The 70,200-nt window shown below is 47.9% G+C and overlaps 2 protein-coding genes across 2 annotated transcripts; both read left to right on the forward strand.

Annotated features, from left to right (window-relative positions):
- The first annotated feature begins 1,000 nt into the window (after positions 1–1,000).
- On the forward strand, positions 1,001–30,338 carry SCRT2 (scratch family transcriptional repressor 2). The gene is made up of 2 exons (XM_039355742.1): positions 1,001–1,204; positions 28,238–30,338. The coding sequence occupies exons 1-2, from the start codon at positions 1,054–1,056 to the stop codon at positions 28,945–28,947; spliced, it is 861 nt and encodes a 286-aa protein (XP_039211676.1). The 5' UTR covers positions 1,001–1,053; the 3' UTR covers positions 28,948–30,338.
- A 22,807-nt stretch (positions 30,339–53,145) lies between these two features.
- Positions 53,146–59,991, forward strand: SRXN1 (sulfiredoxin 1). The gene is made up of 2 exons (XM_039355743.1): positions 53,146–53,606; positions 58,935–59,991. Exons 1-2 carry the CDS (start codon positions 53,391–53,393, stop codon positions 59,136–59,138), a joined length of 420 nt encoding a protein of 139 aa, XP_039211677.1. The 5' UTR covers positions 53,146–53,390; the 3' UTR covers positions 59,139–59,991.
- Positions 59,992–70,200: the final 10,209 nt, after the last annotated feature.

Raw genomic sequence — 70,200 nt, forward strand, 5'->3', positions numbered from 1 at the left:
CCTTCGCGTGGGGACGAAAAGGACCCCCGAAAGGGAGGAGGGGGCTGGGAGAAGAGGGAGGGAGGGAGGGAAGGAGGGAGGCGTAGGAATTTGGGGCGAGGAGGGGTGTGGAAAAGCTGCCAAAGGGGTATGCTGGGTTTCTGGACAGAGAAGAGGAGGGGCAGAGGAACGGATTGGGGGGGGGGTCGGGGTTCCTTCCTTCCTTCCTTCCTTCCTTCCTTCCTCCCTCCCTCCCTTCCTCCCTTCTTCCTTCCTTCCTTCCTTCCTTCCCTCCTTCCTTCTCTTCCCTCGGCCTTGCTCCAAGCTCGGGGGGGGGCAGGGTCCTCGCCATGTGCTGCCCACTCCTGGGTCCTTCTGTGGGGGGGCGATTTGGGGGGGGGCAGAGGGGAGCCGATAAAGGAAGCGTGGCTAGCTTGGGACCCTGGCCTCGCCGTCCCCGAGGCAAGCGTGGGACCGGGCGGGTGGGGGTCGCAACGTTAAGCAGATGGGCTTAAACTTTGCTCCCCTCCTCTCCCCCTCCCCCTCCCCTGCCAAACCAATTCTCCTTCTCCTTTTCTTTCTTTCTTTCTTTTTTTTTTTTGCTCTGTCACTTTCACCCTTTCGCTTTTTCACGCCCCTTCGCAGGTTTGCATCCCAACCCCCACGCCGTCTCCTCTCCTCCTTCTCTCCCTCCCTCCCTCCTTCCCTTCCTCCCCCCTCCCTCTCCGCAAGCCCCTGGGGGCGCTTTGATGGATAAAAGGGCTAACGCCCCCTCTTCTCCTCCCCCCCCCCGCTCGCGCTGCCTGAGTCCCATTTAAAGACAGGAGGGAGCGTGGGGGGGGGAGGGGGGAGAGGAAGGAAGGAAGAGCCGGAGCATGTTGCTGACCTCAGCGATTCCCCGCAGCCTGCGCTCTCTCCCCCCCCCCGCTCTCCCTTCACTTTCCCTTTCGGCTCCTCCCCTCCCTTTCCCCGCCTCCTCCTCCCCCCCCGCCCCGCCCACTCGGGCCAGCCGCTGCGGAGCTGTCCGAGGTGCTGAACCGGACCGGCCCTTGGCCAAGCGCCTTTCGCCTCGCCATGCCTCGCTCCTTCCTGGTCAAGAAGATCAAAGCGGACCCCTTCCAGGCCGGGTCGGCGCCCGCCACCCCCCCGCCTTACCCGCCGCTGGAAACTTCGTACCCCGGGTGGGCGGGACCCGCGAGAGCCGGAGACCCCGGCCCGAAAGACGGTAAGCAGCAGCGGCCGGCGCCTTCAAGGGTTTTTTTTGGGGGGGGGGTCCGCGGGGAGAAGTGAGATTGCGGGATGGAGGGGAAGGGGGTCGTCGGAAAGGTTACGGGCTAGAGAAAGCCGGTCGCGTTGCGTTTGCTGGGCAAAGGCGTGGGGGGGGGAATTCCCTCTGCTTCTCTTGGCTCGTGAGGAGGAGGATTGGGCCCCGATTTCTCTTGAGTTGGGGGGGGGTCTTCCCAAAAGGACAAGCTCTCTTTTTTTCCCCTCCCTCTCTTTTTTCCTCTCTACACGCGCTCGGCGCGCACACAAAAAAGCCCAACTCTCGGCTATAAAACCGCCCGTCCGTCCGTAGAAAAAATCCCTGCGGGGTCGTAGCGCTGGGAAAGGTCAATGCGGCACTCCGTGGTCCGGCGCGGATCCTTTGGGATGTTGTGGGAACTCAGCCTTGAAGGTCGGAAGAACAGCTCGGGCCGAGGGGGGGGAGAAGGGAGGGGGCGGGTTGAAACTACGTCGCCTCCCAGCTCCTTTGAGGAGCCTTTGGGGGGGGGGGAGCCGTCAATCTCTCCCCAACGGACTACAAGGCCCATCGGGCAAGCAATGGCTGCGCGGATCTCCCAAGATACCTCTGCCGTGTGAATCCGAGACAAAGCGGAGGGACGGAAGAGCCCCTGGAGTAAATTACAACAGCATCGGGCTCTGCCTTTTGGTTTTAATTAAGGAAGTGGGGGGGGGAGAGAGAATATCTTGGAAAGTGTCCCATTTCGGGAGAAATGCTAGAAAAGAGAGATTACTGCACAGGAGCTCTTCCCGTGAAAAAGTGTGCATTCACACAACACGGAGGAGGAGGCCAAAAGAAGCAATCGCCTTCCCATAACGTGATAAGGTTGGCAAAATGACTGCAGAGTAAATCCATCATGTTAGTTGATGGTTCAGGACCTTGGTGAATCTTTTTTTTTTTAAAAGGAGGGGGAAGGTGTTGTGTGAACACCACCAATATTTGTTTCCCCCCCCTCCTGAGGGAGGTGGTGGAGAGAAAAGAGGCGGAGAGGAAGGCTGAGATTTGTCCGCTGTGCATAATGGGAGAGATCAAGATCAACTCAAGGTTTGCAGTTACAAAGAGAGAGATGCAGCCAGCCACAAAATCTTGTTTGCTCCTAATTTGGGGGTCTGGAAAGAACCACATCCTGGAGGCTGGACAACCCCCCCCCCCTCTGCTACCTACACACACACACACACACACACAGTGGCTTTGTTCCTACAGCATCCTTAACTAAGTTGCTTGGAGCTGCGTTCACAAACCTGCTAAGCTGGATGTTGTCTTCGTCTGGAGACCGTGATTGTGGTTGTTTGCAAGAGCGCTCTTAGCCTTGGTGGGGATCAGCAGCTTCATTGATTGGGCAAACCCTGTGCCTGGTTTATGGACAACATCTGGGACGCTGGTCCTTCTCGCGAGCAGGTTTCACAGGTTGTGTGAATGTGGCTGATTCAGGCTTGTGGGTCTAGCTCTTAGACTCTTGAATCAGGCCTGGTTGTTAACTCTAGAAGACCTTTTCAGCCCCGATTTTCAACACCTGCATGCCAGTTTGGGGTGTGTGTGCATTTTCCTGCTGTGTGCAACTTTTAAGTATGGAAGCAATGTTTTTTTTTTTAAAAAAAATATTATTATTTTTCTCATTAAGAGGATTGCTAGAGAGGAAGAAATCCATTTCTCAAGCAATGTTTTGTGATTTCATCAAAGCTGGGATCTTAGAAATGTCTTTCCCAGTTGGGTACTTTGTAGAGCAGTCAATGTTACAATTCCCAGCACCTGCAGAAAGACTGGGATTGTAGCCCAATACTAGACAGTTCGGTCTTGTGGTTAAGGTAGCGGGCTTGAAACCAGAAGACTGAGTTCTAGTTCCGTTTGGGGCACGAAAGCCGGCTGGGTGACTTTGGGCCAATCACCAGGAGATGGTGAGTTCTAGTCCTGCCTTAGGCATGAAAACTGACTTCGTGCCCTTGGGCCAATCACCAGGAGACGGTGAGTTCTAGTCTTGCCTTAGGCATGAAAGCCATCTGGGTGACTTTGGGCCAATCACCAGGGGATGGTGAGTTCTAGTCCTGCCTTAAGCATGAAAGCCAGCTGGGTGACTTTGGGCCAATCACTAGGTGGTGAGTTCTAGTCCTGCCTTAAACTGGGTGACTTTGGGCCAATACTAAGAGAAGGTGAGTTCTAGTCCTGCCTTAGGCATGAAAACCAGTTGAGTGACTTTGGGCCAATCACCAGGAGACGGTGAGTTCTAGTCCCACCTCAGCCATGAAAGCCAGCTGAGTGACTTTAAGCCAGTCCCTCTCTCTCTCTCTCTTAGCCCGGCCCACCTTAGAGGATTGTTGTTGCAGGAAAAGAGGAGAGTGAAGGAGTATTAGGTATGTCCCCCACCTTGAATTATTTATAATAAAAAAAAACAAGGAAGGCAGAATAAAAAGCCAATAAAAATAAACAAAACTCTTCTTCAGAGCACCCGACCGAGAAAAGCTGAGATTCGTGAGCTGTATCCTTATGTCCGACTTTTCATCGGGTCAGTTACCAACCCAACAGCTGCGTTCACAAATCAAACCAAGTTAGGCTCAACCTAATTTCAATCTCAAAGTGGCTTCCTTTGTGCAGAAAAGGGGGGGGGGAGGCAGCTCAGCCCAATGTGTGGTGAAGTTAACGCTTGATCCGAACGCCAAAACCACCAGGTGGGAGAAAACCAAGCTAACCGCAGACTAAGGTGACTGGGATTGTCACGTGTTCCTATTTCAGGAGTCGTGGCCCCTTGCCGACAGAGGCAGCTCACGACAACTTGTGTGTGTGGTGTGTGTGATCTCCCTCCCAGCCTTCCTTTTTATAATCGCAGCAGAAGAAAAGATGTGAACAGAGCAGGTTATGGGTTTTTTTTTTCCCACCTGTCTTTTCTCGCAGGTGAAGAGACGAGGTTAAGAGAGATGAGGTTAAGCGTTTAGCGCAGAAAAATGGAAGATCAAAGATTTGGCTTCTTCAACCAGGGAGGAGACAAGGGGGGGGGGAATAAAAAGGAATCATGGGGTGGGGTGGGGTGGGGGCCTTTCAAGTCCCACCCTCAAAATCCTCCTCAATCACCTGTATGAGATTTCCTCACCTCTCCCCCCCCCCCCCGGTCTTTGATTATGGACAGAAGGTTTTCAATAGGGTGGATAGAGAATACAGAATAACGGAGCTGGAAGGGACCTTGGAGGTCATCTAGTCTAACCCCCTGCTCAGGCAGGAGACTCTAGAAAGAGTGCAGAGAAGAGCAACAAAGAGGATCAGGGGACTGGAGGCTAAAGCATATAAGGAACAGCTGCCGGAATTGGATATGTCTAGTTTAATGAAGAGAAGGACAAGGGGGGACATGATAGCAGTGTTCCAATATCTCAGGGGCTGCCCCAAAGAAGAGGAAGTCAAGCTATTCTCCAAAGTGCCTGGAGGCAGGACAAGAAGCAGGGGATGGAAACTCATCAAGGAGAGAAGCAACCTAGAATATAAGGAGAAACTTCCTGACAGTGAGAACAATTAATCAGTGGAACAACCTGCCTCCAGAAGCGGTGAATGCTCCAATACTGGAGGTTTTTAAGAAGAGACTGGACAGCCATCTGTCTGAAATGGAGACAGTTGGGGCAGCAACAGCTATGTGTAGATGTACCATTTTGTCACTAACTTGAGTGTTTAGAATTGAATCAGACAGGCCGACAAAATGCCGGGAGACCTTGACTTATTATGACTGCAATGGACTCCAAAATTTATGTTGATGGCGGAGACATTTGTCAACTGTGTTTGCCCCCATTGTGAAGGGATCACTGCCGTTGTTCAGTTAGGAACAACACTGGAGTTAAGTTAGTTGTTAAGAGGTGAATCGCTGCAGTAACGTGGTCGTTATTCTATTCTATTCTCCAAAGCACCTGAAGAAAGGAGAAGAAGCAACAGATGGAAACTGATCAAGGAAAGAAGCAACCTAGAACTAAGGAGAAACTTCCTGACAGTCAGAACAATTAACCAGTGGAACAACCTGCCTCCAGAAACGGTGAATGCTCCAACACTGGAAGTTTTTAAGAAGAGACTGGACAGCCATTTGTTCGAAATGGTATAGGGTTTCCTGCCTGAGCAGGGGGTTGGACTAGATGACCTCCAAGGTCCCTTCCAACTTTACTATTATTATTATTATTATTATTATTATTATTATTATTATTATTATTATTCCAATCAAATGGCTGTCCAGTCTCGTCTTGAAAACCTCCAGTGTTGGAGCACTCATAACTTCTGGTGGCATGCCGTTCCACTGGTTAATTGGTTTTTTTAAAGAAAATTTTATTAATTTTCCGGTTTTACATTTAAATATTTAAAAAGCAACGCGGCGGCTGAGTCAATCGATAATTTAATAACATACAGGTATCTTTAGTTCAAATCTCAAACTATTACATTAAATATTTCCTTTTTTCCCCTTCGTATTTACTGTCTCATATTTAAACTAATACAATTCTTATTTTATAACAACAACAACAACAACAATAATAATAAAGTTGGAAGAGACCTTGGAGGTCATCTAGTCCAACCCCCTGCTCAGGCAGGAAACCCTATACCATTTCAGACAAAAGGCTGTCCAGTCTCTTCTTAAAAATTTCCACTGTTAGAGCACCCACAACGTCTGAATGAAAGCCGTTTCACTAATTAATTGTTCTGACTGTCAGGAAGTTTCTCCTTAGTTCTAGGTTGCTTCTCTCCTTGATGAGTTTCCATCCGTTGCTTCTTGTCCTGCCTTCAGGCGCTTTGGAAAACAGCTTGGCTATCAATTAAATAAAACTAACTTTCTGACATTTATCCATAATTTTTAGTTTGTACATATCCTGGTTAGTTTAACATTCAATCTTTACAGACAACCGACGTCCTAAGTAGTTTTTCCCCATTTTTAGTGAAATGTTAAATTAATATTTAAATTGAATGTTTCATATGTATAATTTCCAAAGTTTTAAATAACCCCCCATTCCCTTTATCACAATTCATTGGTTAATTGTTTGCACTGACAGGAATGTCTATGGAGATTCTCAGCCATCCAGGTCATCCAGGTGCTTTTTCACAAGGCAAGTGGACTTTCTTGTTGTTGTTGTTTTTTTGTCTTTGAACATGTTTCGTTTCTCATCCAAGAAGCTTCTTCAGCTCTGACCGGATGGTGGGAAAATGGAAGGATTTGAACAAAGTCCACGTTTTGGATGGAGAGGAATTCTGGTTCGAAAGAGGGATCCAAGAGTCCATCTAGGTCAGCGGTTCTCAACCTGTGGGTCACGACCCCATTTGGGGTTGAATGACCATTTCACGGGGGTCGCCAAACAACGCAGTCCGCCATTTTTTTCCCCTTTTCCTTAGCTGTGCTACTCCCTTTTATTCTATTGGCTTTTGAAAGCCAATAGAATAGACTCTCTTGAATAGAGTCTAATTCTATTGGCTTTCCAAAGCCAATAGGAATTGTCCAGGCTGTCTCTGCCCTGCTGAGCCCGCCAAAAGTCCCAGTTTACAAAAGGTGCTGCACCAGTTGAGTAGTCCTCGACTTACAACCGGTTGAGTAGTCCTCGACTTACGACCGGTTGGGGGTCGTGGCATTAAAAAGGTTGAGAACCACTGTTCTAGGTCAAAATTGAACAGCCCTCTCTCAACAGAGGGGGAGGGACACGACATCACCTATCTCCAGTCTGCCACACAGTCCTTTCAGCAGTTCCAAGAAGGCTCCACACCCATTTGCACCACTCAGGTGGCCTCAACAACTCTTTAAAAGAAGGCAAATGACCAGCAGACTGCAAGGAGTATAAATCCTTCCCTTCCCCACCATCCAGTGGACTTTCTTGATTTTTCTTTGAAAACTTCTTCACTTCTCATCCCAGAAGCTTCTTCAGCTCTGACTGGATGGTGGGGAAGGGAAGGATTTATCCTCCTTGCAGACAGCTGGTCATTTGCCTTCTGTTAGAAAGTCATTGAGGCCACCTGGAGTTTTATCTGTGTCCTCAGAATCACAATGCATAGCTTTGGGATGAGTGAGAATCTCCATTGACATTTAGCCAGGCACTTTGGGATGAACCCCCTTCGAAGGGTGCGGGAGCATGAATGGATTTCCCGAAAACGTGGCAGACTCCAGGAACCCTTTGCGCTTCAGTTTGAGATGCAGACAACGCAGACTCATCCCCATCATCCTGGGCTCATCTTCAACCATGAAGGAACCCAGGGCAGAAAAACATCCTGCAGCCATGAAGGCTTCACGCCCATTTGCACCACTCAGGTGACCCTGAGGACACAGGTCAACCTCCAGGTGGCCTCAACGACCCTCTAAAAGAAAGCAAATGACCAGCTGTCTGCAAGGAGTATAAATCCTTCCTTTCCCCACATCCAGTCTCAGAACCTGAAGAAGCTTCTTTGGACAAGAAGTGAAATGTCTTCAAAGAACAACAGTCCAGTTGCCTTGTGAAAAAGCACTTTGGGACAACTGAGGACACAAACACACCTCCAGGTGGCCTCAATGACTTTCTAAAAATGCAAATGGCCAACTGTCTGCAAGGAGTATAAATCTTTCCCTTCCCCACCATCCAGTCAGAACCTGAAGAAGCTCCTTGGATGAGAAGCGAAACGTCTTCAAAGAAAAAAAAATGAAAGTCCTGAAAAAGCACCTCTGGGAACACTGACAGGAAATTTATCCTTAGTTCTAGGTTGGATCTCTCTTTGATAAGAAGGGATAATATGAGATAAGGATGAGGAGGGGGGGGGAGTTAAAAGCTGCCGCAGTCAAGATTTGAGGTACCCGCCGTCGCTGAATCTGCTTGAACAGTGGGGATGAAGTGACTGTATTAGCTGAAAATGCGCAAAGATTGTGCAGCCGCTAAGCTAGGATAGAGAAGACAAACTAATCAAACAAAGATCTAGGCCAGGGGCCTTCAAACATGGCCCTTTTATGACTTGTGGACTTCAACTCCCAGAATTCCTGAGCCAGCATGGACCTGGGATAGGCAGGTTGTTTTTATTATTATTATTATTATTATTATTATTATTATTATTATTATTATGGATCATCGCAGTCAGCCAGATGTTCAGACTGGATTTGGCATTTTTGTCTACCTATCGAGTCCTTCCCAAGGACCTGGGATGAGCAGATGTGGATATTTGATGGTATTACAGATATTGTCGGAGGATGGAAGCAGTTCCTAGTAAGGCCGCCTTTTGCAATTGACTAATAGCGAATTTGTCAATGCCAATGGTGTTCAAGTGGTGCTCCAGTTGTTCTGGGATTGCACCCAAGGAGCCTATGACTATTGGTACTACCCTTGCTTGCTTTTGCCACAGTCTTTCTATTTCTATTTGTAGGTCTTTGTATTTTGTTATCTTCTCCAGTTCTTTCTCGTCTATTCTGCTGTCTCCAGGCACTGCCACGTCCACTATCCAGACTTTTTTGTCTTTTTTATCGACAATTGTTAAGTTCGGGGTGTTATGTTGCAGGTGCTTGTCTGTTTATTATTATTATTATTATTATTATTATTATTATTATTATTATTATTATTATTACCTACAAGGTTCCCTTCAGCCTTATGATTCTATGTTCTGTGTTTCTCCACTCATCCAGAAACCATTAACCTGGGTTAAGGAATCTTAACTTTTGATATTTAATACGAGTAGTCCCCAACTCACAACCATTTATTTAGTTCAAAGTTACAATGGCATTGAAAAAAGGGACTTCGGACTATTTTTCACACTTACGACCGTTGCAGCGTCCCCATGATCACATGATCAAAATTCAGCCACTTGAGCAACTGGTTCACACTTATGTTGGTCCCATTGTCCCAGGGTCACGTGATCCCCTTTTGTGACCGTCGGACAAGCAAAGTCAACAGGGAAGCTGGGGTTTACTTAATGACCATGTTACTAACTTAACAACTGCAGGGATTCCTGTAACAGCTGTGGCAAGGAAGGTCGTAAAAGGAGGCAAAAATTCACTTAACAAATGTCTCGCTTAACAACGGGAAGGTTGGGCTCAATTGGGGTCATAAGTCGAGGAATACTTGTGCTGAACATCACACTTCACCCAGTCAGATAAAGGCCGATGTGTTTGCCTAAGTCATGGGGAGGCAACTTTGCTCTTTTATGATTCGTGGACTTCAACTCCCAGAATTCCTGAGCCAGCCACGCTGAGGGGAAAGGGAGAGGTTTCCAAGCTGAGCCAGGGTGGCTGAGGAATTCTGGGAGTTGAAGTCCAAGAGTCATGAGGGGGCCATAGTTCCCCCATGCTGGGTGAGGAATTCTGGGAGTTGAAGTCCACGAGTCATGAAGGGGCCATAGTTCCCCCATGCTGGGTGAGGAATTCTGGGAGTTGAAGTCCACGAGTCATGAGGGGGCCATAGTTCCTCCATGCTGGCTCAGGAATTCTAGGGTTGAAGTCCAAGAGTCAGAGGGGGCTATATTTCCCCCATGCGGCTCAGGAATTCTGGGAGTTGAAGTCCACGAGTCATGAGGGGGCCATAGTTCCCCCATGCTGGGTGAGGAATCTGGGAGTTGAAGTCCACGAGTTCATGAAGGGGCCATAGTTCCCCATGCTGGCTCAGGAATTCTGGGATGAAGTCCAAGAGTCATGAGGGGGCTATAGTTCCCCCATGCTGGGTGAGGAATTCTGGGAGTTGAAGTCCACGAGTCATGAGGGGGTCTCAGGCGTGAAGTACAAGATTCATGAGGGGGCTATAGTTCCCCAGCTCCAAGAGTCAGAGCCCCCATGCTGGCTCAGGAATTCTGGGAGTTGAAGTCCCAGAGTCATGAGGGGGCATAGTTCCCCCATGCTGGGTGAGGAATTCTGGGAGTTGAAGTCCAGAGTCATGAGGGGGCCATAGTTCCCCCTGCTGGGTGAGGAATTTAGGAGTTGAAGTCCAAGAGTCATGAGGGGGCTATATTTCCCCCATGCTGGCTCAGGAATTCTGGGAGTTGAAGTCCACGAGTCATGAGGGGGCCATAGTTCCCCCATGCTGGGTGAGGAATTCTGGGAGTTGAAGTCCACGAGTCATGAGGGGGCCATAGTTCCTCCATGCTGGCTCAGGAATTCTAGGAGTTGAAGTCCAAGAGTCATGAGGGGGCTATAGTTCCCCCATGCTGGGTGAGGAATTCTGGGAGTTGAAGTCCACGAGTCATGAGGGGGCTATAGTTCCCCCATGCTGGGTGAGGAATTCTGGGAGTTGAAGTCCACGAGTCATGAAGGGGCCATAGTTCCCTCATGCTGGCTCAGGAATTCTGGGAGTTGAAGTCCACCAGTCATGAGGGGGCCATAGTTCCCCCATGCTGGCTCAGGAATTCTGGGAGTTGAAGTCCACGAGTCATAAAAGAGCCAAGGTTGCCTACCCCTGGCCTAAGTTGTAGAATTTGTTGTTGTTTTTGTTAACTTTACTGTTTTCACGAGGTACAATAATTGGTCTATTCAATTAGTTCAACGCATTATGCAAATCTAGAAAACAGGTGAAAGTCAATCACCCAGGTGAAAGGCAGCAAGTGTGATTTCTGGGTGTTGAACAACTCCACACCTCTTAAAAGTTGCTGACCAAAGCAACGCGTTAGCATAATATGCAAATAGGATGCGCGTTAGCATAATATGGAAATAGGATGCGCGTTAGCATAATATGCAAATAGGATGCGGGGACCGAGAGCATCTGTAGGTTTCGCTCTGGGGAATCTGTGCCTGCAATTCCACAGATCTGCGGGATCCAATTGGCGCCTGCTGTAAAAGTGCCATAGAGCATATAATGTAATGTATGGGGAGAGGGGAAAGAAGTGGGGAGAGGGGAGGAGAGGAGAGGAAGGGAAGGAAGAAGGGAAAAGGAAAGGTGAGGAAGGAAAGGAGAAGAGGAAGAGGAGGAAGAGAGGAGGGGAGGAGGGAAGGAGAGGAGAGGAAGAGAAGGAAGAAGGGAAAAGGAAGGAAGAAGGGAAAGGAGGAGGAAGAGGAGAGGAAGGAAGGGAAGGAAGGAAAGGAAAGGGGAGGAAGAAGGGAAAGGAGAAGAGGGAGAGGAAGGAGAAGGAAGGAAAAGGGAAAAGGAAAGGGGAGGAAGAAGGGAAAGGAGGAAGAGGAGGAAGAGGAGAGGAAGGAAAGGAAGAAGGGAAAGGGGAGGAAGAAGGGAAAGGAGAAGAGGAAGAGGAGAGGAGAGGAAGGGAAGGAAGGAAAGGGAAAGGGGAGGAAGAAGGGAAAGGAGGAAGAGGAGGAATAGAGGAGAGGAAGGGAAGGAAGAAGGGAAAAGGAAAGGGGAGGAAGAAGGGAAAGAAGAAGAGGAAGAGGAGGAAGAGAGGAGAGGAAGGGAAGGAAGAAGGGAAAAGGGGAGGAAGAAGGGAAAGGAGAAGAGGAAGAGGAGGAAGAGAGGTGGGGAGGAGGGAAGAGGAAGGGAAGGAAGGGAAAAGGAAAGGGGAGGAAGAAGGGAAAGGAGAAGAGGGAGAGGAGGAAGAGAAGGAAGAAGGGAAAAGGGGAGGAAGAAAGGAGAAGAGGAAGAGGAGGAAGAGAGGTGGGGAGGAGGGAAGAGGAAGGAAGGGAAAAGGAAAGGGGAGGAAGAAGGGAAAGGAGAAGAGGGAGAGGAGAGGAGAGGAAGGGAAGGAAGAAGGGAAAAGGAAAGGGGAGGAAGAAGGCAAAGGAGAAGAGGAAGAGGAGGAAGAGAGAAGGGAAGGAAGAAGGGAAAAGGAAAGGGGAGGAAGAAGGGAAAGGAGGAAGAGGAGGAAGAGAGGAGAGGAAGGAAAGGAAGAAGGGAAAAGGGGAGGACGAAGGGAAAGGAGAAGAGGAAGAGGAGGAAGAGAGGTGGGGAGGAGGGAAGAGGAAGGAAGGGAAAAGGAAAGGGGAGGAAGAAGGGAAAGGAGAAGAGGGAGAGGAGAGGAGAGGAAGGGAAGGAAGAAGGGAAAGGGGAGGAAGAAGGCAAAGGAGAAGAGGAGGAAGAGAGGAGAGGAGAGGGAAGGAAGAAGGGGAAAGAGAGAACTGAAGAGAGGAGACGGGAGGAAGAAAAGAGAAAAGAGGAAGGGGGAAGGGGAGGAAGAAGGGAGAGGGGAAAGAGGAGAGAGGGGAAGGAAAGGAGGAAGGGGAGGAAGAAGGGAAAGGAAAAAAAGGGAGGATGGAGAGGAAAGGAGGGAGCGGAGAGGAAAAGCAGAGGGGAAAAGGGAAGGGATAGCAGAGGCGGAAGGGGAAGAGGAAAGAAAGGAAGAGGAGAAAGGGAACAAAAGGAAGAGAAAAAGGGGGGAAAGAGGAAGGCGACATTTGGGACACAGGCTGCCTCTGCCCAACGGGGGACCCCATCGGCCAGCAGGTCCCTGGGACTCCCACGTCCTCCTGTCGAACACAGAACACCTGCTGACTCGGATGACCTTGGCCAGCCCTGCAGGCTCAGACCTGGCGAGTGGCTGGACCGGAAATGCCGGCTGAGGAATTCTGGGAGTTGAAGTCCAGGCCCCTTAAAAGGGGCTGAGGTGGAGAGGGGCGTCTCAAGTTGCTTTCACAGCCGGTCCTCGACTGACGAGCGCCGTTGAGCCCGACGTTTCTGTGGTTAAGCGAGGTACGTGGCTTGAGTGAGAGTTTTGCCTCGCTTTACAACGGTTCTCGCCAGAGGTGTTCAGTGAATCCCTCACGTTGTTGACGCGGTTGTTAAAATGCACCTGGCTTCCCCGTTGACTTGGCTTGTCGGAAGGCTGGCAAAAAGAGAGCAAAGCCCCCTGCATTCTGATGGCGTTCCCTAGGTGGGTCATGAAACGCCTGGAAGAACCGAGCCATCCCCAGAGAGCAGCAAGGACCCCACAGTCCTTCCTCCTCCTCCTCTTCCTCCTCCTCCTCCTCGCTCCTCTTCTTCTTCCTCTTCCTCCTCCTCTTCCTCCTCCTCTTCTTCCTCCTCCACCTCCTCCTCTTCCCTCCTCTTCTTACTCCTCCTCCTCTTCTTCTCCTTCCTCTTCCTCCTCCTCCTCCTCCTCCTCTTCCTCCTCCCTCTTCCTCTTCCTCCTCTTCTTCCTCCACCTCCTTCTCCTCTTCTCCTTCCTCCTCCTCTTCCTCCTCCCTCCTCCTCCTCCTCTTCCTCCTCCTCCTCCTTACTCCTCCTTCTCCTCTTCTTCTTCCTCTTCCTCTTCCTCCTCCTCTTCTTCCTCCTCCACCTCCTCCTCCTCCCTCCTCTTCTTACTCCTTCTCCTCTTCTCCTTCCTCTTCCTCTTCCTCCTCCTCCTCTTCCTCCTCCTCCCTCTTCCTCTTCCTCCTCTTCTTCTTCCTCCACCTCCTCCTTCTCTTCTCCTTCCTCCTCCTCTTCCTCCTCCTCCTCCCTCCTCCTCCTCCTCTTCTTACTCCTCCTCCTCTTCCTCCTCCTCCCTCTTCCTCTTCCGCCTCCCTCCTCCTCCTCCTCCCTCCTCCTCTTCTCCTTCCTCCTCCTCCTCTTCCTCTTCCTCCTCCCTCCTCTTTCTCCCTCTTCCTCCTCCTCCTCCTCCTCCTCTCCGCAAACCCCTCTCAGTTCTAGCACTGATGATGTTCCCTAGTTGGATGAAAAAATGTCTGCAGGAAAACAACCAAGCTCAGAGAGCACCCAAGATCCCATAGCTGCCCTCTTCCTCCTCCTCCTCCTCCTCCTCCTCCTCCTCCTCAACCCTTCTCCCTTCTATCACTGATGATGTTCCCTAGTTGGGTCATGAAACGTCTGCAAGAAAACCACCAAGCTCAGAGAGCATCAAGGGTTCCACAGTCCTCCTCCTCCTCCTCCATTACTCCACAAACCCCCCCTCCCTTCTAGCACTGATGATGATGTTCCCTAGCTGGGCCATGAAACGTCTGCAAGAAAACCGCCCAGCTCAGAGAGCACCAAGGAGAAAAACACACACACACACACACACACACACACACACACACACACACACACACACACTATTTTTGGCAACCACCGTGACAGCGATTCTGACGGCTGGAAAAGGGGGACCTCCCTCAGCCCCCTCCCCAGCCCTGCCTTAGCGCCCCGATTCCCAGATGAGGCAGACCAGTCTCCCAAAAACCTTCTTCCTCCCACAGGAAAAATCCTGGGAGAAAACCAGAGGCTTCAGAGGAAGCCCTTTCCACTGCCTTGCCCTTCAAGGTTTGCCGGGCTTCTAGTCAGCACTTTCCGTGCGGGTCGACTGTGCAGTGTGTGTGTGTGTGTGTGTGTGTTCCTTCGTCTGTGCTGTCTTTTCATGCCAGATAATACTTGTTGCTTCCATTGCAAAAAAAAAAAAAAAAGCTGGCTGTGTGTGGGGGGGGGGGAGTTAATAGAGGCTAAAGTGGTGCAGGGAAGAATAGGCAGGGATGGAGTTTTCAAATTATCTTGATAACCTTGAAGAAATGACTCATTGTTTCAGCACATCAGGGGGGACAGCAGCCACAGGAGTGTGTGGGGCGGGGGTTGAGGGGAAGGGTGAACCTCTGGGATGGTTTGGCTTAACTTGCCCCCCCTGTGTTCCCCCCATTTCACATCTGCCAATTATGTAAGCAACCTGTAAGTATTGTAACTTGCTCTTTTCCAGCAATAATTGTAAGTTGGTTCCTTTATTTAAGAGAATTTATATGGCCGCCCTCTCATTCTCGTTGACTCCGGGCAGCTTACAAGAATAAAAGCTCAATACAATGCAAGAAGCATGATTAGGGGACTGGAGATTAAAACATCTGACAAACAGTTGTAGGAATTGGGTATGTTTAGTTTAATGAAAAGTAAGACAAGGGGTGACATGATAGTAGTCTTCCAATATTTGAGGGGCTGCCATAGCATAGCATAGCATAGCATAGCATAGCATAGCATAGCATAGCATAGCATAGCATAGCACAGCACAGCACAGCACAGAATAGAATAGAATAGAATAGAATAGAATAGAATAGAATAGAATAGAATAGAAATATAGAATGGAATAGGAATGTAGAATAGAATAGAGTAGAACAGAACAGAATAGAATAGAATAGAATACTGTAGAATAGAATAGAATAGAATAGAATAGAATAGAATAGAATAGAATAGAATAGAATAGAATAGAATAGAATAGAATAGAATAGGAATATAGAATGGAATAGAATAGAATAGGAATATAGAATGGAATAGGAATGTACAATGGAATAGGAATGTAGAATAGAATAGAGTAGAACAGAACAGAACAGAACAGAATAGAATAGAATAGAATAGGAATATAGAATAGGAATATAGAATGGAATAGAATAGAATAGGAATATAGAATGGAATAGGAATGTAGAATAGAATAGAATACAATACAATACAATACAATACTGTAGAATAGAATAGAATAGAATAGAATAGAATAGAATAGAATTACAGAATAGAATAGAATTACAGAATAGAATAGAATATAGAAATAGAATAGAATAGAATAGAATAAGAATGTAGAATAGAATAGAATAGAATAGAATAGAATAGAATAGAATAGAATAGAATAGAATAAGAAATAATAAAAAAAATAGAAATAGAATAGAGCTGGAAGGGACCTTGGAGGTCTTCTAGTCCAGCCCCCTGCTCAAGTAGAAGGACCTATACCAGTCTCTTTTTAAAAACCTCCAGTGATGGAACACCCACAGTTCTGGAGGCAGGTTGTTCCACTGGTGATTGTCCTCACTGTCAGGAAGTTTCTCCTTAATTCCAGGTTGCTTCTCTCCTTGATCAGTTTCCAACCATTGTTTCTCCTCCTTCCCTCTGGTGCTTTGGAGAATCATGTGCCCCCCTCTTCCTTGTGGCAGCCTTCCTTGAGGAACGCCACTATCATGTCTCCCCTATATCTTCTTTTCTTTAGACTGGCTAAACCCAAGTCCTCCAGCTGTTCTTCATATGTTTTAGTCTCCAGGCCTTGGATCATCTGAGTTGCTCTTCTCTGATTTTTTTTTCCAAACTCTCAACATCTTTTTTGTGATATGCTGACCAAAACTGGCTGCAGTATTCCAGGTGTGGCTTCACTGGGGCTTTATAAAGCGGTACTAATAAAGAAGAGGGGGTCAAGCTATTCTCCAAAGCAGCTGAAGGCAGGACAAGAAGGAAAGGATGGAAACTAATAAAGGAGAGAATCAGCCTAGAACTAAGGAGGAATTAAAATAACAGAGTTGTTATTGACAATCTCCATAGACCAGGAAGTACAACCTTCTCTTTCAGCTACTCTTCTCCTCCCTGGCTTAATGGAGCCTCCCTATCCAGAAGCAGTATTCTGGCAAAAGCAGGAGAGGGATCTTCCTCTACAGCTAGTCCTTGACTGGAGAGTTTATTTAGTGACCGTTCAAAGTTACAAGCTGACTGACGACCGTTCTTCACACTTACGACCTTTGCAGCGTCCTCAGGAATTCTGAGAGTTGAAGTCCCCAAGTCATGAAGGGGCCAAGTTTGAAAACTCCTGTTGTTAAGAGTGGCTTGTCCTTCCTGGTCTACGGAGATTCTCCATCCTCCAGGTCATGGAGCCATAGTTCCCTCATGCTGGCTGAGGAATTCTGGGCGTTGAAGTCCGTGAGTCATAAAAGAGCCAGGGTTCCCCAAACCTGACCTATCCTATCTCTGACCTAGCCTAGTCTAAGAGAAGGAATTCTGGGAGCTGAAGTCCATGAGTCATGAGGGGGCCATAGTTCCCCCATGCTGGCTCAGGAATTCTGGGAATTGAAGTCCACGAGTCATGAGGGGGCCAAGTTTGAAGAGCCCTGGTTTAAATATTTAAATATTTTTTCCTCACGGTCACGTGATCAAAATTCAGGCATTTGGGCAGGGGTAGGCCACCTTGGTTCTTTTATGACTCGTGGACTTCAACTCCCAGAATTCCTGAGCCAGCCATGCTGAGGGGAAAGGGAGAGGTTTCCAAGCTGAGCCGTGTTGGCTCAGGAATTCTGGGAGTTGAAGGCCACCAGTCATGAGGGGGCCATAGTTCCCCCATGCTGGCTCAGGAATTCTGGGAGTTGAAGTCCACGAGTCATAAAGGGGGCATGTTTGAAGACCCTGTTGTTAAGAGTGGCTTGTCCTTCCTGGTCTACGGAGATTCTCCATCCTCCAGGTCAAGGATGTCCCCAAAGGTGCTTTTTCCAAAAGACAGCTGGACTTTTTGGTTTGAAAACATTTTGCTTCTCAGCCATGGAGCTTCTTCAGTTCAGTAGAAGAACTGGGTGGAAGCGAAACATTTTCAGCAACAAGCAAGCCAAGAGGCCCAATACTATCCCGGACAAATAGTTGTCCAGTCTCTCCTTGAAAGCTTCCAAGGATGGAGCACTCACAACTTCTGGAGGCAAGCAGTTCCACTGGTTAATTGTTCTAACTGTCAGGGAATTTCTCCTTAATTCTAGGTTGCTTCTCTCCTTAGTTAGTTTCCATCCGTTGTTTTTTGTTCTGCCTTCAGGCGCTTTGGAGAACAGAACAGAAAAATAGAATAACAGGGTTATGAGGGACTTTGGAGGTCATCTAATCCAGGGCTTTTCATCGTACCACTTTTAGGATATGGCAACATCCAAGTACCACCAGTTGCCTAGCAGGGTGTCAAAAACTTACAACCGTTCGCTTAGTGGCTCTTCGAAGTTGCAATGGCACTGAAAAAAGTGCCCCCTAAGCCACAGCCGAGCAAGACCCCTGCCTGCCCACCTGGCAGCGCTCTTCCTCCTGTCCGAGGTTTTCATTGTTGTGAGCATTTCTGTTGAGGATTGGCAGTGGGGGTGGGGAGGTGTTTTGGTTTTTATTCCCCCCGTCTGCTGGGTGGTTGCATCAGGTTTTGGTCACTTCACATGACCCTGGGACACTGTGACCGTCATAAATAGGAATCAGTTGCCAAGCCTCTGAATGTAAATCACAAGACCCTGGAGAGGCTGCAACATTCCAGCTGATGGGCGCTTCTTCTGGGCTCAGCAGAAGCGCCAGGATCAGCGCCGAGCTCCAGCTGGAGCCTGGTGCTGATTCTGGCACTTCCACTGAGCCCTGACAGCCCTGCAGCTCCAGCCATCTCTTGCTCAGGCTTGTGCGGTGCTGCCACCGGTTCAGCTCCTTCCCCTCCCCCACTACCACTTTTCTAGGATGGTCGCATACCACCTGCCAGGTGCCAATGTACTACAGGTGGTACCCGTACCACTGGTTGAAAAGCCCTGTTCTAGTGCAACCCCCTGCTCAAGCAGGAGACCCTATACCAGTGGTTCTCAACCTTTTTAATGCCACGACCCCCAACCGGTCGTAAGTCGAGGACTACTCAACCGGTCGTAAGTCGAGGACTACTCAACTGGTACAGCACCGTTTGCAGAATGGGACTTTTGGCGGGCTCAGCAGGGCAGAGACAGCCTGGACAATTCCTATTGGCTTTTGAAAGCCAATAGAATTAGACTCTATTCAAGAGAGTCTATTCTATTGGCTTTCAAAAGCCAATAGAATAAAAGGGAGTAGCACAGCTAAGGAAAAGGGCGGAAAAAATGGCGGACTGCGTTGTTTGGCGACCCCCGTGAAATGGTCGTTCGACCCCAAATGGGGTCCCGGCCCACAGGTTGAGAACCATTGCCCTATACCAGGGGTAGGCAACTTGGGCTCTTTTATGATTGGTGGACTTCAACTCCCAGAATTCCTGAGCCAACCACACTGAGGGGAAAGGGAGAGGTTTCTAAGCTGAGCCGTGCTGGCTCAGGAATTCCTGGAGTTGAAGTCCACCAGTCATGAAAGAGCCAAGGTTGCCTACCCCTGGTTTAAACCCAACATTGGGTCCTTCAGTGGCATCCTAGGACAGGGGTAGGCAACCTTGGCTCTTTTATGACTGGTGGACTTCAACTCCCAGAATTCCTGAGCCAGTACTGCTCTGCTTGGAAACCTCTCCCTTTCCCCTCAGCATGGCTGGCTGAGGAATTCTGGGAGTTGAAGTCCAAGAGTCCTAAAAGAGCCAAGGTTGCCTACCCCTGCCCTATACCATTCCAGACAAATTGACCGTCCCGTCTCTTCTTAAAAACCTCCAGTGATGGAGCACCCATAACATCTGGAGGCAAGTAGTTCCACGGGTTGATTGCGGTCCCTGTCAGGGAATTTTCCTTAATTCTAGATCGCTTCTCTCCTCGATGTTGAGTGTTCTGGAGTAGGGACTAAGGATGGAGATGAATGGGTGAATAAACTGCAGCTATAAAGAACCCCTCCTTCCTACCAGCTCCTTCCTCCCCCCCCCCCTTCTCTCTCTCCTCCCTCCCATCCTTAATTCAGAAATACAAGCCTTAGGGCTCTGGAGCTCTTTTATCCTCCTTTGAAGAGCTGAGCCAAGCGAAACGCTCGGGCAGGCATCTTCTACCAGGGAAAGCAAACGGGCTGCCCTTGAGAAGCCAAAGCGATGGATCGAAGAAATAATAGACTAACCCGTAGACTGGAAACCAGAGATCTTTTTGCAGGGTATTTTGAACAGAAGATATAGTAAAGAAATATGGTACTTAATTTTACATATAATAACGGCGGCAAGAATAGCCTATGCACAGTGCTGGAAAAATGAGAATATACCATCAGAGGAAGAAGTGATAAGAAAAATCCTGGACTGTGCCAAGACGGACAAATTAACAAAAGAGATAAAAGAAAAGGAAGACACAGAGTACTATATAACATGGAACAAGTGGTATGACTGGTGGGAGACTAGAAATAATAGAGGAGAATAAATGTGGAAAGGTCAAAAGTGAAAGTATGTGTATAATAATGTATAATAATAATAATAATAATAATATGAATTATTCTTAGTAAGAAGTAGAGTCTGAAGGAAGAAAAATGTAAATAAGAAACAACGGGGCAATAAGGACAAATATTCTAAAGAAGAATAAGGGGGGAAATGTAAATAATAAGATTACCGTTATGTAATAGCTGTTTTAAAAAGGGGGGGGAGGAGTATATACTGTGTGTGTATTATGTTTTGCTTTGCTTTGTTTTGTTTTGTTGGTTAAAAAAAAGAGAGAGAAGCCAGAGCGATATGAGAATGTCAATTTTTTAAAAAAATGGAATATCCCCCCCCCCCCCGCACCGTGAAGGTCAGCGAGCTGGCGAGCAGGAGGCAGGCGGGGCAGGATTGGACCACGTTGCAAGCGCCCCATCCCGGGAGCCAAAGCAAGCGGGGGGGGGGCAAGCTTTGCAAACTTTGCATGCGGAAAAGCCCTCTTGGAAAAGAGAAAGCTTTCCGCCGAAGGGAGAACGACCGGGCGTCTGTTTCCAGAAGGAGGGTGGGAAAAAGAGAAAGCTGGCCCGTTCTGCAAATGCTGGGGAGGGAGGGAGGGAGGGAGGGAGGAAGGAAGGAAGGAAGGAAGGAAGGAAGGAAGGAAGGAAGGAAGGAAGGAAGGAAGGAAGGAAGGAAGGAAGGAGAAAGGGCGTCTGTTTTGAGAAGGAGGGAGGGAAAAAGAGAAGGCTTGATGATTCTGCAAATGCTGGGTGGAGGGAGGGAGAGAAGGAAGGAAGGAAGGAAGGAAGGAAGGAAGGAAGGAAGGAAGGAAGGAAGGAAGGAGAAAGGGCAACTGTTTTGAGAAGGAGGGAGGGAGGGAAAAAGAGAAGGCTTGCCCGTTCTGCAAATGCTGGGGGGAGGGAGGGAGAGAAGGAAGGAAGGAAGGAAGGAGTAAGGGCATCTGTTTGGAGAAGGAGGGAGGAAAAAAGAAAAAACTGGCCCGTTCTGCAAATGCTGGGGGGAGGGAGGGAGAGAAGGAAGGAAGGAAGGAAGGAGAAAGGGCATCTGTTTTGAGAAGGAGGGAGGGAAAAAGAGAGAACTGGCCCGTTCTGCAAATGCTGTGGGGGAGGGAGGGAGGAAGGGAGAGAAGGAAAGAAGGAAGGAAGGAAAGAAGAAAGGAAGGAGAAAGGGCATCTGTTTTGAGAAGGAGGGAGGAAAAAGAAAGTTTGCCTGTTCTGCAAATGCTGGGGGGGGGGAAGAAGGAAGGAAGGAAGGAAGGAAGGAAGGAAGGAAGGAAGGAAGGAAGGAAGGAAGGAGAAAGGAGGAAGGGAAGAGGAGAGGAGAGGAGGGAAGGGAAGGGAGAGAAAGAAAGAAAAAAGAAAAAAAAGAAAGAGAGAGAGAGAGAGAGAGAGAGAGAGAGAGAGAGAGAGAGAGAGAGAGAGAACATTTATTAAATTTATTCCCCCCCCCAACTCACTGCCTAAGCAACTCTGCGTCTGGCTCACAGTATCATAAAAGCATAAATATAAAACCCATTAAAATGGACACCAGCCAACGCTTAGAAGCTCAATTCCCTCTTTCTTGGACATCGGCCTGTCTTTCAGCTGGGGATGATGGGCTCCGTGGGCTACTCCACACAGAACACCCGTCAAAATCCACACCCAGATCCACCCTTGGGGGTGTTTTAAATCCCTGAGCCGGAAGCAGCTGGGCAGGTGGGGGGGGGCGAAATGGCTCAGGTGAGCTTTCTGCTCGGCTGTCTCCTTGGCGGTCACCTTGCACGGATTCCAGGGACAGGGTGGAGAAAGCGCTGAGCCAGGAGTGCGATGGCGCTTGGTCAATAAGGAAGGAGGAGAGTAAAAAAAAAAAAAAAATTAAAAGAAAGGAAAAAGAGAAAGGAGGCGAATAAGACGGCTGCAGCAGGAAAGAATTTGAGGAGGGGTCTGGGCTGCTCATCCCCCCCCCTTGGATTTCAAACCTGCATAATCCATAAGGTGGATTTTTTTTAAAAAAAAAAAATAAACCTCTCCATCTGAAGCCTCCTATATGAGGAATTTGCAAAGCGGGAGAATAAAAATAGACATTTTTTTTTAATTCTCTGTGTTCCTTCAAAGCTTTTTAAAACACAGTCAATATTCCAGGAGGAGGAGGAGGAGGAGGAGGAGGAGGAGGAAGGACAGTCCCTCTGGCTGAGGGTTGAGAACAGAGCCAAGACAGATGTATTTACAGAGAGGGGGGGAATCAAAGAGAGAAAGAGGGAGAGAGAAAGAGAGAGATAGAGAAGGAGAAAGAGAGACAGAGAAAGGGAGAGACAGAAAGAGAGAGAGAAGAGAGAGAAAAAGAGACAGAAAGAAAGAGAAAGAAAGACAGAGAGAGAGAGAGATAAGGGAAGGAAAGAGAGAGACAGAAAGAGAAAGAGAGTAAGAGAGACAGAGACAGGGAGAGAGAGAGAGAAGGAGTGTGAGAGAGAAAGACACAGAGAAAGAGAAAAAGAGAGAGAGAGACGGAGAGAGAGAGGAGAGAGAGAGAAAGAAAAAGAAAGAGAAAGAGAAGAAAGATAGAAAGACAGAAAGAGACAGAAAAAGAAAAGAGAGAGAAAGAGAGAGACAGAGACAGGGAAAGAGAGAAAGGACAGAAAGAAAGAGAGAAGGAGAGAGGGGGGAGAAAGATAGAAAGACAGAGAGAAAAAGAGAAAAAGAAAAGAGAGAAAGAGAGAGACGGGGAGAGAGAGAAAGGACAGAAAGAAAGAGAGAAGGAGAGAGAGAAGGAGAAATATAGAAAGAGAGAGAAAGAGACAGAAAAAGAAAAGAGAAAGAGAGAGAGAGAGAAAGAAGGACAAAGAAAGAAAGAGAGGAGAGAGAGAGAAGGAGAAAGATAGAAAGACAGAGAGAAAAAGAGAAAAAGAAAAGAGAGAGAAAGAGAGAGAGAGACACGGAGAGAGAGAAAGAAGGACAGAAAGAAAGAGAAGAAGAGAGAAGGAGAGGAGAAAGATAGAAAGAGAGAGAAAAAGAGAGAAAAAAGAGAGAGAGAAAGAAAGAGAAGGAGAGAGAGAAGGAGAAAGATAGAAAGACAGAGAAAAAGAGACAGAAAAAGAAAAGAGAGAAAGAGAGAGACAGAGACGGAGAGAGAGAAAGAAGAACAGAAAAAGAAAGAAGGAGAGAGAGAGGAGAAAGATAGACAGAGAAAAAGAGACAGAAAAAGAAAAGAAAGAGAGAGACAGAAACGGAGAGAGAGAAAGAAGAACAGAAAAAGAAAGAAGGAGAGAGAGAGGAGAAAGATAGAAAGAGACAGAAAAAGAGACAGAAGAAGAAAAGAGAGAAAGAGAGACAGAGATAGGGAGAGAGAGAGAGAAAGAAGGACAGAAAGAGAGAGAGAGAGAGAGAGAGAGAGAGAGAGAGAGAGAGAGAGAGAGAGAGAGAGGCATACAAACGCACACAAACACACCCTGCCCTTTCCTTTATGAACTCAGATATAGCTTCTCCTTGACTTACGGCCACAACTGAGCCCACCTTTTGCGCTGCTAAGCTGTTCAGTGAGTTCAGCCCCGTTTTATGACCCTTCTCGCCACAATTGTTAAGTGAGTCATACAGCTGTATAGTGAATCCAGCGACTTTGGGGTCAGAAGGTCATGGAAAGGGACCCCCTGACCCCGGGAGAGGGCAACCATCATAAGTACCGGCCAGTGGCTGAGCGTCAGAATTTCCGTCACGTAACCCTGGGGAGGCTGCAGCGGTCGTGAGTGCGAAAAGCACTCCTTGGTTACTTTTTTTCACTGCTGCTGTGATTTTGAACGGTCACTAAACGAGCAGTTGTAAGTCAAGGATGGTCTGCACTCTCTTCAAGGAAATTCCCTCCCACATCGTCCTTCCTCTCTGGATGTGGTGGCTCAGCAGTCAGGCTCAGTTGGGGGGACGGTCCGGGAAAGCCTGCTTGGAAACAGGTGGACTTCAACTCCCAGAACTCCCCAGCCCAGCCTGCATGAAGAGGGTGGAGCTTAAGTCCCAGAATTACCCAGCTGGCATTCTTTATGATCTGTGGATTTCCTTCCCTTTCCTTTCTTTTACCTTTCCTTTCTTTTCCTTTCCTTTTCTTCCTTTTCTCTTTTCCTTTCCTTCCCTTCCCTTTCCTCTCCTCTCCTCTCCTCTCCTTTTTCCTTTCCTTTCCTCCTTTCCTTTCCTTTCTCTTTTCCTTCCCTTTCCTCTCGTCTCCTCTTCTTTTTTCTTTCCTTTCCTTTCCTCTCCTCTCCTTTCTCTTTCCCTTCCCTTCCCTTCCCTTTCCTCTCCTCTCCTCTCCTTCCTTTTTCCTTTCCTTTCCTGTCCTTTCTTTCCTCTCCTTTCGTTTCCTTTCTCTTTTCCTTCCCTTTCCTTTCCTTACCTCTCCTCTCCTTTTTCCTTTCCTTTCCTTTCCTCCTTTCCTTTCCTTTCTCTTTTCCTTCCCTTTCCTCTCCTCTCCTCTTCTTTTTTCTTTCCTTTCCTCTCCTCTCCTCTCCTTTCTCTTTTCCTTCCCTTCCCTTCCCTTTCCTCTCATCTCCTCTCCTTTTTCTTTTCCTTTCCTTTCCTCTCCTCTCTTTTCCTTTCCTTTCTCTTTTCCTTCCCTTCCCTTTCCTCTCCTCTCCTCTCCTTCCTTTTTCTTTTCCTTTCCTGTCCTTTCTTTCCTCTCCTTTCGTTTCCTTTCTCTTTTCCATCCCTTTCCTTTCCTCTCCTCTCCTTTTTCCTTTCCTTTCCTGTCCTTTCTTTCATTTCCTTTCCTCTCCTCTCCTTTCTCTTTTCCTTCCCTTCCCTTTCCTCTCCTCTCCTTTTTCCTTTCCTTTCCTTTCCTTTCCTTTCTCTTTTCCTTCCCTTCCCTTCCCTTTCCTCTTCTCTCCTCTCCTTTTTCCTTTCCTTTCCTTCCCTTCTCTTTCCTTTCCTCTCCTCTCTTTTTTCCTTTCCTTTCCTTTCCTCTCCTTCCCTTCCCTCCATTCCCCTTCCTTCCCTCCCCTTCCCTTCCCTTCCCTTCCCTCCTTCCTGTGATCCCAACATTCTGCACCTTTCTTCTGCTGATTTTCCAATGGAGGTCGGATCCCTTTCTCCGCTCCAAAGGCCACATCAGCAGAGACAGATGTCCTGGGAATATGTCAACTTCTGCTGAATTCGTCAGCTAAAAATAGCAGCCTCTCCGACATTTCAGAAACGGAAATTGCAGACCACCTAGGACCTCGCCGGGAGCGGTTCTTGTTTGCTTCCTGCATGCACGGATGAGAGTCACACCAGTCCCTGCTACTGGCAGTGACGAAAGCCCAAAGGACTGACAGGGTCTTAGAGGTCCTCTAGACTAGCCCCCTACTTAGAGCAGGGTTTCTGGGGGCAGGTAAACATTAAAGCGGAGGGAAGTCCTTCCCAGTTGGCACATTAAAGAAAACGGGGTAAGATTACACTTTTATTTATTTATTCATGATGTTTCTATAACTCCCATCTAGAACTCACAGTCTCCCGGTGACTGGCCCAAAGTCACCCAGAGCTGAGTTTCATGCCTAGGACGTAACTAGAACTCACCATCTCCCGGTGACTGCCCCAAAATCACCCAGCCGAGTTTCATGCCTTGGACGTGACTAGAACTCACCGTCTCCCGGTGATTGGCTCAAAGTCACCCAGAGCTGAGTTTCATGCCTTGGACGTGACTAGAACTCACCGTCTCCATGTGATTGGCTCAAAGTCACCCAGAGCTGAGTTTCATGCCTTGGACGTGACTAGAACTCACCGTCTCCCGGTGATTGGCTCAAAGTCACCCAGAGCTGAGTTTCATGCCTAGGACGTGACTAGAACTCACCGTCTCCCGGTGATTGGCTCAAAGTCACCCAGAGCTGAGTTTCATGCCTAGGACGTGACTAGAACTCACCATCTCCCGGTGACTGCCCCACAGTCCCCCAGCTGAGTTTCACGCCTGGGATGTGACTAGAACTCACTGTCTCCCGGTGACTGCCCCAAAGTCCCCCAGCTGAGTTTCACGCCTGGGATGTGACTAGAACTCACTGTCTCCTGGTGACTAGCTGAGTTTCACGCGTAGGACGTGACTAGAACTCACCGTCTCCTGGTGACTGGCCCAAAGTCACCTAGCTGAGTTTCACGCCTAGGACATGACTAGAACTCACCATCTCCCAGTGACTGCCCCAACGTCACCCAGCCAAGTTTCACGCCTAGGATGTGACTAGAACTCACCATCTCCCAGTGACTACCTCAACGTCACCCAGCCGAGTTTTACGCCTAGGATGTGATTAGAACTCACCGTCTCCCAGTGACTGGCCCAAAGTCACCCAGCCGAGTTTCATGCCTAGGACGTGACTAGAACTCACCGTCTCCCAGTGACTGCCCCAACGTCACCCAGCCGAGTTTCACACCTAGGACATGACTAGAACTCCCGGTGACTGGCCCAAAGTCACCCAGCCGAGTTTCACGCCTAGGACGTGACTAGAACTCCTGGTGACTGGCCCAAAGTCACCCAGCCGAGTTTCACGCCTAGGACGTGACTAGAACTCACTGTCTCCCGGTGACTGGCCCAAAGTGACTCAGCCAGCTTTCCTGCTTAAAGTGGGACTAGAACTCACCATCTCCTGCTTTCTAGCCTAATGCCTTAACCATAGACCCAGCGGCTCTCTCTCTGTCTAATCACAAGTCCCATCAGCCCCACACTAGGATACACCAGGCTGGTGAATCCCTTGCAGATGGGACCCTCCTTCCTTCATTTTGTCCTTGCCAAGGACAAAAATTGGAACCACAAAGGCGGTGGTTGAGCCGGTCACGCCCGATGCTATGATCTTTGGGTTGAGTTGGGACTGTGGGTTGGTGCGTACAAACCTGTACACAAAGGCGGAGAGTTTAACCTAGTCTTCCCTTTGGATTCAAATCAGATCAGCGTTGATGGGTGGACTTCAACTTCCAGAGTTCTGCAGCCAGCCAGTTCTCCAGAACATAAAGCGTAATTCTTGTTTCCACCTTTTTTTCCTTCCTTCCTCTCTCATCAGGATCAACCCTCTTCCCTTCACCTTCTTCCTTCCTTCCTTCCTTCCTTCCTTCCTTCCTTCCTTCCTTCCTTCCTTCCCTCCCTCCCTCCCTCCCTTCCTTCCTTTCTTCCTCCCTTCCTCCCTCCTTTTCTTCTTTTTCTCTCTCCCTCCCTTTCTTCTACTCTCCCTCTCCTTTCCTTTCCTTTCCTTTCCTCTCCTCTCCTCTCCTTTCCTTTCCTTTCCTTTCTTTTCCTTCTATTCCCTATCCTTCCCCTTCCTTTCCTTCCCTTATTCTGTATTCCTTTCCTTTTTCTCTATCTTCCTCCCTCCCCCTCCCTCCCTCTCTCTCTCTCTCTTTCTTCAATGGATTTAGTTAAGATGGCAATGTAAATAGCTTTAAACAAATTTGTTTAAACCCTAACCCTTCCTCTCTCTCCATCCCTCCCCTCCTCTCCTCTCCTCTCCCCTCCCCTCCTCCTCCTCTCCTCTCTCCTCCTCTCCTCTCCTTTCCTCTCCTTTCCTCTCCTCTCCTCCTTTCCTCTCCTCTCCTCTCTCCTCCTCTCCTCTCCTCTCCTCTCTCTCCTCCTCTCCTCTCCTTTCCTCTCCTCTCCTTTCCTCTCCCCTCCTCTCTTCTCCTCTCTCCTCCTCTCCTCTCCTCTCCTTTCCTCTCTCCTCTCCTCTCCTCTCCTCCTCTCCTCTCCTCTCTCCTCCTCTCCTCTCTCCTCCTGTCCTTTCCTCTCCTCCTCTCCTCTCCTCTCCTCTCTTCTCCTCTCTCCCTCCTCCTCCTCCTCTCTCCTCTCCTCTCCTCTCCTCTCTCCTCCTCTCCTCCTCCTCTCCTCCTCTCTTCTCCCTCTCTCCTCTCCTCTCCTTTCCTCCTCTCCTCTCCTCTCTCTCCTCTCTCTCCTTTCCTCTCCTTTCCTCTTTCCTCTCCTCTCCTCTCCTTCTCCTCTCCTCTCTCCTCCTCTCCTCTCCTCTCCTCTCCTCTCCTCTCCTCTCCTCTCCTCTCCTCTCCTCTCCTCTCCTCTCCTCTCCTCTCCTCTCCTCTCCTCTTCTGCCCTGCCCTAGCCTAGCCTAGCCTAGCCAGGAGTTGAATTCAATTTGGCAAGTAAAAATCCACACTTCTTAACATTGCCAAGGTTCAGAAACACCCATCCAGGAGGCTGATAACCAAAAGACCGAACACGGAAGGAACTCAACGATCTTGGTCAGTATTTTTCAACCTCGGCCACTTTAAGAGGTCTGGACTTAAAACTCCTAGAATGGACTGGCACTTGCTTGTGGAATTCTGGGAGTTTAAGAAGCCCGGACCTTTTAAAGTGACCGAGGGCGAGAAACGCCGGCCCGGATCCGTGCGGTAGAATCCCCAGCCCAATCGGCCGACGTTTTTCAATTATCCGAACCTTTTCCCTGTGCTTCTCTGTCTCTCTCTCCCGCAGAATACCTCCCGGCCTGCCTCCCTTCCTCAGGTTACAAGAATGAAAAGAAGAAAGCCCACCGCCAGGGGGCCTCTCCTGACCCCCTCTACACCCCGATCCAAGAGGACTACAGCGATCCCGAGAGCCCCCAATCCAGCCTGTCCTCTCACTACTTCCAGGGCGAGGCGGCCGTCACCGAGAGCTACTCCATGGACGCCTTCTTCATCATTGACGGGCGGTCCCGCCGGCGGGCCGAGGGTCCTCGCCGGGGAGGACACCGCCACGCCTGCACCGAATGCGGCAAGACCTACGCCACCTCCTCCAACCTCAGCCGGCACAAGCAGACGCACCGCAGCCTGGATAGCAAGCTGGCGCGCAAGTGCCCGACGTGCAGCAAGGCCTACGTCTCCATGCCGGCTTTGGCGATGCACCTGCTGACCCACAACCTCAAACACAAGTGTGCCGTGTGCGGCAAGGCCTTCAGCCGGCCATGGCTGCTGCAGGGACACATGCGCTCGCACACCGGGGAGAAGCCCTTCGGGTGTTCCCACTGCGGGAAGGCCTTTGCTGACCGCTCCAATCTGCGCGCCCACATGCAAACCCACTCGGCGCTCAAGCACTACCGTTGCAAGCAATGCCACAAGACCTTTGCCCTCAAGTCCTACCTCCACAAACACTACGAATCGGCCTGCTTCAAGGGGCCAGAGCACGCCTGCCCAGCGGGGAACTGACCCCAAGCTGTGGCAGGGAGTTCCCACGCCTGCCACCTCCTCTTGGGCTTCCCGGGGTTGATTCCCGCTTCACAAAAAAGAAGCTCGCTGGAGCCGGGAGGATCCCTGGGAAGAATCACAGGACACCGCAGTGCTGCGCGTTGAGGCGAGCACTGCAAGCTCAGCGAACTCTCTTCCTAAAACTCAGCGGACTGGGTTCACACAACACATATAACCCGGCCAAGTCAAGGTGATAGATACACCTGCCCGACCTGCTACGTTCGGGGGTCCTTAGCGTTGCTCAGGTCCTGTACGCATGCGAGCAAAGCTCAGAGGTCCATCTGCCTTCAGCCCCTGGATTAGTTCGTGCTTTGAAGAACTGGATGGATTTCAAAACCTGGCTTAAGGCTGTTGAGCGAATATTATCCGTGGCTGGATTCACACGACACAGCGGACCGGGGTGCAGTGGGGTTCTCGGTCTTGCTGTGTGCAGCTGACGAACGACGACACGTCGTACCTGGGGCAACCCTCAAATTCACTCCCCGAGACAGAAAGCGGAAGAAACATCTGTGGATGAATTAACGAACTAAGGTTGAAAGAATGAAGGTGCTAATCTGTACCTGGATGAAGTTTAGGACCAACTCGGCGTGGGGATACACCAGGTGCACGAAGCCATGAGGTGGTTAGTTTGGGCCCAGCATAACGCGTGAATGCAGGAACAGTGTTGGATACATCTGATTTAGGATTTGACATGGCGGTAGGATTCAGCCGGTTCGCACCACTTCGGCAGAACCGGGAGTGAATTTTTTTGTTGCCCAGGCCCAGAACGGACTTCCGGAAGTGGCATCCACGCACAGAACCGGTTCTTCCCCCATTCGAATCCCACCACTGGTTTGACATGTTGTGTGAATCCAGCCCAGAGGACTTTTTGGAAAGAGAGCTAGAACAGATCACAAAGCCCACTTGCTTTCTGATTTCGCCCCCCCTTTTTTTTCCCTTCCTTCAGCTCAGCAGAAGCAATAACAACCACTTTGCTTGCATAAAGGTGTCCCTGAGGGAATCCCCTCCCTCACCTGATCCCTGCTTGTCTTCACACCTTGCGAGAAACTCTGGACTTTTGGGGACACGACGCAGGAGACGGAAAGAAGGGACACCTCTCCTTTGGAACACCACGGGCGTATTTACTCCTTAATTTATTTATTCTGTATTTATTTCATGCTGCTGCTGCTTCTGCCTTTTGGGAGGGGGGGGAGAACACAGTTGGTCAGCGAGGGAAACTTTTCGGGGACGGAACAAAAGCTGTTGCTGTTTGCCTGCACAAGGAGACTCTTCGAAGAGGTAGAAGTTCAACCGATGGAGCCACGCTGGGTAGTTTGGAATTCAAGACTCACCCGGTTGTGAAAAAAACTAGAAAGGGTGTGTCGCAGTTTTTCTCAACCTCTGCCACTTTAAGGGAGGTGGACTTCAACTCCCAGAATTCCTCAGCCAGCCATGCTGGCTGAGGAATTCTGGGAGTTGAAGTCCATCCACTTTAAAGTGGCAGAGGTTGAGGAAGACTGCATTACGGCAGTACTTCTGCTGTAAGAATTGAGGAACCTTTGTGGAACAAGGGTCTGGGAACGCAACGTGTGAATGTGTCGGTGTGGGTGTGTGTGTGTATAAAAACAGCGGCTTTTCTGGTTATAACCCTGGTTACAAAGGCTTCGGAAGCTCTAAGATGGGCTGGTGTCCTTAAGAAATTGCAGCAGTCCATGTCTGAGAGGGGAGGATCAAAAAATGTCCACATGGCATCTGCAATTATGCGCAGCATATATTTTTTTAAAGGGGCAGGCTTTTGATAGCTGCCATCTTGACTTTTTTGACCGAGTTCCCCTGGAAACCCTTGCCAATAGCTCTGTTGAATAGCTCTGTTTATCTAGAGCAGTGGTTCTCAACCTGTGGGTCGGGACCCCATTTGGGGTCGAACGACCATTTTACGGGGGTCGCCAAACAACGCAGTCCGCCATTTTTTCCCCCCCTTTTCCTTAGCTGTGCTACTCCCTTTTATTCTATTGGCTTTTGAAAGCCAATAGAATAGACTCTCTTGAATAGAGTCTAATTCTGTTGGCTTTCAAAAGCCAACAGGAATTGTCCAGGCTGTCTCTGCCCTGCTGAGCCTGCCAAAAGTCCCATTCTGCAAACGGTGCTGCACCCGTTGAGTAGTCCTCGACTTACGACCAGTTGAGTAGTCTTCGACTTACGACCGGTTGGGGGTCGCGGCATTAAAAAGGTTGAGAACCACTGATCTAGAGCAATTTTTCTCCGCAACTTTAAGAAGGGTGGACTTTGACTCCCAGAATTCCCCAGCTAGCCACAGTCGAAGTCCACGCTTCTGAAAGTTGTTCAGAATGAGAAACATTGATCTAAGGGGCGCCAATTAGGAAAAAGGTGGACTACCCTACACAGGGCAGCTTTGCCGGCCCTTGAGGACTAGAAACGTTGACCCCGAAGCAACCAAAAATCAGTATCTCAGATCCAGAAAAGTAAAAATTCCCCTTTTTTGGGTCTAGTCGGCTGAGGAGATCCTCAGGGATATGTCCAGGGTAGTTCTCCTTGTCAGCCATGCAGAAGAGATTGGCTGTTGCTTCTCCTGGTGGTCTCCTATCCCCGTGAACCTGACAAGGTCCAGCTTACCTTTTTCAAACCACAGCACAAATAAAGTCTCACTGAAATCAAGCTGGACCCCCTCAGGATCACGGATGAGTCCTCTGTGGGTTTCTGGGTGACAACAGGAAGGACTTTAGTTTTGACTTCTGAAGTTTCGCCTACAGCCCGGACATTTCCTGGGGAATCTCTTGGTGGTCTCCTTTTCCTTGGCTCTTTGTAGTTAATCCAATATTAATCCGGTCCAAAGGACAGCTTTGGATTCACTAGGACCAGCTACCCATCTGAATGCCATCCAGCTATTGTCGAATGCCAACATTTTTGCACAAGCTTAACCTCTGAACTTTGAGCCTCTTTTTGTGACGCACATAAAAGCCTTTTTTAAAAGAGGGACAAATCCAGGTGGTCCTCGACTTACAGCCGTTCCTTTAGGGGGCCATCCAAAGTTATGACCGTTTTTCACATTTAACGACCGTCGCGACGTCCTTACAGTCACCGGATCAAAATCCAGACATTTGGCAACTGACTCACATTTACGACGGTTTGCAGTGTCCCCCGGGGGTCACCGGATCCCTTTTGGTGACCTCCTGATAAACAGAGTCAAGGGGGCGGGGCAAGCCAAATTCATTTAACAACTGAGTGACTAGCTTAATAGCGGCAGCGATTTACTTCAGAACTATGGCAAGAAAAGGTCGTAAAACGGGACAATAACAAATGCCTTGCTTAGCAACGGAAATTTGGGGCTCAAGAGAACGGATGTTGTGGGTGCTCCAACATTGGAGGTGTTTAAGAAGAGACTGGACAGCCATTTGTCTGAAACGGGATAGGGCAGCGATGGCGAACCTTTCAGAGACCGAGTGCCCAAAAACTGCCCCCCTGTCCCCGTTCCGCCCTGCCCACTGGGCCACCCACCACCTCCACGGCCCTCCACAGATCACCCAGGCAGCCCAGCAGCATCATGGCGGCCACGCTCCCCGCCCGTGCCCCGCAGCATCATCTGCGTGCAACGGGGCGCAAGGGTGAAGTCTTGTTCCCGCTGTCCGACTACCACGTTCTTGGCTGTGCTGCTTCGTGTGGGCCGTGCCCAGGGGCGACTCTCCTCCGGGGGGGGGTCTGCTGGTGAGGAGGGGGCCGTGGCAGGAGGCGGGGCTGGGGAGACGGTGTGTGTGCCCACAGAGAGGGCTCTGAGTGCCGCCTCTGGCACCCGTGCCATAGGTTCGCCACCACTGGGATAGGGTTTCCTGCCTGAGCGGGATTGGGGGGTTGGACTAGATGACTTCCGAGGTCCCTCCCAACTCTTGTTAGTCTCTCCTGCTGTAACTGTGGCTGTAAATTGAGGATGACCTGTAATTGGCCGGGTGGAAGTTCAGCACATCAACCTCCAGGGGCAGGTAACGGACAGTATTTAAGCCCCTCTTAAAGAGGGAGAAAACAAAATGAGTTTTTTATTTTGCTGCCCTGCTAGAGTCCACCTTTTTCCTTTCAGCGAATCCCTCCTGCTAAATCTGAGCGCACCAGAAGAGCCGCTGCTGCTGCCGCCGTATGCATAGGATTCTCTATTTAAATATTCTAATTTATCCTATTTATTATCCTATTTATTGTTTGCCAATTCGTAAGGGGCCGGGGTGGGTGGCGGGGAAAAAAAATGGAAGTTTTCTGTGCATGCACTCTAGATAGGAGGGAACTGGTTGCCACTGGCGCGCGGCATGGATCTGCTGCCTGGCGGACTTTATTTCTTATTTTTATCTTATTTTGACCTTAACTTTTGCTCTCAAAGAGCAGGCAGAGATTTAAAACAGGGATCGCGAATCGAATTCCGCCCCAACACGAAGTTGTGTCTTTTAACGCCTGTGTGTAGCCAGAACACAGGAACCCTGCCTTAACCAGGACAAAATCTGGAGTCCCAGAAAATTGTTGACTTTCTACTCCGGGACAGTTGCATCATACAAGGGACAAATCTCCCAGCTTGGAGTCAAACAGAAAAAGTTCTGGAGAACTTTTCGCCAAGTTGGGGTTGACTTGAACACAGTCCCTTTCTCCATGTTCAGACTCATCCTTGCCACTGCCGCGTGGATTTTCTCCCATAGATGCACCGAAAAACTAAGGTGGTAACAAATCCGTAGGCAGATAGTCCTCCACTTACGACCGTTCAAAGTCACCAGGGCTCTGAAAAAAATGACCGTTTTTTTACACTTATGACCATGGCAGCGTCCTGGCAGTCATGTGATCAAAATTCAGCCACTTGGTAACGGACTTGTATTTGTGTCGGTTGCACAGTGTCCCAAGCAAAGTCAGTGGGGGAAGAAAAGTCGCCAAATGGGACAAAACTCACTTCCCAAACTTCTCCCTGAACGACGTAAATTTTGAGCTCGTACATCATGGTCGTAAGTAGAGGAGTAACTGTATAAACCAGAAACATCCCCTTCATTTCTTTTCTCTATCCGCCAACATATTCCATCTGTTCTCTGGGAAGTTAAAAATATAAATCCTGGTTTATTTTTAACTGGGGATGAAAAAAAAATAATGGGAACCAGCATCTCAACCAATCAGGTGTGGGCCATTCCAGAGGTGGGTTCGAGTTGCTGGCTGGCCCCATCTGGATCAACGAAGATCTCCAAATGTCGTGATGATGTTTTGATATATATGCAATAGCAGTTAATGACATTACCTCACCAGAATGTTGGACCTGTAGCTTTCCAGGAGGTTAAAAGTGATCTGTCGGGGAAATCTCCATTTTGTCCCCATAACAACAATCCTGTGAGGTAGGTGGGTCTGAAAGAGAACCTGCCTCAGTATATTTCTCGGGGCTAAGCATGGCCTTGAGCTAAGCTAGCCACACTCAACCAACATTTTAATCTAGCGTTGGACAATTTAAGAGGTGTGGACTTCAATACCCAGAATTTCCCAGCCAGTATGATTAGGGTATTGTTTTCACCTTGTTTGTCTGGGGTTAATCCCTGCTTATCTAGTCAGCTGCTGAAGAGGATGTGTTCCTCTTGTTTCTTCCTTAGCTTTTTGTATTATCCTTTTTGAACGGTGTTTAAATATGATTTACTTCTATGTGTCTATTAAACAATACCCTAATCAAGCTGGAGGATTGTGGGAGTCGAAGTCCACCCATCTAACCAGGTAATTCTGGGATTTCAAGCCCACCCGTCTTAAAGTTGTCACCAAGGTTGAGAGAGACTGCCATCGTTCAACAACGATCCCAAAAAACTAGGTACCGTATATTCCGGTGTATAGGGCGACCCGGCCTATAAGACGACCCCCGACTTCGACGTCGAGTCGCATGCCTAGAAAGTCGTCTTATACGCCGGAAGCTACGTTATTTCTGGTGTATTAGACGACTCGGCGTATAAGATGACCCCCGAGTTCGGCGCCGATTTCAACACTCTCAAAAATCGTCTTATACGGCAGAAAGTACGATAGTTCAATCAACAGCTTAGGACTTAGACAGGGGCCTAGCCTCACCATTAAATTTATAAACATTTGAGAAGCAGGAAAATGAACAAGGGGCACGTGGTGAGTGAAGGAAAGTTTGGGGTGACACGATAGCCGTGTTTGAATATTTGAGGGGTGCCACAAAGAAGAGGGGGTCCAAATTCCTTCAGGAATTCTTCAGGTTTTATTTGCACGGAATGAACAGCATTGGCCCATCTGAGATTTAGAAATGTTTAGATCATATGCTACGTTTGAAGCGCTGGTGCTCTGAGCGGTCTGAGCATGACTGTTGGCTTGCAGACATTTCATTACCCAACTAGGTAATATCATCAATGTTAGTGACTGTGGGGCTTGCTCAAGCTTTGAGTAGCTGGGTTCACACAGCATACTAGGGCCAGGTGGCTTGTAGTTTGTAGGAAGCATGCAATGCAAGTAGATAAATAGGTACCACCGGTGGGAAGGAAACAGTGTTCCGCGCGCCTTTGGTGTATAATCATGCTGGCCACATGAAAAGGTGTCTTCAGACAACACTGACTCTCTCTGCCCAAAAACAGAGACGGGCATCTACAGTTGGACACAACTGACAGACAAACTCTTACCTTATAGCTTAATATGTTGGGGTACCTAAGAGCCTCACCATGGTACAGGAACCAGGCCATTGTGTTAAGCCATAATGCGGCAGACTCATCCAGGCACTATATGTTATATGAATGCAGCAACTGTTTTGGTAAAATCCAGGGTAAAATGCAGCCGGTTGTTCTACTGGGCAGAAAGTGGAACGACCGGCTGCAGACAACTCTTCTGACACCGCACTCTTAACTAGGATACTACATTAAACCATTGTCAGGAGCCGCCCAACGCCCTGGACCATAAACGGATCAGATGGACTGGGTTCCCATCAGACTTCTCCCCACAAAAAGGAGAAGGAAGTACTGTTGACCCCCCCCCCAATCGACCTTAGTGTGTTTTTAGCGGATCGTTGCTAGTTTTTTAACCCAGGTGGGTGAGCTTGTTGTATGAACGCGGCAGGGGACAGATGTCTTTCATCGATCTTATGGAGATTTAAGGAGCTTGTAACCATTCTGGGAAAGAATATGGATGTTTATAATTCCCTTTTCAACAAGCCTCAGGTTTCAGCCCTTCAAGGTAGGCCAGGACAAAAAAAAAACCCACAAAAAACCACATACACACTGCAAGGATTTCAAGAATGCTAGTTTATCGTTGCAGGGTATGTTCACCCAATCTTGACACCCCATCCAGAACCTTTCCTACTCGTTTGTAAGGATAACAAGGTCAAGATGGGGCCTTTCCGAATCTGTTTTTCCTGCTTTCCCACTTTCCCAGGGCTGAGTAACTGTTTTACCTCTCCTGGCCCCACCCTTGGCAAGGTCCGTGCGATATTCGTTGACACTGGGATAAGTGCCGACAGCACAGTGCAAAAAGCATGTCAGGTTAGCATCGGATGTTCGCACGTCGCCGTGTCCAGCACAGCTTTCAGGATTTGTAACACACAGGGAGCACACAAACGGACCCGCAAGACACCACAACCTGTACTACAGATGTGATTTCTTTGATGAACAATTCCCTGCGGACAATGCCGGGCTGGGAACTATCTCTCTCTCTCTCTCTCTCTCTCTCTCTCTCTCTCTCTCTCCCCTTCTTGAACTATCTCTCTCTCTCTCTCTCTCTCTCTCTCTCTCTCTCTCTCTCCCCTTCTTGCTCTCTCTCTCTCTCTCTCTCTCTCTCTCTCTCTCTCCTTCTTGCTTTCTCTCTCTCTCTCTCTCTCCCCTTCTTGCTCTCTCTCTCTCTCTCTCTCCTTCTCTCTCTCTCTCTCCTTCTTGCTCTCTCTCTCTCTCTCTCTCTCTCCTTCTTGCTTTCTCTCTCTCTCTCTCTCTCCCCTTCTTGCTCTCTCTCTCTCTCTCTCTCCTCTCTCTCTCTCTCCTTCTTGCTCTCTCTCTCTTTCTCTCTCTCTCTCCTTCTCTCTCTCTCCTTCTCTCTCTCTCTCTCTCTCTCCTTGCTCTCTCTCTCTCTGTCTCTCTCTCAGAAAAGGAGGGAGAGAGAGAGAGAGAGAGATTAGAGAGAAGAGCAAAGAGCGGGGCAGGGAGAGCGAGAGAGAGAGAGAAACGGATGGAGAGAGAGATGAGAGCGAGAGAAGGAGAGAGAAGAGAGAGAGAGAGAGAGAGAGAAGGAGGGAGGGAGATAGAGAGAGCAGAGAGCAAAGGAAGGGAAGAGAGAGATCGAGAGAGAGAAGCAGAGAAGAGAAGAGGAAGGAGAGAAGAGAGGAGAGAGAGAGCGAAGGAGAGAGAGAGAAGGAGAGAGAGAGAGAGAGATGAGAGATGAAGGAGTAAGACGAGCGAGGGAGAGAGTAGAGAAGGCGGGGAGAGAGAAGAAGAGAGAGAAGAGAGAGAGAGAAGGAAGAGAGAGAGAGAGAGAAAAGTAAGGGAGAGAGAGAGAGAGAAAACGGAGGGAGAAAGAGAGAAGATGAGAAAAGGAGCGGAGAGAGAGAGATAGAGAGAGAAGAGAGAGGGAGAGAGAGAGAAAAGGAGGGAGAGAGAGTAGAGAGAAGGAGGGAGAAGCCAAGAGAGAGAGAGAGAGAGAGGAGAGGGAGAGAGAGAGAAAAGGAGGGCAGAGAGAGAGAGAGAGAAGGAGGGAAGAGAGAGAGAGAGAGTTAGAGATAGTAGAAACGGATGGAGAGTGAGAGATAGAGAAGGAGGGAGAGGAAGAGAGAGAAGAGTAGAGAGTAGAAAAAGGAGGAGATAGAGAGAGGTGAGAGAGAGAGAAAATGAGGATATAGAGAGTATAGAAGCGGGGCGAGAGAATACGAGAGAGAGAGCGCTTAAGGAGGGAGAGAGGAGAGAGAGAGAGAGAGAAGAGGGCGAGCTGCTCTACCACTTCTTGCTGCTCGCTCTCTGAGAAGGAGGGATCGCTAGATATAGTTCGAATTACTAGCGAGCGCCACTTGCTCTATAGATCTGCTCTCTATGTCTACTTGTCTCTCTCTCTCCCCTTATTGCTCTCTTCTCTCTCTATCCGTGCTTGCTTCGATATCTATATATATTCTCATCGCTACTAGCTCATCTCTCTCTCTCTCTCTCTCTCTCTCCTTCTTGCTCTCTCTCTCTCTCTCTCTCTCTCAACCAGAGTTCCTGGTTTCCTGCCCGTAGTTTTTGCACTTGGGACGGTACCCCAGTTCCCTTTCGGTGTTTAGAACTGTAAATAAAATACGATAGCAATAATCCCCTTTGCATGATTTAGCTCCCCACCCTAACCCAGCCAGCCAGATGTTGGCTTGGGCAGATTACAGGTGAATACAGGTCTTCCTGATGTGAAACTACCTGCAGTATTGTAATGCAATTCAGGGATGATAATAAAAAGGGCCTTCTTTTCTGCTACATCCGTTGTGTGGTTTGTCTGTTAGGGGGGAAAGGAAATGGGGGCTCAAAAAAGCTTTGAAGGGGCACTCCCGAAGACAGAGTGGGACGTTTAGGCACGGACCCTTGCCTGCGCCTCCTTCGCCCCCACCCAAACAATTCAGCCCATTTACAGCCAGCTTTCCTCCTCTGCTGGTCTTCCCCCGGCCATTCTCCATGGCCAGTGGCCACCTGGCCCTTCGCCCAGGCACTGTTTGACCTGGGCCTTGGGCTGCACAAGACAAGTAGCCCGCAGCCAATCGAGTGTGGCAGGCAGAAGCGGGGGCAGTGTGCAATGGGCAATCTCAGGGACTGTGTGTGTGGGGGGGGGTCAGTGTGTGTTGCCAGATTTTTTTGAAAAAGTACTGTGTCTGCTCTACAGGTTTTGGGTCCTTGCAGATCTGTCACCAGGACCAGAGGGAGGAGGAGTGGTGGCGGGAATAGCAGCCACTGGGGCCACTGGGGCAGGGGGGGCAGACAGGTGTGTGTTGTGGGGGACCAGGAAGAGAGGGAGGGCTTCACAAAGACAGCTTGGACCTAAGACCCCAAAGAGAACAGAATGGGACAATTATCCGCAAGCACATGGCCGTGCCCACTTCACGGCACCACCGCCACGCTCCGTCGCAGGTGACCTGCCACCGGAGGTCCATCTCGGCCAGTGCTCCTCCCCAGCCAATTGTCTGCTGGCATTAGGCTCCCGCCCCCTCATCCCGGGTGATTTGCTGAGGAACGCTTGTCCCCAGCCAATTCGCAGTATGGGACACATAGCCGCACATCCTGGCAGTGTCATGGTTCCGACAGATGAAACTCTTCAAAGAACTTCGAGGCATTGTTTACCTTAAAGAATCTTTATTTGAGAAGCATAACATCGGCACTTACACAGCCGAAGCAAAAATCTGAATTCCCCTCCCCTGGGCACATAGTATCAAAGCACAATTCCCTCCTCCAATTCACTGTCATAAATCACATTCTCCAATTAGTTTGAAATGCAGACTTTCCCTCCAGTTCTTCAACCTGCCAATTCTTATCATCTCTTATTTCAAAAAACCTTGATTCTCACACTGGTCACAGCATTGTTATGTCTAACTAAACTCCCATGCACATTCCTCCTCCTCTGGGGGGGGGGCAGTATCATCTAATTCTAACTCTAATTCTAAGAGTAAAACATAAGAAGGAAAATGGCTGCATCTCCATATGTTGTCAAAGCAAGAACATCCGATGTTAGCAGCGTTCACAGGCAGCCAATCCAGGCGCCAAAGGATGGAGCCCCTGCCTTCCCATTGGATGCAGTCCTACCAGTATGGCTTCCTGAAGCGGAAACTGAAAGGGTTGGGGCAGGGAGAGGAGAGAAGCAAATGTGTTGTTGCTAAGAGTCCTGGTGGTGCAGTGGCCAGAATGAGGTATTGCAGACAGACTCTGCATTCCACTGCCGGGAGTTCGATCCTAACCAGCTCAAGGTTGGACTCAGCCTTCCATCCTTCCGAGGTTGGTAAAATGAGGACCCAGATCGTTGGGGGGGGGGTGTCAATATGCTGACTCTGTAAACTGCTGAGAGAAGACTGTAAAGCATTGTGAAGCGGTATATAAGTCTAAGAGCTATTGCAATATTTTCTTTCCTTCCTTCCCTTCTCCTCTCTTTCCTTCCTTCCTTCCTTCCCCCCTGCCTCCCTCCCTCTTTCCCTTCCCTTCCCTTCTCTTCCCCTCTCTCCTTCTTTCCTTCCTTCCTTTCTTCCTCCCTCCCTTCCTTTTCCTTTTCCTCTCTTTTTCCTTCCTCTGAGTCCTGGTGGCACAGTGGTTAGAATGCAGTATTGCAGGCTGACTCTGCCCACTGCCAGCAGTTCGATCCTGACCGGCTCAAGGTTAGACTCAGCTTTCCATCTTTCCGAGGTCAGTAAAATGAGGACACAGATTGTTGTGTGTGTGTGTGTGTGTGTGTGTGTGTGTGTGAATATGCTGACTCTGTAAACCGCTTAGAGAGGACTGTCAAGCATTGTGAAGCGGTATATAAGTCTAAGAGCTATGCCCCTGGCAACAAACAGCGTAATACACCCTGCTGCACTTTTGTGTGTGTGTGGAAAAGCAGGAGCGACTTGCCAAATAGGTGTGAGCTCAGAACGGGCTCCAAGTGATGGGAAGATGGCGGCGGAGGCAGCACCAACAACACTACGCGTGAGGTTGGTGTGGTGGCCAGCATCACTGCCAATTCAATTCTGGTCAGGAGTTAGGGGGCTGATCAGATCCATTTTGTTGTAAGGCTACGTTAACAGAATATAGGTAGTCCTTGACTTACAACCGTTCGTTTTGTGGCTGTTCAAAGTTACCGCAGCAGTGTGAAAAGTGACCGATGCCCCCTTTTCACACGTACAATAGTTGCAGCATCCCTGTGTTTTCAGACACTTGGCAACTGGCTTGTATTTATGATGATCGCAGCATCCCGGGGGTCGTGTGATCCCCTTTTGCAGCCTTTGGACAAACATACCTTCAGACAACTTCCTGACAGCGAGGACAAATAACCAGTGGAACAGCTTGCCACCAGAAACCGTGGGCGCTCCATCACTGGAGATTTTTAAGAAGAGGCTGGACAATCACCTGTCTCGAGATGGTATAGGTTCTCCTGCTTGAGCAGGGGGCTGGACTAGAAGACCTCCAAGGTCCCTTCCAGCTCTATTTCTATTCTAAAGACAATGGGGGAAGCTGAAGTAACTTTACAGCTGTGTTGCTAACTTCACAATCTCAGTTATTCCTTTGTCAACGGTGTCAAGAAGGGTTATAAAATGGGGCAAAGCTCCCTTCACAGTTGTCCTGCTCAGCAACAGAAAGTTCCAGCTGGGTTATGGTCATTAAGTTGAGGACCACCTGCGTTCCAGGTCTGAGAATACAAATCGCCCGCTGTCTCTTTTAACAGCCTGAGAAGCTGAGTCTTTTTCTCTCCGTTATACAGCTGAGGGCTACACGCTCTCTTATCTAATTGTCCCCCAGGAAACATTCCTTCATCTCCATCCCTCCAGTTCTTTCTCCACGTACCATGACAGATGCCCACAAAAAGTTGCCCTTGATCACTCAGGAATATAGCCCCGGCTTCAAGTTTTTATTCCTGCTTTTAGACTCGTTGTTGTTGTTAGTCGCGAAGTCGTGTCTGACCCATCGCAACCCCATGGACAACGTTCCTCCAGGCCTTCCTGTCCTCTACCATCTTCTGGAGTCCACTTATATATGTCTTAATTATTTATATATGTCTTAATTACTTTTACATTCAATCTTTGTAGACAAAAAGATCCAAGGACTGGGGGATGTTGTGGTTGTTAGTGGCAAAGTCGTGTCTGACCCATCGCGACCCCATGGACCACGCTCCTCCAGGCCTTCCTGTCCTCTGCCATCTTCTGGAGTCCATTGAAGCTCACGCCTCCTGCTTCAGGGACTCCATCCAGCCACCTCCTTCTCTGTTGTCCCCTTCTTCTCTTGCCCTCCATCTTTCCCAGCATCAGGCTCTTGTCCAGGGAGTCCTTCCTTCTCATTAGGTGGCCAAAGTAGTTGAGTTTTAACTTCAGGATCTGGCCTTCTAAAGAGCAGTTGGGGTTGATGTCCTCCAGGACTGACCGGTTGGATCGCCTTGCAGTCCAGGGGACTCGCAGGAGTCTTCTCCAGCACCAGAGTTCAAAGGCCTCCATTCTTTTCCACTCAGCCTTTCTTATGGTCCAGCTTTCACAGCCATACATTGCAACTGGGAAAACCATGGCCTTGACTATACGTACTTTTGTTGGCAGGGTGATGTCTCTGCTTTTTAGAATGCTGTCTAGATTTGCCTTTGCTTTTAGACTACATTAGTTAAAAGGCAGAAGGCCTCAAAAGCTGACTTGCACCAGCCTCACAGGGCAAACAAGGTAAGATAAACTTTATTGTCATTTTTTACTCTGAGCGCACACTTGGCGCACCTTAAAAATGAAATTCTGTCACCTGCTCTCAAAAGAAAGGATACATCTACCCATATGCACACATAACACACATACACACATGCTATGTACTGTAAACGCAACCAGGTGAGCTAATTCTATTGTAAAGGTATATTGACAGAACCCCAAGTCTAAAAGGACAATTCTCCCTCCATCTCCTTTACAGGCTGAGATGTTGGGATGCTACAAAGAGTGCAGAGAAGAGCAACAAAGATGATTAGGGGACTGGAGGTTAAAACATACAAGGAACGGTTGCTGGAATTGGGTAGGTCTAGTTTAATGAAGGACGAGGGGGGACATGATAGCAGTATTCCAATATCTCAGGGGCTGCCCCAAAGAAGAGGGAGTCAAGCTTTTCTCCAAAGCACCTGAAGGCAGGACAAGAAGCAACGGATGGAAACTAAGCAAGGAGAGAAGCAACCTAGAACTAAGGAGAAACTTCCTGACAGTTAGAACAATTAACCAGTGGAACAACCTGCCTCCAGAAGCGGTGAATGCTCCAACGCTGGAAGTTTTTAAGAAGAGACTGGACAGCCATTTGTCCGAAATGGTATAGGGGTTCCTGCCTGAGCAGGGGGTTGGACTAGAAGACCTTCAAGGTACCTTCCAGGTCAGGTCTATACTATTCTATTCTATTCTATTCTATTCTAGTCTAGTCTAGTCTAGTCTAGTCTAGTCTAGTCTAGTCTAGTCTAGTCTCCAAGGTGCCTGAAGTCAGGACAAGAAACAACAGATGGAAACTAATCAAGGAGAGAAGCAACCTAGAACTAAGGAGAAATTTCCTGACAGTGAGGACAATTAATCAGTGGAACAACCTGCCACCAGAAGTTGTGAGTGCTCCATCACTGGGGGTTTTCAAGAAGAGCTTAGACAATCATTTTTTTTCAGAATGGTATATGGTCTCCTGCTTAAGCAAAGGGTTGGACTAGAAGACCTCCAAGGTCCCTTCAAAGTCCTTCTGTTATTCTGTTAAGCTAAGGGGGGGTCCCAAGCCATTATAGCCTGAATTTTGGTGACTTCCTGAGCGTAGCCATACGACTATACAGAAGTGGCTCACCACTGCCATCTTGTGGACAGTTTGGGAGGGATTTTTTGGGGGCTTGCTTTCTCAAGCTTCAAAGCCTGTGGCATTTCCTGGTGGTCTTCCATCCCTGCAGTAACCACTTGCTAAATGTTAGACATTCTAAAAGAGAAGAGAAGAAAGCCTTTGGACCCTTTCAATGCCATCTCATCCAGTCTGGCTTTCTTTTGGTACCCCGAGAGTCATTTGATGCTGTCTGATCTGATGGCAGCCACCATACCCCATGCTGGCTGGGGAATTCTGGGACTTAAAGTCCACACGTCTTTAGCTGCCAAGGTTGAGAAACGCCATTTGACAGCAAATGGTAGGTGGTCCTCAATTTGCGACCACATAATCCTCAATTTACGACCACAACCATGGACCAGGATTTCCACTGCTAAGCCAGGCGGTTAAGTTGTTAAGCGGGTCACACCCAATTTTACGACCATTTTTGCTGCGGCTGCTAAGCGAATCCGAAGCTGGCTGGGAAAGTCGCAACTGCTGGGTGTTCAGCACCCAGATTCCAATCAAACGACCAGGGGGGTGTTGTGACGGTTGTAAGTGTGAGGAACGGGGTGTAACTCACTTATTTCAGTGGCGTGGCAGCTTTGAACGGATGCTAAACCAATGGTTCTACATTGAGGACTAGCTGCACAGGTAGTCCTTGACTTACTTACAGTTCATTTCGTGACTGTTCAAAGTTACAACGGCACAGAGGAAAGTCACTTATGACCGTTTTTCACACTTACGACTGTCGCTGTGTCCCCCACAGTTGCGGGATCAAAATTCGGATGCTTGGCAACTGACTCACATTTACGACGGGTGCTGTGTCCCGGGGGTCACGTGATCCCCTTTTGCGACCTTCTTGACAAGCAAAGTCAAGGGGGGTGGAGCCAGATTCACTTAATGACCGGGTTACTCATTTAACAACTGCAGGGATTCACTTAGCAACTGAGGCCAGAGAAGTCATAAAATGGGGCAAAACTCGCTTAAATTTCTCGCTGAGCAACGTAAATTTGGCGCTCAATTGTGGTCGTAAGTAGAGACTACCTGTTTTCACCCTCCTCTTTCTGGACCTGTCAGTCTCCAGTCTTCAGTCTCTGACATAAATAGTATGAATAGAGCTGGAAGGGACCTTGGAGGTCTTCTAGTCCAGCCCCCTGCTCAGGCAGGAGAACCTATACCATCTCAGACAGATGACTGTCCAGTCTCTTGTTAAAAGCCTGCAAGAATAATGGACTAGAATAGAATATAAAATAATAATAGAATATAGAATATAAAATAATAATAGAATATAGAATATATAGAATAGGAATAGAATAGGAATAAATAGAATACAAATATAGAATAGAATAGAATAGAATAGAATAGAATAGAATAGAATAGAATAGAATAGAATAGAATAGAATAGAAGCTGGAAGGGACCTTGGAGGCCTTCTAGTCCAGCCCCCTGCTCAAGCAGGAGAACCTAGACCATCTCAGACAAGTGACTGTCTAGTCTCTTCTTAAAAACCTCCAGTGATGGAGCACCCACGATTTCTGGTGGCAAGCTGTTCCACTGGTTAATTGTCTTCACTGTCAGGAAGTTTCTCCTTAATTCCAGGTTGCTTCTCTCCTTGATCCGTTTCCAACCATTCTTTCTCGTCCTTCCCTCTGGTGCTTTGGAGAATAATTTGACCCCCTCTTCTTTGTGGCAGCCCCTCAGATACTGGAATGCTGCTATCATGTCTCCCCTGTGTCTTCTTTTCTTTAGACTAGCCAAACCCAACTCCCGCAGCCGTTCTTTGTATGTTTTAGCCTCCAGGCCTTGGATCATCTTAGTTGCTCTTCTCTGGATTTTTTCCAAACTCTCAACATCTTTTTTGTGATATGAGCCGAGGTGGCGCAGCAGTTAGAGTGCAGTACTGCAGGCCACTTTAGCTGACTGTATTCAGCAGGTCAGCGGTTCAAATCTCACCGGCTCAAGGTTGACTCAGCCTTCCATCCTTCCGGGGTAGGTAAAATGAGGATCCAGATTGTTGGGGGCAATGTAAATATATATATATACATTGCTTACTGGTGTACACCGCTTAGAGAGTGCTTGCACTTAAAGCGGTATATAAGTCTCATAAGTCTCATAAATAAATATGGGTGACCAAAATTGGCTGCAGTATTCCAGGTGTGGCCTGACCAGGGTTTTATAAAACGGCATGTCAATCAGCCATTTCCAGTTCACTCCTTAATGCTTCAATCAATACAGGGCAGGGTGGATAATACTGACTTCCCGGAACAGAGACATAGAGACTGCTGTGTGAATAGTTTAAGGCCCGGTCTTGGGTTTTAGGACAAGGAAATGGAGGGGGTTTTTTACCTTCATTGCAGCTTTTGCAACACCGAGGCGGGGTGGTTAACTCAGGAGTGAAAAATGAGGAAGAGTTTTGCAATAACTGCTCGGTAGCAAGAAGGGGAAAATGTCACAGGGAAATTATGGGAGAGATTCAGCCACATCTGATGAACAGAGAATCTGAGGGTTGGAAGGGACTGTGGAGGTCTTCTAGTCTAACCCGCTGCTCAGGCAGGAGAGTCTATACCAGGGGTCTTCAAACTTGGCTCTTTTAGGACTGGTGTAAGGACCCACCCCACTTTGCATCTTAAGAAGACAGAACTCTTGGAATAGTTCTTCCAACAGGAATCCTTTATTAAGAGAAAATGGTTGCAGGCATGCTAGACAGGACTTGGGGTCCAAGCTCTCCCATTCAAGGTTTTAAGGGGTTCCCCAGTAGTCCCACCCAATCAACCCCCCTTCCAGTGATAGTTTCAAGTATCACAATTCCACCTCCTTTCTTCTTTCTTCCGTCTGGATGGAGACTTCAGATACTACATGAAAGGCAATTACCCTTCTTTGATATGTTAACGCTTAGAGGTTACAATAAACACACATTCAGCTCTTTGAAGTGTAAAGAAGGAAGTGAGGGCCATAAACCCTTCTCTCCCTCTTATGGCAGAATCCAGAGAAGGCAGAATTGGGAGTTTCTATATTTGATAATTTAAAGATGAAATATAATTGGATTCTGACATCCGGCCCCTCTTAACAATAAGAGAGATCCACCTGAAAGAAAACGCAAGTAAAAATTTTAGTTAGGCTTGTTAGGATACTCTGTGTGAAACTTCTTCAATAGCTTCGGGGCTCTGACATGACGTTTATGGACCCACTCATTTTGTGAGGGAGGGAGGTGTTTCCAGGCAACTAGGTACTGAGTTGCTCCATGATATCTCCTAGAGTCAAGGACTTCCTTTATTTCGAAGTGTTGTTCACCCTCCACCATGATTGGAGGTGGTGGGGGGGGGATTTTTGGCCGTAGAGGTGACTGATGCTCTCTTTTCAGCAAGCTGCAATGAAAAATTGGGTGTATTTGCCTGAGATTTTTGGGTAACTCTAATTCTACTGTTACTGGATTTATGATTCTTTTAATTGGAAAAGGTCCTATGTATTTTGGTCCAAGTTTTTTACAGGGCTGTAGGGACTTTAGGTATTTTGTAGATAAGTACACCATCTCTCCTATAATGAATGGTGTAGGCTCAACCCTTTTTTTATCGGCTTGTGTTTTGTAAGCCTGCCTAGCTTCATCTAGTGCTTTTCTGACTATTGGCCAGGTGTTTTGTAATTTTTCCATCCATTCTTTCAGCGAGGGGATCGTTGGTTCGTTTGGGGTTAATTCTGGCATGGGGTTGAAACTTTGACCGGTGGCTATTTGAAAAGGAGTGTAACCTGTGCTGGAGTGGACTGCATTATTGTAGGCAACTTCTGCAAAGGGGAGTAAGTCCGCCCACTCGGTCTGCTGGAAACTAAGAAAACATCTTAAATATTGCTTAAGTACTGAGTTCATTTTTTCAGCCCCCCCATTTCCTTGAGGGTGGTGGCTAGATGTCAGTCCCTGAGTGGTTCCTAAGAGGGATAAAAATTCCTTCCAAAATGCAGACGTAAATTGCACCCCCCTGTCAGAGATGATGCGTTGGGGTGCCCCATGCAATCTGTAAATGTGTTGGATGAAAAGTTTTGCTAAGGCTTTTGCAGTGGGAATCTTTTGGCAAGGGATAAAGTGCACCTGTTTGGAAAACAAGTCCGTGACCGTCCAGACCACAGTATTCCCATTGCTTTCTGGCAATTCCACTATAAAATCCATGGCTATTTCTCTCCAGGGGGCTGAGGGACTTGCCACTGTTTGCAATAGTCCTGGCACTTTCCCTTGCAACCTCTTTGCCGTGGCACATTTTGGACAACTGGCTATATAACTTTCAATGTCCTTTTTCATGGATGGCCACCAAAATTGCCGTTTAATTAAATGTAAAGTTTTTACAAATCCAAAATGCCCTGCTGATTTTGTGTCATGGCAAAGGTGCATGAAAGTTACTCTTTGAGTTGTTGGTATATATAACTTTTCCCCTATCCAAGGCAACCCGTCTTTCATTGTGCACACATTTTTGTTTTTCTGGAACCAATCATCTGTTTCCAAACTTTTTCTGAATTCAATTCCAGTTTGGCTGTCCAGTTGTGGTTTTAATTTGGCTTGGGTTCTTGTGGTTACTGGTGCTGCCAGTTGTGACTCTGCCATTATTGGTCTAGAGTCTGTGGTTCGTGCGCTGTTATATTGGGGCATGCGAGATAGTGCATCTGCCAGGAAGTTCTTTCTTCCTGGTAAATGTTTGAGCTTAAATTGGAATTGGTGAAAATGCTGGGACCAGCGGGCTTGTTTGGGATTGAGTTTCCTGGAAGTTTTCAGGGCTTCCAAATTTTTGTGATCAGTCCACACCTGGAAGGGGATTTTGTTGCCTTCCAGGAACTGTCGCCATGTGAGTAATGCCCAACGTATCCCATAAGCCTCCTTCTCCCATACAGGCCAGCGCTGTTCTGTTTCCGTGAGTTTCTTGGATGTATATGCACAGGGTTGCAATACTGCATCATCATTTTCTTGTAATAGCACAGCCCCCACTGCCACATCACTTGCATCTGCCTGTATTATGAAGGGTTTGTCCATGTCTGGGTGCCTTAGTACTGGTTCGGCAGAAAAAAGTCTCTTTAGTCTCTCAAACGCTGCTTGGCACTCCATTGTCCATGTTAGTGGCTGGCTAGGTTTTACTGAGGATGTTCCCTTCGTTTTTAGTAAGTTAGTGAGGGGCAAGGCTATCTGTGCAAATGAGGGGATGAATTGGCGGTAAAAATTTGCAAAGCCCAGGAAACTTTGTAGTTGCTTTCTTGTGCGGGGTGGTGCCCATTCTAATACTGCTCTGACCTTCTCTGGGTCCATTTCAATGCCCTGTGGGGATATGCGATAGCCTAGGTAGTCTATCCTTTCCTGGTGGAATTCGCATTTTGAGAGTTTGGCATATAGGTGAGCGGCTCGCAGCTTCTTTAAAACCGCTCTGACAAGTTTGACGTGTTCTTCTTTTGTTTCGGTAAAGATAAGAATGTCGTCCAAGTAAACAAGGACCCCCTTAAACAGGTGCTCCCTTAGAACGTCATTGATTAGTTGCATAAAGACTGCAGGGCCCCCTTGTAATCCAAATGGCAAGACTTTGAATTGATAGCACCCCATGGGGCAGTTAAATGCAGTCTTCCATTCGTCCCCTTCCTTGATTCTCACTCGATAGTAAGCTTCCCTTAAGTCTAGTTTAGAAAAAATTTTCCCTTTCGATAGGTGTGACAGCATGTCTTTCATGAGGGGCAGCGGGTATAGGTTGCTTTCACTGATTGTATTCAGGGCCCTATAATCCACGCATAAACGTAAAGAGCCATCCTTCTTCTCTCTAAAAAGGACCGGGGCAGCCACTTTAGGCTTGGCTGGCTCAATGAAACCTCTCTCCAGGTTTTTTTTTATAAATCTTTCCATTTCCTCCTTCTCCTTTGGGCTCATGGAGTATAATCTGGGCTTCGGGAGTTTTGCCCCAGGCTTGAATTCAATGGTACAGTCTGTGGGTCGGTGGGGGGGAAGCTCATTCGCCCTCTCCTCACTGAAGACTTCAGCAAGGTCCCTATATTCCTCTGGTATTTCTGTTAATCTTTTTTCCTCTCCTATGGATGCTTTTTCTATTCTTGATTCTGGTAGCCTCTCTTGGGGTTTTAAGTCCATAGGGTCCCCCTTCGGGAATTTGATTTCTGTCGTCCTCCAATTTACCCAGGGGTTCCATTTTTTCAACCATTCCATCCCTAGAATCATTGGGCATTCCATACCTGGGGTCACCACAAACGTTAAGTCCTCTTCATGGTTGCCCAGGGAGAGATGTATTGGCAAAGTGGCTAGGGTAGCTGGCACCCCCCCTGCTATGGATCCATCTAGCTGGCCAAATGAGATTGGTTGTTCCAGTCTCCTGGATGGGATGCCCAGATTCCCCACTAGTGTTGGGCTAATGAGGCAGCGGGTGCAGCCAGAGTCTATTAAGGCTTTCACCTTCACAGCTTCGGGCATGGGGGGGATTAATATAGTCACTGTTTTGAAGATGGGTGTGATGCGTCCACTTACCAGGGGTTCGCCTTCCGAGCTGTCATCTGAGGCATCCACCGTCCCTGTGGTGTAGGCTGGAGTTCTTTCCCCTTGGTGAGCAGAGGTGGGGGTTTCTGCAATTTCCATCATTTTCATGGCTGTTTCTTTTGGCTTAGCTGAATACCCTCTGGGTTTGTTGATTGGGGATCTGTCTGGGTTGTGCTGGGGGGCCTTTGAGCGGCATTCTACAGCTCGATGCCCTTCTCTTCCGCACTTGAAACACCCCATCTGCTTCTTGGCTGTATCCGATGATTTCACCGGTTGGTGTGTCAGCTCAGGCGGGGGGCGGCTCCATTGTTTTCCTCGGCGATGCCTCTTCAATATGTCGATCTCTGCTTCCTCTGCCAAGACGTACCATTCCTCAAGTCGATGTGGGTCTCCTCGGGGCAGGCAAGCATCATATAGATCATAGTTTAGTCCGTCTTTGAAACGGCCAAGGAGGATGTCTTCTGGCCAATTCAGTTTGCTGGCAATGGCTCGGAATTCTTGTGTATACTCAGCCACTGGGCGTTTGCCCTGCCTCATCGTTGTTATTCTTTCACGGGCTTTGCGATCAGCCAGGGGGTCTTCAAATCGTCTTCTCAACGAGGACATGAAACGGTTGAAGTTACTGAGTTCTGGGGCATTGGAGTCATGCAGGTTCACCACCCAATCTGCAGCTGGTCCATCCAGGGCAGATTGCACGATCCGGATGCGGGCTTTGTCGCTGGGGATGTCCTGCCCATATTCCTCCATGTAGCTGAGGACTTGGGTTAGGAAAAACCCCAAGCGTGTTGGCTCCCCTTTGAATTTCACCTCCAACGGTGGACGTCTTGGAATGGATCGGTGCCTCCATTGTGGGTGGTAGTGTCTTCCGTCCAGATTTCCATCTGTGGTCCGGTAGGGGGTGGGAGCTCCTGGATCAGTAAATGTCCCTGGGGTTGCAGGTTCCACGTCCCCCTCGGTGTCTCTCCCTTTGTGGCTCCAGGAACTGGGGCGGGCGTAGGGCTCAGGAATCTCCTCTCCTAGGGAGCTGAGAGTTCTCTTCATCAGGTCAATAGCTCTCTCTAGGATCCAGTCTGAGTACGGCATACAGCTTCCTCCCTCTTCACTTGCGTGCAGGGATTTCTCCATCTCCTGCTTCCATTCTGGTTGCTTGGTCCCCCGTCTCAGGGTCACTTTTCTTGATTCCTTTCCCCACTCGCTTTTCTTTCCAACGCCCATCGACCAGCGAGGCTTGTGGTCCTGTGTCTCCACCACTTCTTCTTCTGAGAAATCTGGCCTCTCGGATCCCAACATCTGGCAAGGTTCCAACTGGGTCAGCGGCTCTCTTTCCAGGGAGTTTTCTCCCTCTCTTGCTTCGTTGTCTGACATGGTAAATTTTTGCAAAATCCCCCGGCAAGGGTCTACCTTCCAGGTGGATTAATTTTGCAAGTCCTGTCTAATGTAAGGACCCACCCCACTTTGCATCTTAAGAAGACAGAACTCTTGGAATAGTTCTTCCAACAGGAATCCTTTATTAAGAGAAAATGGTTGCAGGCATGCTAGACAGGACTTGGGGTCCAAGCTCTCCCATTCAAGGTTTTAAGGGGTTCCCCAGTAGTCCCACCCAATCAACCCCCCTTCCAGTGATAGTTTCAAGTATCACAATTCCACCTCCTTTCTTCTTTCTTCCGTCTGGATGGAGACTTCAGATACTACATGAAAGGCAATTACCCTTCTTTGATATGTTAACGCTTAGAGGTTACAATAAACACACATTCAGCTCTTTGAAGTGTAAAGAAGGAAGTGAGGGCCATAAAGCCCCTTTGCTCTCCCCCTTCTCTCCCTCTTATGGCAGAATCCAGAGAAGGCAGAATTGGGAGTTTCTATATTTGATAATTTAAAGATGAAATATAATTGGATTCTGACATCTGGTGGACTTCAACTCCCAGAATTCCTCAGCCAGCACAGCTCAGCATGGAAATCTCAGTATGGCTAGCTCAGGAATTCTGGGAGTTGAAGTCCACGAGTCATGAGGGAGCCATAGTTCCCCCATGCTGGCTCAGGAATTCTGGGAGTTGAAGTCCACAAGTCATGAGGGGGCCAGAGTTCCCCCATGCTGGCTCAGGAATTCTGGGAATTGAAGTCCACCAGTCATGAAGGGTCATAGTTCCCCCATGCTGGCTCAGGAATTCTGGGAGTTGAAGTCCACCAGTCATGAGGGGGCCATAGTTCCCAAATGCTGGCTCAGGAATTCTGGGAGTTGAAGTCCATGAGTCATGAGGGGGCCATAGTTCCCCCACGCTGGCTGAGGGATTCTGGGAGTTGAAGTCCATAAGTCATGAGGGGACCATAGTTCCCCCATGCTAACTCAGGAATTCTGGGAATTGAAGTCCACGAGTCATGAGGGGTCCATAGTTCCCCCCTGCTGGCTCAGGAATTCTGGGAGTTGAAGTCCACGAGTCATAAAAGAGCAAAGGTTGCCTACCCCTGCTCTGTACCATTCTGGACAAATGGAACTCTTGAAAATCTCCATTGATGGAGCAACTTTAACTTCTGGAGGCAGGTGCCTAAGGTGGGACTAGAACTCACCATCTCCTGGTGATTGGCCCAAAGACACCCAGCTGGCTTCCAGGCCTAAGGTGGGACTAGAACTTCTCATTGTTTCTTTCTCTCTACCTTCTTTCCTTCTGTTCCTCCCTCGTTTCCTTTTGTTCCTTTTTCTCTCCCTCTCCCTCCCTCCTTCCCTTTCTTTCCCTTGTCTTCTTTCTTCTCGTTGTCTCTCCTTCCTTCCTTCTGTTCCTCCCTCCCCTTTCTTTTCATTCTTTCTGATTCCCTCTCCCTCCCTTTCTTCCGTCTTCTTTCTTTCTTTTTCCTTCCTTCCTTTCCTTGTCTTTCTTTTCTTTCTTTCTCTCCTTCCTTCCTCTTTCTTTCTTTCTTTCTTTCTTTCTTTCTTTCTTTCTTTCTTTCTTTCTTTCTTTCTTTCTTTCTTTCTTTCTTTCTTTCTTTCTTTCTTCCTTCAGTGGCTTGGCAGTTTATAACAACGTATTAAAACAATACAAACACCCCCCCCCGCCCCCAGGATCGCCAACAGCGTCCCGCTCCAGCCGCCCCCTTTTTCTGCTGCCTCCTCCTGACTCAGCGAAACAAGCCCGGGGAAGCCCAACCCAGCAAAGACGTTGCACACGTGCGCGTGTGACTCAACAACGGCTCCTTCCATTCGGAAGGCAGGGGACTGGAGGGGGAGGACGGTGGGGGAGTCAACCCGCCGGCGTCTTCCAGCCTGCCGGCTCCAATCGCGGCGCTCCGGGCTCGATCTGGGTCGGGGTCCCCGCACTGAACGTGGAAACGGGGTCCGGGGAGGCGCTGGGGAAAACACTCGGGGATACTCATCAGTCTCGCCCCCCGCGGCCAGCTGGAGTGGTACGCTCCACCCAAACTTCCCAGCTGGGTTTAATACGCGTGTTGGGAACCTCCGAGGATGTTAGGCGCGGCGCGAGCGGCGTGCAGGTATCGGGAAAGAGCACCACGCGGTGATCGGGGCCGGCGCTGGGTCGCCATGCAAAGCGAAGGCAGCGGGAGCATCCATTCCGACAACGTCTCCGAGGTCCACGAAGTGCCCATGCGGGTCATCATCAGACCCATCCCGCCGGTCCTGGACGAGAGTAAAGTTGAAAGTCTCATGAAGACCATCCAGGTACGGCCGGGTTCCCACAACCCTGGGTCACGGGGAGGTGACTCGGGTTTCTCTTCCACTGGAGGGGTTAATCAGGATCTTGCGGGTCCCTCCAACTGCCGGCCACCTGCGGGGTGTTTGGGCTCCGAAAAAAGGAAGGGTTTATTTTTATAAAGTAATAATAATAATAATAATAATAATAATAATAATAATAATAATAATAATAATAATAATAATAATAATAATTCCATCCTGCGATGATATCTGTAATACCATCAAACTTCCACATCTGCCTATCCCAGGTCCTGGGTAAGGACTCGATAGGTAGACAAAATGCCAAATCCAGTCTGAACATCTGGCTGACTGTGCGAATAATAATAATAATAATAATAATAATAATAATAATAATAATAATAATAATAATATAATATAATAAGTGCCGCCTATGCAAAGAAGCTGAAGAAACAGTGGACCACTTGGTAAGCTGTTGCAAGAAGATTGCACAAACTGATTACAAGCAGCGGCATGACAAAGTAGCAACAATGGTGCATTGGAAGATCTGCAAAAAATATCATTTGCCTGTAAGCAAAAACTGGTGGGATCATAAAATAGAGAAAGTCATAGAAAATGATAAAATTAAACTGCTCTGGGACTTCAGAATTCAAACAGACAAGCACCTGCAACATAACACCCCAGACTTAACAATTGTCGATAAGAAAGACAAAAAAGTCTGGATAGTGGACGTGGCAGTGCCTGGAGACAGCAGAATAGAAGAGAAAGAACTGGAGAAGATAACAAAATACAAAGACCTACAAATAGAAATAGAAAGACTGTGGCAAAAGCAAGCAAGGGTAGTACCAATAGTCATAGGCTCCTTGGGCGCAATCCCAAAACAACTGGAGCACCACTTGAACACCATTGGCATTGACAAATTCGCTATTAGTCAATTGCAAAAGGCGGCCTTATTAGGAACTGCTTCCATCCTGCGACGATACCTGTAATACCATCAAACATCTACATCTGCCTATCCCAGGTCCTGGGTAAGGACTCGATAGGTAGACAAAATGCCAAATCCAGTCTGAACATCTGGCTGACTGTGCGATGATTGATAATAATAATAATAGTTGTTATTGTTATTTTTGTTATTATTAAGTTGGAAGGTACCTTGGAGGTCATCTAGTCCAACCCCCTGCTCAGGCAGGAAACCCTGGCCTATACCATTTCAGACAAGTGGCTGTCCAGTCTCTTCTTAAAAACTTCCAGTGTTGGAGCATTCACAGCTTCTGGAGGCAGGTTGTTCCACTGGTTAATTGTTCTCACTGTCAGGAAGTTTCTCCTTAGTTCTAGGTTGCTTCTCTCCTTGATTAGTTTCCATCCGTTGCTTCTTGTCCTGCCTTCTGGCGCTTTGGAGAATAGCTTGACTCCCTCTTCTTTGGGGCAGTCCCTGAGATACTGGAAGGCTGCTATCATGTCCCCCCTCGTCCTTCTCTTCATTAAACCAGACATACCCAGTTCCAGCAACCATTCCTTATATGTTTTAGCCTCCCGTCCCCTGATCATCTTTGTTGCTCTTCTCTGTACTCTTTCTAGAGAATATATACATATATACATTTTAGTAAATGTATATATGAAATTACCGTGGAACCTTGCAACAGTTGTCACATTTTTCACACCCACTGTAACTTTAAATGATCGCTAAAGAAATAGTAGTAATTCTACATTTACAGTGCAATGCTGAGATTTCCTGGTGGCCTCCCATCCCAGGACTAGCCAGCCCTGACCTCTTTGGCAGCTCAAAGTCAGCTAAGGCTGGTGAGATGCTGCCCCCTAGAGGGTAGCAAAGTAAGATAACCTTCCTAGTTGAGTTACAATCCTAGAAAGATCAATGCAGATACCCCAGCTAGGTTAACTAGCATTGCAAGCAACTGGCTGAATTCACGCAGCCCATTTAAGCATAATAATTATTGTGTTTGTGAAGAATGCGGGGTCTGGCTGTCCGAGCCAGGATCCTCCCAATGCGTTGAACCACACAGTAGTCAAGCCTCTGACCATATTTAGAGTGCCACCTTATTATTGAGTGACACCCCCCCCTCGGAGAGGGGGAAAGCTAGTGTGGGGAAAATCACTTCTGAGCAGAATCAATGAAATCCAGTTGATATACGGAGATAAAAGAGAAAGAAAGGAAGGAAGGAAGGAAGGAAGGAAGGAAGGAAGGAAGGAAGGGAAAGAGAGAGAGAGAAAGAAAGAAAGAAAAAAGAAAGAGAGAGAGAAAGGGAGAAAGGGAGAAATGAGGGAAAGCAGAGGAAGGAAGGAAGGAAAGAACGAAAGAAAGAAAGAGAAAGAAAGAAAAAGAGAGAAAGAAAGAAAGAGAAAGGGAGAAATGAGGGAAAGCAGAGGAAGGAAATAAGAAAGAAAGAAAGAAAGAAAGAAAGAAAGAAAGAAAGAAAGAAAGAAAGAAAGAGAAAGAAAGAAAGAGAAAGAAAATGAATGAAAAAGAGAGAAAGGAAACAAGTTACCTTTTTAGAACAATCCTACAGATTTCCAATGGGAAATATTTTTTTTATTTGGGGGGGGGTGGTGGTCTGGCATTATGGGAAATGTTTCCTTCCCTGTTTTATTGCTTTCAGTATTCTCTTTTTAGTTTCTAAAGCAAAACCTATGCAAAAACCACGCCGCATTCTGTATAGTGATTTCTAAGCATTTTAATCTCGGTATTTATTCTTTTATTCTTTTCATGTTTTTACCTTGTCGCTTTGGGATGGAAACTAACCAAGGAGAGAAGCAACCTAGAACTAAGGAGAAACTTCCTGACAGTGAGAACAATTAACCAGTGGAACAACCTGCCTCCAGAAGCAGTGAATGCTCCAATACTGGAGGTTTTTATGAAGAGACTGGACAGCCATTTGTCTGAAAGGTATAGGGTTTCCTGCCTGAGCAGGGGGTTGGACTAGATGACCTCCAAGGTCCCTTCCAACATTATTATTATTATTATTATTAACAACCTGCCTCCAGAGGCAGTGAATGCTCCAACACTGGAAGTCTTTAAGAAGAAACCGGACAGCCATTTGTCTGAAATGGTATTGGGTTTCCTGCCTGAGTAGGGGTTGGACTAGATGACCTCCAAGGTCCCTTCCAACATTATTATTATTATTATTATTATTATTATTATTATTATTATTATTATTATTATTATTATTATTATTATTATGGATCATTGCACAGTCAGCCAGATGTTCATACTGGATTTGGCATTTTGTCTACCTATCGAGTCCTTACCCAGGACCTGGGATAGGCAGATGTGGATGTTTGATGGTATTACAGATATCGTCGCAGGATGGAAGCATTTCCTAGTAAGGCCGCCTTTTGCAATTGACTAATAGCGAATTTGTCAGTGCCAATGGTGTTCAAGTGGTGCTCCAGTTGTTTTGGGATTGCACCCAAGGCGCCTATGACTATTGGTACTATCCTTTTGCCACAGTCTTTCTATTTCTATTTGTAGGTCTTTGTATTTTGTTATCTTCTCCAATTCTTTCTCTTCTATTCTGCTATCTCCATGCACTGCCACGTCCACTATCCAGACTTTTTTGTCTTTCTTATCGACAATTGTTAAGTCTGGGGTGTTATGTTGCAGGTGCTTGTCTGTTTGAATTCTGAAGTTCCAGAGCAGTTTAATTTTATCATTTTCTATGACTTTCTCTATTTTATGATCCCACCAGTTTTTGCTTACAGGCAAATGATATTTTTGCAGATCTTCCAATGCACCATTGTTGCTACTTTGTCATGCCGCTGCTTGTAATCAGTCTGTGCAATCTTCTTGCAACAGCTTACCCAGTGGTCCACTGTTTCTTCAGCTTCTTTGCATAGGCGGCACTTACTGTCTGTTGCTGTCTTCTCAATTTTGACTTTATATGCATTTGTCCTTAAGGCTTGGTCTTGTGGAGCCAGAATTAGTCCCTCGGTCTCGTTCTTCAATTTTCCTGCTCTTAGCCATTGCCAGGTTTGGTTGTCACAAGCGCACAATGTTCCAGGTGCGGTTGGAACACTGTTGTTACCAAAACGGGTTTGGTTGTCACAAGCGTGCAGTGTTGTAGGTGTGGTTTTATGGGGCTCAATGGGGTGGCAACAGTGGGGAGATCTCGTGACCTAGGTATCGTGACATCAACTCTGTGGCTGACCACCGTATCTGGTCGTTGAGATTCCTCTGGTCGCCTACTCGGTCTTGGGGGGCTTGTGGCTGGCTGTGGCGCTCTCACCTGTGCATTCTGGAATGTGCTTTGGTTGTCCATGTAGGCCTGTGCGCAGCTACGACGCTCTCCCATTATTATTATTATTATTATTATTATTATTATTATTATTATTATTATTATTATTATGGATCATCGCACAGTCAGCCAGATGTTCAGACTGGATTTGGCATTTTGTCTACCTATCGAGTCCTTACCCAGGACGTGGGATAGGCAGATGTGGATGTTTGATGGTATTACAGATATCGTCGCAGGATGGAAGCAGTTCCTAGTAAGGCCGCCTTTTGCAATTGACTAATAGTGAATTTGTCAATGCCAATGGTGTTCAAGTGGTGCTCCAGTTGTTTTGGGATTACACCTAAGGAGCTTATTACTATTGGTACTACCCTTGCTTGCTTTTGCCACAGTCTTTCTATTTCTATTTGTAGGTCTTTGTATTTTGTGATCTTCTCCAGTTCTTTCTCGTCTGTTCTGCTGTCTCCAGGCACTGCCACGTCCACTATCCAGACTTTTTTGTCTTTCTTATCGACAATTGTTAAGTCTGGGGTGTTATATTGCAGGTGCTTGTCTGTTTGAATTCTGAAGTCCCAGAGCAGTTTAATTTTATCATTTATTATTATTATTATTATTATTATTATTATTATTATTATTATTATTATTATTATCGATCATCGCACAGTCAGCCAGATGTTCAGACTGGATTTGGCATTTTGTCTACCTATCGAGTCCTTACCCAGGACCTGGGATAGGAAGATGTGGATGTTTGATGGTATTACAGATATCGTCGCAGGATGGAAGCAGTTCCTAGTAAGGCCGCCTTTTGCAATTGACTAATAGCAAATTTGTCAATGCCAATGGTGTTCAAGTGGTGCTCCAGTTGTTTTTTTATTATTATTATTATTATTATTATTATTATTATTATTAGGAGCCATGGGTCAAGGTTCATATGATTCACTCATTCAAGCTGATCTCCTTCTCTCCCTCCCTCCCTCCTTCTCTACTTCCCTCCTCTCCTTCCCTCCTTCTCTCCCTCCCTCCCTCCTTCTCTTCCTCCCTCCTTCTCTCCCTCCCTCCTTCTCTCCCTCCCTCCTTTTTTTATTTTTAGGAGGAGCCTGACCGGGTCCCCCCAATTGATGTCCTCTGGATCAAAGGCAGAGAAGGAGGAGATTATTTCTATTCTTTTGGAGGGTGCCACCGTTACGCAGCCTACAAGCGCTTGAACAAGGAGACCATCCCGGCTAAAATCATCCGGTCGAACCTCAGCGACCTGCGGACTTACCTGGGCTCTTCTCTCCCCGACTTGCGATAGGTGGAGGCTTTCTCCTCCCTTCCCTCCCCCTCCACCGCCACTTCCAGAGCATCCTTGGACCTTTTGAATCTTGGAGATGCGAGCTGGACGCAAGGATTGCTCTTGGTCTCCTTTGCCCGACATTCAACCATGAGGACTAGCAGACCATCTCTCTGTTGGGTATAGAGTGGCCCAGCTCCATGTCTCTCAACCTTTGTCACTTGAAGATGGGTGGACTTCAACTCCCAGAATTCCCCAGCCAGCTATTGCAAAATCCAGATGGCCTCTAGGTGGCGGCAGAGCGCTGAGGATGTTCTGTTATCTCTTTGCTGTATCTCTTTGCCATGGCTGAGGGATTCTGGGAGTTGAAGTCCACATACCTTCAAGTGGCCACCGCAGATGGCTAGCTGGGGATTTCTGGGAGTTGAAGTCCACCCATCTTCAAGTGGCTAAAGCTGAGAAATGCTGGCCCAGCCTATATTGTGTTCACTATGTAGTGAACCAGGGGTCTTCAGACTCGGCCCTTTTATGACTCGTGGACTCCAACTCCCAGAATTCCTCAGCCAGCCTCCATTTTGTTTGTTAGATTTAAGACGGGTCTTCAAACTCGGCCCTTCCTTTTATGACTCGTGGACTCCAACTCCCAGAATTCCTCAGCCAGCGTGTCTGGCTGAGGAATCTGGGAGTTGAAGTCCAGGAGTCATAAAAGGGCCGAGTTTGAAAGACCCCTGTAGTGAACAGTGAAAATAAATGGTTACTGCTTGGTTGTGAACGATGGGCTAAGCTGGGATTTGGGATTGGGTCTCACAAGTAAATAATCTTTATTTTTTAATTTTTTTTAATAAAATGTATATGCTGCCCATCTCGTATCCGACGACTGTTGTCTAGTCTTCCTTGTGTGGCCATGCAGGCTGGGGAAGATGGGAGTTGCAACCCAACCTGATCAGAAAGCCACAGGGTTGGGAGAAGGAAGGAAGGAAGGAACAATGAGAGGGAGGGAGGGAGGGAGGGAGGGAGGGAGGGAAGGAAGGAAGGAAGGAAGGAAGGAGGAAGGAAGGAAGGAAGGAAAGGGAAGGAAGGAAGGAAGGAAGGAAGGAAGGAAGGAAGGGACAATGAGGGAGGGAGGGAGGGAAGGAAGGAAGGAAGGAAGGAAGGAAGGAAGGAAGGAAGGAAGGGACAAAGGGAGGGAGGGAAGGAAGGAAGGAAGGAAGAAAGGAAGGAAGGAAGGGACAATGAGAGGGAGGGAGGGAAGGAAGGAAGGAAAGAAGGAAGGAAGGGACAAAGGGAGGGAGGGAAGGAAGGAAGGGACAATGAGAGGGAGGGAAGCAAAGAAGGAAGGAAGGAAGGGACAATGAGAGGGAGGGAAGGAAGGGACAATGAGAAGGAGGGAGGGAAGAAAGGAAGGAACGAAGGGACAAAGGGAGGGAAGGAAGGAGGGAAGGAAGGGACAAAGAAGGAGGGAAGGAAGAAAGGGAGGGATAATGAGAGAGAAAGGAAGGAAGGGACAATGAGAGGGAGGGAGGGAAGGTGCCCACCTCAGTCCCACCTCCCTCCACCAGAGACCCACAGATCCTCCCCACAGCCTCACCTGCACCCCCCACAGGTGCCCTGCAACCTGAGCTGGCCACGCCCCCCCTTCCCCCCCCCCCCCGCTGATTGACTTCACTTGTCAAAAAGTTGCAAAAGGTGATCACATGCCTCTGGGACACTGTGCCAAGCCTCCGAATGTAAATCACGTGACCCTGGGGATGCTGCAACAGTCATAAGTGTGAAAAATGGTCCTATGTCACTTTTCCCAGTGCCGTTGTAACTTCGAACAGTCACTAAGCGAATTGTTGTAAATCGAGGACTACTTGTAGTTTATCGTTTTTTTCCTTTTGGGGGGGGGGGATCATCAAGTTTTTGACACTTTGCTAGGCGACTGGTGGTCCTCTGATATTGCCTTATCCTAAAAGTGGTACAATGAGTGAAAAGGTTGAAAAGCCCTGGAGTAGATAACCTTTATTGTCATTTTTTTCCCCCGTGGGCACAACGTCACGCATTAAAAATGAAGTTTAGTTGCTTGCTCTCAAAAGTGTACACATACATAACACACGTTTAAACATTATAGATAGACCTACACCCTTACATATAAGTAAGATATAAATATTAATCACTGTCCATCTTGAATACATAACGGAAGGAGGAAGCTTGAGAATTCACAAAGTTAATGCTGTATGGAACAAAGCTGTGACTGATTCTGGATATTCTGCTTCGGGTACCACAAAGCCCGCCCCTCCCAGAAGAGAACAAGGATGTGTGAAGAGGATGTGTGGTGTCCTGACAATCCTGCAGACCCTGCTCAAGCATCGCTTATAGGCCATGTCCTGGCTGGAAGGGAGGGAACTACCAATGATCTTTTTTGCTGTCCTCACCACTCTCTGCACGGCCTTCCTGTCCGAAGCAGGGATGCTTCCAAACCAGACTGTGATGCTGTATGACAGGATGCTCTCGATCGTTCCCCTGCAGAAAGTGGTCAGGACAGGGGAAGGAAGATGTGCTTTTCTCATGCGATGCAGAAAAGGCAGGCATTGCTCTGCCCGCTTCACCAGGGTCTCCCTGTTGAGCGACCAAGCCAGCCTACTTTTTAACTGCAGACCCAGGAATTTGATGCTGGTAACCATCTCCACAGGTGAATCATTAATGCACAGAGAAGTTGCTGGAATTGGGTATGTCTAGTCTAATGAAGAGAAGGATGAGGGGTGACAGGATAGCAGTGTTCCAATATCTCAGGGGCTGCCCCAAAGAAGAGGGAGTCAAGCTATTCTCCATAGCGCCTGAAAGCAGGATAAGAAGCAACGGATGGAAACTCATCAAGGAGAGAAGCAACCTGGAACTAAGGAGAAACTTCCTGAGAGTTTGAATAATTAATCCGTGGAACAACCTGCCTTCAGAAGCTGTGAATGCTCCAACACTGGAAATTAGCCATTTGTCTGAAATGGTATATGGTTTCCTGTCTGAGCAGGGGGTTGGACTAGATGACCTCCAAGATCTGTTTCAACATCATCATCATCATCATCATTATTATTATTATTATTATTATGGATCATCGCACAGTCAGCCAGATGTTCAGACTGGATTTGGCATTTTGTCTACCTATCGAGTCCTTACCCAGGACCTGGGATAGGCAGATGTGGATGTTTGATGGTATTACAGATATTGTCACAAGATGGAAGCAGTTCCTAGCAAGGCCGCCTTTTGCAATTGACTAATGGCAAATTTGTCAATGCCAATGGTGTTCAAGTATTATTATTATGGATCATCGCACAGTTAGCCAGATGTTCAGACTGGATTTGGCATTTTGTCTACCTATCGAGTCCTAATAATAATAATAATAATAATAATAATAATAATAATAATAATAATAATAATAAATCATCGCACAGTCAGCCAGATGTTCAAATTATTATTATTATTATTATTATTATTATTATTATTATTATTATTATTATTATTATTATTATTATTTGTGGCTGTGCCTGCCTTTTTTAAAATCGACAATGATCTCTTTGATTTCTCCGGTATTTAAAACTAGGCTGTTTTCCTTACACCAGTTCACCGATTTCGAACAGTCACTAAGTGAACTGTTGTAAATGGAGGACTATCTGCAACGGCATGAAAAATGAGATGGGAGGTTTAGAGGTACAGCACGTGGGTCCCCCCTCCCCCCGCCATAATATAGTTAGTCCTCATGCTTACGACCAGTTGCTTAGCGACTGCTCAAAGTTACGATGGACGTCCCTGGGGGTCACTTAACAGTCTGAATTCAAACTTCCGACAGCCCCTGACAGTCAGCCGAGCACCCTTTGGACCCGTGGCAACACTGACCGCTATTCGTCAGTAAGCGGGGGAAAAAAGGGTTGTAAAAGCAGGTCAGTTGAATGAGAGAGAAGATCCAGGGTTCTGGGTTTTAATCACGGTGCCTCGTGTGGATTTTCTTTGGAAGCCCCCCCCCAATGGTTGAATTTGATGGGAGTCCAGTCCTAGAAAAGGGGGTGGGAGGGGACGGGGGAAGCAGGAGTGAAAGAAATCCCTTTCTGGACAAAAAAGATCCAGAAAGGAGGAATTATTACATATGTCAAAGAAAAATAAAATTAAATAAATATACTTGGATGAAAAGGGGTGAATTTTTAAGGTTGGAAACAGTATTAGAGTAAAAACAGTATATGCACTAAATAATATGAGAATATTTGTATGATCACCATGCTGAGAAGGAATTCCGGTCGAGTCTTATAAAAAATATGAGTGTTACTACAATGAATAATGTTGGATTCCTAGTAAGTAGTAGAATATGAAAGAAGGAAAATGTAAATAAGAAACAACGGGGCAATAAGGACAAATATTTCAAAGAAGAAAGAGGGGGGAAATGTAAAGAATAGAAGAGTACTGTTACAAACTGCTGTTAACAAAAAAGGATATATTACGTGTGTATGTGTAATGTTGGTTGTATTTTGTTTTGTTGGTCTAAAATAATAATTTTTTTAAAAAAGATCCAGCAGAGGGCGCTCTTTCCCTGCTAAGACAGACAATTCAGCGACTTCCCAGTTCCTTATGGAAAAGGCTGACTCTGAACTCGGAGCTCACTGAAGATTCGCCTAAATCAGTGGTTCTCAACCTTTTTAATGCCGCGACCCCCAACCGGTCGTAAGTCGAGGACTACTCAACCGGTCGTAAGTCAAGGATTACTCAACTGGTGCAGCACCGTTTGCAGAATGGGACCTTTGGCGGGCTCAGCAGGGCAGAGACAGCCTGGACAATTCCTATTGGCTTTTGAAAGCCAATAAAATTAGACTCTATTCAAGAGAGTCTATCCTATTGGCTTTCAAAAGCCAATAGAATAAAAGGGAGGAGCACAGCTAAGGAAAAGGGGGGAAAAATGGCGGACTGCGTTGTTTGGCGACCCCCGTGAAATGGTCGTTCGACCCCAAATGGGGTCCCGACCCACAGGTTGCGAACCACTAGCCTAAATCTTTTCCTTCTTAGCGATTTCTCTTCTGGCTTTTTTGAAATCCAGTAATGCTAGAAATGAAGCATTATTGGTGTGATGTCACCAGGCTAGGAACCAGCAGATGTGATTCTGTTTTTCCCTCCACAAGAACCGTGTAGGTGAGTTGGGTTGCGGGAAAGGGACTGTCCCAAAGTCACAGTGCAGGCTTTTGTGCCTAAAGCTAGAACTAGAACTCACCGTCTCCTGGCGACTGGCCCCAAAATCACCCAGCCAGCTTTCATGCCTAAAGCTAGAACTAGAACTCACCATCTCCTGGTGATTGGCCCAAAGTCACTCAGCCAGTTTTTGTGACTAAAGCGGGACTAGAACTCATCATCTGGTGACTGGCCCAAAGTCACCCAGCTGGTTTTTGTGCCTAAGGTGTAACTAGAACTCACTGTCTCCTGGTGATTGGTCCAATGTAACCCAGCTGGTTTTTGTACCTAAGGTGTAACTAGAACTCACCATCTCCTGGTGATTGGCCCAAAGTCAGCCAGCTGGCTTTTGTGCCTAAAGCGGGACTAGAACTCACCGTCTGCTGGTGACTGGCCCAGTGTAACCCAGCTGGCTTTTGTGCCTAAAGCGGGACTAGAACTCACCATCTCCTGGTGATTGGCTCAAAGACACCCAGCTGGCTTTTGTGCCTAAAGTGGGACTAGAACTCACCGTCTGCTGGTGATTGGCCCAAAGTCACCCAGTCAGTTTCTCTGCCTAAGGCGGGACTAGAACTCACTGGCGCCTGGTGTCTATCCTGGTGCCTTAACCACTCGACCCAATCTGGCTCTATGTATTATTTACCTAAATCAGGGCTCAGCCTGATGTCTGAATGTGGCTGGTTGGCTTAATTTGACATTTGACAGTTAGAACAATTAACCAGTGGAACCACCTGCCTCCAGAAGTGGTGAATGCTCCAACACTGGAACTTTTTAAGAAGAGACTGGACAGCCATTGGTCCGAAATGGTGTAGGGTTACCTGTCTGAGCAGGGGGTTGGACTAGATGACCTCTAAGGTCCCTTCCAACTTTACTATTATTATTATTATGGATCATCGCACAGTCAGCCAGATATTCAGACTGGATTTGGCATTTTGTCTACCTATCGAGTCCTTACCCAGGACCTGGGATAGGCAGATGTGGATGTTTGATGGTATTACAGATATCGTCGCAGGATGGAAGCAGTTCCTAGTAAGGACGCCTTTTGCAATTGACTAATAGCAAATTTGTCAATGCCAATGGTGTTCAAGTGGTGCTCCAGTTGTTTTGGGATTGCACCCAAGGAGCCTATTACTATTGGTACTACCCTTGCTTGCTTTTGCCACAGTCTTTCTATTTCTATTTGTCGGTCTTTGTATTTTGTTATCTTCTCCAGTTCTTTCTCGTCTATTCTGCTGTCTCCAGGCACTGCCACGTCACTATCCAGACTTTTTTGTCTTTCTTATCGACAATTGTTAAATCTGGGGTGTTATGTTGCAGGTGCTTGTCTGTTTGAATTCTGAAGTCCCAGAGCAGTTTAATTTTATCATTTTCTATGACTTTCTCTATTTTGTGATCCCACCAGTTTTTGCTTACAGGCAAATGATATTTTTTGCAGATCTTCCAATGCACCATTGTTGCTACTTTGTCATGCCGCTGCTTGTAGTCAGTCTGTGCGATCTTCTTGCAACAGCTTACCATGTGATCCACTGTTTCTTCAGCTTCTTTGCATTGCCAGGTCTTGTTATTATCTGCTTTCCCAGCTATTTTTTTAATGTATTGGCCATGTAGTGCTTTGTCTTCCCATGCCTCTATTCTGTTCTTCATTTGGTCTTTCTTGTAGGCCAGTTTGGTCTCTCCAGTAGTCAGTAAGCCTTCATGATATACTAATTTCAGTGCATCTTCATCATTGTTCTTCAGATATTCTTCCAAAGCCATTTTTCTTCTTCAACCATCTGATGTACTTGTAGCATTCCACGCCCACCTATTTGCCTTGGTAGATAAAGTCTATCAATGTCACTGCGTGGATGAAGGGCATGATTCATTGTCATTATTTTTCTGGTCTGCCTATCCATTGTTTTTAGTTCTGCTTGAGTCCAGTCCACTATTCCAACTGTGTACCTAATGACTGGGATTGCCCAGGTGTTGATTGCCTTTATGGTATTTCCTCCATTGAGTTTGGACTTTAAGATCTTCTTAACTCTCTTGATGTATTCACCTCTAATCTTTTTATTGACTTCAGTGTGCTTGATGTTGTCAGCTTGAAGGATACCCAAGTATTTGTAGTACTCTTCCTCATCCAGACTCTTGATGTTATTTTCGTGGGGCATCTTGATTCCTTCAGTTTTCATTATTTTTCATTGTTTGATAGTAAGTGTGGCACATTTGTCCAAGCCAAACTCCATTACAATATCTTGGCTATATATACGGACAGTGTTGAGCAGCGATTCTATTTCAGATGATGGTTTTCCATACAGCTTCAGATCATCCATTTAAAGGAGGTGGGATAGTCTGGCAGATGTTTTTGATGTTTGATAGCCATGTCCTGAGTTATTCAGTATTGTTGACAGAGGAAACAGTGCAATAACAAATAGTAATGGTGATAATGAATCTCCTTGAAATATTCCTCTCTTGATATTAACCTCTCCCAGCCTCTCACCATTGATCTGCAACTGTGCAATTGTTCAGTTCCAGAGGAGCTAGAGTAGAGAGTAGGAACTTTGCTCTTGGTGGTTGTTTTCTTCTAAGAGTGATATTAGCCATTTCCTCCGCGGAGTCAGCAGAGAGGAAGAGAAGGAGGGGAGAGGCAGTGGGGCTCCTTTCCCTTCCAAGACAGAGGAGGCTGGGGGGGAGCTGGCCCCCGCAGCATCAAAGCCTTCCATTCCACAGAGGAAACATGGCCGGCACTTATGTAAGGGAAGACCCCCCAGCTGTGTCTCCCTGGAGGGCAATAAGTTTGTGCCAGGCTTTAAAGCTTCCTCCAGCGGACACCAGGGAGGGTCTGTCACTGACAGCCTGCAGGGGGAACGGCCTGCAAACCCGGTTTTTAGCAGGGGGGGGAAGGACCCTCCCCACCAAACAACATCCGAGGCTGCCATCAGCCAAGGGGAAACGGTGCCTACTGTGGAGGTCCCCAACCTATGGGCCATGGCCCAGTACTCTTGGCCACTGGGCCACGTGAGTGGCTGGCCAGTGCACGCATGCATGTTTGTGCACTCACCCCCATTTGTGGCGGTGCTAGCCTCGCCATGACCCTTGCGCCGGCACTAGCCTCACCATGACCCTTGCATTGGTGCTAGCCTCACTGTGACCCTCAGGTTGGCGCTAGCCTCACCATGACCCTCGCATCAGTGCTAGCCTCACCGTGACCATCGCGTCAGTGCTAGCCTTATCATGGCCCTCGCATCGCTGCTAGCCTCACTGTGACCCTCGTGTTGGCACTAGCCTCACCGTGACCATCGCGTCAGTGCTAGCCTCCCTGTGACCCTCGCCTCATGCTAGCCTTACCGTGATCCTTGCGTCAGCGCTAGCCTCACCATGACCCTTGCACCGGCGCTAGCCTCACCGTGACCATCGCCTTGGCGCTAGCCTCACTGTGACCCTTGCATTGGCGCTAGCCTCACCATGACCCTTGTGTCAGTGCTAGCCTCACTGTGACCCTCGCCTCATGCTAGCCTCACCGTGACCCTTGTGTTGGTGATAGCCTCATTGTGACCCTCACCTCAGCGCTAGCCTCACCACAACCCTCACGTTGGTGCTAGCCTCAATATGACCCTTGCACCAGCGCTAGCCTCACCATGATCCCCACCTTGGCAGTAGCCTCACCGTGACCCTCACCTCGGCACTAGCCTCACTGTGACTCTCGCGTTGGTGCTAGCCTAACCACGACCGTCGTGTCAGCGCTAGCCTCACCATGACCCTCGCCTTGGCGCTAGCTTCACAGTGACCCTCACGCCGACACTAGCCTCACCGTGACCCTTGTGCCAGCACTAGCAGCCTCATTTGCAGAGTGCACCTCCTCGCAGTCCCGTTTGCCTGCACACGCCGCAGCCACATTTGCGCGTGTGTACTTGTGTGCATAAAGGTGATTGCCCCTCCCTTTCCCACTGGGCCATTGACTCAGAAAGGTGGGGGAACCCCTGGCCTAGCGGACTCCTTCAAAGGCAGGTTGTGGGGCATCCCAGTTTGTCGTGTCTACTTCTTACAGATAAAAGTCCCGAGTCTGCAGTCGTATTGTGGGTGAACTCCTTGGGACAGCTTTCTTTGCAACCGTACAGAAACTATTTGCTTTCTGGGGGTTCAGGTTTCTGATCAAGTGGGATCTCCTGGTGGCCTCCTCTCCACCCACAAGACAGGTGCGATCCTCCTCCTCCTCTTGCGAGACCAGCTCCAGTGAGCGACATTCTGCTCTACTGCTATGGATTTTTGTAACCTTGTTTTACCACCAGGCGCCGTTCAAGATGGTTTAACGAAAGCCACCGCTTCTTTTGTCCTCCCAACCACAGCCCTTCGAGGTAGGCTAGAGGGAGAGAGAGAGGAGAAGAAGAATGGCTTTCTTAGCCGTTTTCACCCACATTTATCTTCACTCCTTTCCTCGGGAGTGGTTCTTCAAGCGCAGGAAGTCCTTGACTTACCACAACAATCGGGAGCAGGAATTTCTGCTGCTAAGCCAGACGGTCGTTAAGTGAGTCACGACCCATTTTACGACCCCTTTTTTGCCACGTCGGTTAAGCGAATCGGTGTGGCTGTTAAGTGAATCATGCAGTCGTTAAGCAAATCTGCCTTCCCCAAGGTACTCTGCTTGTCTTGACGCCAGCTGGGAAGGTTGCCAATGCGGATCACGTGACCCCGGGGCCGTGCAACTGTCATAAGTACATGCCAGTTGCCAAGCCTCTGAATTTTGATCATGTGACCATGAGGATGCTGCAACGGTCGTAAGTGTGAGGACTGGTCACCAATCACTTTTTTCACTGCCATTTTGAATATTTTGTAAGTGGAGGACTATTAATGTTCTGCCGAGGCATCAACTTTTCAGAGGAGGTGTTTTCATTGTTCCAACTTACAGAAATACAGAATAGTGGTAGTCCTCAACTTACGACCACAACGGGCCCAAAATTTCTGTTGCTAAGCGAGACAGTGGTGAAGTGAGTTTTTGTCCCACTTTATGACCTTTCTTGTCATAGTTGTTAAGCAAATCGCTGCGGTTTTTAAATTAGTCACACGGTTTTCAGTGAACCGGGCTTCTCCCCATGGACTTGGCGTGTCAGAAGTGGATCATGTGACCCCCCGGGAGGCCGCAACCGTCATAAATAAGAATCAGTTAACAAGGGTCTGAATTTGCATGAAAAACAGTCCTAACTGACTTTTTTCAGCCATTGTAACTTCGAACCGTCACTAAATGAACTACACAGCTACCTGTAACAGAGTTGGAAGGGACCTTGGGGGGTCTTCTAGTCCATCCCCCTGCTCAGACAAATACCATTTCAGGCAAATGGTTGTCCAGTCTCTTCTTAAAACTTCCAGTGTTGGAACATCCACAACTTCTGGAGGCAGGTAGTTCCACTGGTCAATTGTTCTCGCTGTCAGGAAATTCCTCCTTAATTCCAGATTGCTTCTCTCCTTGATGAGTTTCCATCCGTTGTTTCTCGTCCTGCCTTCAGGTGCTTTGGAGAATATGTTGACACACACACACACACACACACACACACCCTCTTCTTTGTGGTTTTTGCTAACTTCAATAAATAAAGCTCTGTGACCTTAGAGACCCTCCCTCTATCAGTCATTTAGAAATATCTCCCCCCTCCCCTTTTATTTCTCCAGTAACGTCTTAGTTCTAGTGGTCAAATTTCAAACACACCAGAGCGGGTCAAACGAAGTACATTTTGTTATGTTTGGAAATGTTTACCTCAGAAGATGGTGCCAAGGCAGAAAAAAAAAATGGACTGGTCCAGGAACCGCTCTTTTTTTCACTACGGCTAGTCCCCGGACTTACAACGCTTTGTTTAGCGACTGTTTGAAGTTACAATGGCCCTGACAAAAAGCCACTTACGACTGTTTTTCACACTTACGACTGTTGCACCATCCC

The sequence above is a fragment of the Crotalus tigris genome, unplaced genomic scaffold (assembly GCF_016545835.1).
Source record: "Crotalus tigris isolate CLP2741 ecotype Arizona unplaced genomic scaffold, ASM1654583v1 scf7180000018755.946041584:351173, whole genome shotgun sequence".
In the NCBI taxonomy this organism is placed as follows: Eukaryota; Metazoa; Chordata; class Lepidosauria; order Squamata; family Viperidae; genus Crotalus; species Crotalus tigris.

Coding starts and splice junctions, on each gene's coding strand:
- SCRT2 (XM_039355742.1), top strand. CDS start 1,054: ATGCCTCGCTCCTTCCTGGTCAAGAAGATCAAAGCGGACCCCTTCCAG. Junction 1,205..28,237: donor AGACCCCGGCCCGAAAGACG/GTAAGCAGCAGC, acceptor TCTCTCCCGCAG/AATACCTCCCGGCCTGCCTC.
- SRXN1 (XM_039355743.1), top strand. CDS start 53,391: ATGTTAGGCGCGGCGCGAGCGGCGTGCAGGTATCGGGAAAGAGCACCA. Junction 53,607..58,934: donor GTCTCATGAAGACCATCCAG/GTACGGCCGGGT, acceptor TTTTATTTTTAG/GAGGAGCCTGACCGGGTCCC.